The following is a 71,273-nucleotide window of genomic DNA, read 5'->3' as shown; positions in this document are numbered from 1 at the left end:
GGAAAGCACGGCGCATGTCCTTGAAACTGTCTGACTTTTCTTCATGACACACATTCCCCGTGAGAAAGCAGCCCTTAACAGAGAGAAACTGGCCTGGTACTGCCAGGTACACTATGTAGTTCTCTTGTTGAACTATGCGACTTCACAGAACGACATCAGACCAGGCCACTCTTCACCCACGGTGGATCAATAAGACAAGACCATATTTTAACACAGTTAAAAACATGCAAATTGTCCAAAGCACAAAAATGACCAAACATCCCATATGCTGGCGGATATGAGTTACTGCTGCTGCCTTAGCAATTCTAGCTATAGTGTCACTCCATTCTCCTTGCCTTCTAGATAAGAATCATTTAAATACCCAAGTGTAGAGTTATCTCTGCTTCCTGACAGCATCCAATCCGGATCAAGGCCCTGCTTCCTCAAACTCCTCAAAAATCAGCCAACACAATCCCAAATCCTGTAATGAGCCCTTTCTGACATCTTCTGGAAATGCTCCTTGGTTCCCCACTCTGGGCATTCCTCCCCATTGTCAAGAGTCAGCCAACCCAACTTTAGCAAAATAAGAGTGTCCCTGCTGGTTTTGAACTGAAAGTCAACTGAAGGTCATAGAGAACCACCTAAGACTCCAAATCCTTAGCCCTTTATTGTCTTTCTAACCCAGCGCTTCACCCCCCGAGTCTAGCAGACAGTAGACACAAGATCAATAATTAATAAATCAAACCATGAATAATAAATCATTTTTATTAAGGATATTCAGACAAGGATCATGAGAGAGAAATAATCTAGGGCTATATATCAAGTAAGCCAAACCCATTAATGATAAGCAAATACTTATTTCCTTCTTCTTATTTTTTTATTGTGAATCACCAGGTCCTTCTTTTCTTAGTCATATTCCAAGAGAAAACTTCTGGCCGTGAGAAAATGAGAAAGGGTGAGGTCTCTAGGACATGCGGTAGAGCCTGACTAGCTTAGAGGTGGGTGTGAGGAGGAGAGGGTGGCCCAGCAAGCTACTGGTATGTCATGTGATGTCACAGAAACTACTTATTGACCCACTTACAAGGTGGCAGGCACTCTTCACATGCTTTGTCTCAAGCAGCCCTGTAAATAGCCCCCGAGTTAGGCACCATTAGTTCCCCACTCTTCTGATGGGAAAAACGACTCGCAAGAAAGATGGATTTCCGTAAGGTCAAGCAGCTAACAGGTGGAAGGACCAGATTTGAGCCCGGGTCGGCCTGCTGTTAAAACTCTTGATCCTCACCATTGTGCAATAACTGCCAGAGTCAAGGAAACAGATCTGAACCAGGGCAACAGATCCATGGGCAGGAGGAAGCGTGCTGGGAAGGCCAGGGGCTACCCTGGCTCGTGCACTACACTTTGCAACTCTTGATGATTAGCTCTTTCGAGTCCCCCTGCAGCACTTCCTAGCTTTAAGGACATTCATTATGGAGGCAACTTATTCATGTTCTCATTCATTGGGCACTTAACCTGCTCTCATGCCTGGAAAATGCTGGCCACCTAGGTGGGAAACAAGGCCCCTGCAAATTTGTTTACAGTTGGGAAGCATCCCTCCTGGCCTGACTTGCCAGCATTCAATCTGAAACTCCCAGAGTGGACGGGATGGCCATAGCAGTCCCTGGGGACTTGGGGTGCTCTTGACACTGTGGAAGTCGCCTGTGAAAGCCTTCCCTGCTGCTGAGTGATTGACAGGGCAAATGCCAAGCTCCAGAACTGTGTTGGAGTCCAGCAGCCCGTGCATTCTGGATGCCTGGCTGGCGCTGGCGCTGGTGCTCAGCCTGGTTTCCACTTGAATGGGGCTGAGGAGTCTTGAGCTAGCCCTGCGGGGATCCCTGTGGGGATCTCCTGGCAGCTTTGATAGCATTCAATTTGCATCTGCTGTAAAAACAAAACAAAAATCTATCAAATCTAGGCTTTTCCTACAGCTGAGGCTCTGGGACAGCTGTCCTTGACACAGTAGGGAAGCGAAAGCCAAGTCACAGGATGGGCTGAAAGTAGCAGAAAGCCACCAGGTTGGTGTTGAGAGAATGGGACCGCCCACTGCAGCAGCTATTGGGGGAGGGTGGTCCTGATGCTTGGGGACAGTGGCAAGTTCAAAAGCGAGGACTGGCAGGTCTGTGGCAAGAGAAGGTTTCCCTGGGAGTATTCAACACACTCCTATTGATTTTCAGATTAAATCATTTCAGCTCAAAAATCAAAAGGTGCTTCTCTCTGCCTCCCGCTAAGTCTGCAGCCTCTCAAAGACACCTCGCAAATCCTCCCGCGGTCTTGGCTAGCAGGGATGCCTCTTGGTTGGAAATGGTCTGGAGCGAGCAGGGATCAGTGGGTCACTTGGGCCCTCAGTGCTTGGCAGACTTGGTGCTCAGAGGTCCTAGAGGGTGAGGCAATGAGACTCAGTGGCAAAAGGTCTGGGAGCTTGGATCCTAATGTTGGCTTAACCTACCTCCCCTTTAGTTTATAACCATTTCCAAGTCACTTAAACTCTCCTGCTGTCTCTTAATCTCCATGATCAAATGGAAGTAAGAGGCATCTAGCCTTCTAGTTAAGAAATAGGCACTTCGGAATCACAATGAATTGGATTCAAATTCCACCTGTGTCCTGTGTGACCTTGGACCAGTCGCTTCCTTTCTCAGAGCCTCCATCTGGAAAATGGGCTGCCAGCAGTTCCCATCTTACAGGTTCATTGTGACTTATATGGCACAGATGGGCTTTGGTAAGAATAAGAGGGAACTGTGTGTAAAAAACACTGGACACATAACCCTCATACACACACACACAGGCACACCCTGAGGCAGACGAACAACAGAAACGTGGGTGAAGGGAGACAGAGGTCGGTGTAATCTATGAAAGTAATAATAATTTCTAATTTGTCAAGGGATCACGAGGGTAGGAGAATGGAGCAAGGAGGGAAAGTAGAGGAGCTGATACCAAGGGTTCAAATAGAAAGTAAGTGTTTAGAAAATGATGATGGCAACATATGTACTCATATGCTTGATACAATGGATGTATGGAATGTTATAAGAGCTGGAAGAGCCCCCAATAAAATGATCTCTAAAAAAAAAAAGCGTGAAGTACAGAAAACTCTAAAACCCAGTGCCATCGAGGGGATGCTGACTTGTAGCAAGGCTATAGGACAGGGTAGAACTGCTCTTGTGAATTTCTGAGAGCAAATCTTTACAAGGAGCAGAAAGCCCCATCTTTCTCCTGTGGAGTAGCTGGCAGTTTCAAACTGCTGACCTTGCAGATCACAGACCAACCCCATGGTAACCATACCACCCCCAGGGCTCCTGGAAACTCGAAAGCCTCTAACTCTGTCTTGCTCTCCTCCCAGGGTGTCCCTCAGGAAGAGCAAGATGCAGGTGGCTCTAGGAAGCTGCCTGTCTTCAGAGCCTTCTGGCTGGCCAGGGACTCCCTGCGTCTTCTTCCAACAACCATTCTGTGGGACTTACAGAATTGTGCATCTAGTTGAAAATATACAAGCGTAGGGGTGGAGTCTAGCTTGTCAATCAGGTCACAGCCTGAGGGTATCTCCTGATGGATGTGTGCTTCTCACGAGGAGGATCCTGTGAACTTCCTCTCTCTGTGCCTTTCCCTTCCTGCTATCAAATCACTCAGAGAGCTGCCAGAACCACAGTCATTGGGCCCATGGGACTTGTGTTCGCCTGGGTAAACTAGGGAAACAAATCCACAGAAACTCCTATGTAAGAGAGAGTTTTATATAAAGGGCAAGTGTACATTAAGAAAGCATCCTAACCCAGTGTTTCCCAAGCCCGTAAGTCCAATGTTAGTTAGCCCATATGTCCGACACCAATCTGCAAAGCCCTCCTCCATCTCACTAAACAGACGCAATGATGCCAACTGCAGGAGGAAAGCCGAGTCAGTGAGTGTAAGCATCTCAGCGCTGGCAGGGGTCTCCACATGGCTGCTTCAGCACCCAGGGCTGCATCAGAGTAGGTCCATGTGGTTTCTCCTCAGGGATGTCTCACAGAAGTGAGCCTTGCCAGCTAAAGCAGGGAACTGGCTAAGGCAGGTGCACCCTGGTCCGACCATCAGAAAGCAAGCGACCCGAGAACTAGAAAGGTGAGGCTCACCGAGCCATTTATCTCTCCACTCTTCAATTAATCCCACGTGTTTATTGGCCAGGATGGCACAATAAACCTTAACTCTCTCAGGACTTTACACTCACCAGCCAGTGGTGTTTCTGCATTCTGCATCATTGCATATGGCTTCATGAGTCTGAAGAGAAATTTATGGACTAGTATCAGACTTATGGGCTTGATCTGGACTGGGATGGGATGTTTTCTTAATATATAATGACCCCTTGATATAAAGCTTTTTCTTATGCATACATGAGTATCCCTGGATTTGTTTCTCTAGTCACCCCGGCCTGACACACATTCTCACAAGATGATGTTTCCAGTGGGCAGCAATATTTGAATCCTGGGTCTCTTTAACCCGAGAGCCCATCAAGTTTGACTCCTTCCAAAATGATTCACACCAAAATGCTAACAGTGGTTACTTTTAGGTGGAGAAATCATGAATGATGTTACTTTTCCCATTTTCCACAAGCAAAATACATTTTTGTGTGAAATGTTAACACATAGAGAAAAGTACATAAAATATAAATGTACAGCTTAATAAATTATAAATGCTGATACAACCTCCACCCATATTAGCACCTTGGAAGCCCCCCACCCCATGTCCTTCCCCATCGTAACAGCCTCTTTCCCACCCAAAGACAACCTTTACCTCACTGCTGGATTGTCCGTGTCTTTTTGTTTTTAATCGTTACCTAACCGTGTATCTCAAATAATGTCATTTATAGCTGCTCTTTTTGAGTTTTATATAAATGGAAAAATACAATATGTATTCTGTTGAGTCTGGCTCCTTTCATTCAGCATTATGTTTTTTAGCGATAGGCTGCTTAAAGAATCTGAAAAATACGCTGTATCTCTCACTGTGTGAAATAGCTTCAGAAAGATCATATATTTCTAGTGATATCTTTACTGAAAACAGTTTAAGATCTGTGTTCAGTTATTTTGTACTTAGATTGTATCTCCCTGGATATATATGGTGGCAGATAAGCTACTATGTTTTAAAATAATTTCCCTTTGTACGATTTTATGCCACTGACTGGATACACAAATTTACTTGTTTTCTGAGTTTGCATGTTAAAGATGATTTTAATTCTAAGTAAATTTGCTTTTATAATGATACCAGGCATCGACAGGTACCAGGTCAAAGCTACAAAGGAAGTCCACCTATTGCCCCTGTTTCTGTTACCCCTCCTTCCCTCCCACTCTAGATAACCAGTCGTCTGTTACTGTTACTATCGCCGTCACTATTATTTCAGCCATTGGTATTTGAGCACACCTGTCTAGAGGGAAGCGATGCCCCTTGTAAACAACAGACTGGGGATGGTTAGATGGAACATCAGTGCTGTTCATGCCTTTGGAAATCTTTCCGCTGAGAACTTCTGAGCCTTCCGCGTTACTCACAGAAGGGAAGGGTACAGAAACAGGAGCGTGAAGGATGAAGTTACCTCAAGAGCACACAGTGCATTCAGCCCAGATTCTCCCTAGCTAAACTCTGAGGAACGCATCTACCCAGGGAAGCACACCCACCAGCCTCCCCTTGCCCTCTCACGGTACCCTGAGCATCCTCTCCTGGCCCTCTCAATCTAAAGGGCCCTGTGGCTAATCCCCAGGTGCTGCTGAGAACAGCAGGCCTGGTGAATAACCACGTGTATAAACCAGGGATGGCCAATCAGGCTTCTTTGTGAGAAGCCATTTGCTGGGGCCGGGACACAGCTTGCACACAGGTTCGGGGCTGTGAGAAACCACCATTACCTGTTTTCCTTGAATGCAAGCTAATCTCTATGTGATCTCTCCTCCCTCCACATGAGCAGACGCTGACCCTAGCCCACTGGAGGCCCTCTTTCCCACACAATTGTGGGCATCCAGGGTCCGATTGCTGTGGTCCTCTGTGCACTGGGGCCTCCTCAGATGCAGCCGTTACCCTCACACCCACCTCCTCACTGGCCCACCCGTAAAACCACCAAGCCATGGCTAATCCCGGGCACAGGCCACTTCCATTCCAGCAGTCCCCTGGCTGATTCCCACGCCATGCCCACAGTGCAGAACTGTCCCGCCACCTCTCACCCGGCTGGGTGGCAAGGAGCTCAGGGGGCCGTCAGAGGCCCTGTCTGATTGGACTCACCATGAAGCCTGGTCTTTTCTGAGCTTCACTTAGGAAACATGTCTCCATGACACTTGAATTCTTCCGTCCGGACTGAGGGTTTCTGCCATGGACCCCTGCCTCCACCTAGACTTGTCCCGGGGAGCAGAGCACAGGGGCCTTTTCTCAAGGAGCTTCTGACTTCGACTGTGGCTTCCCCCTCAGATCAGCCCAAGGAATCCTTCTCTTCAGGCTATGGTTGGAAAACATCCTTGTTCTTTTGTATCTAAAGTTCTCTTGTCTATCTTTTTTTTCCTCCAGATTCGGGGCTCCAAGTTCTTGTTGTTCCTTGATGTCCCAGACTTCTGATCGTAACAGCCAACACAAGCATCTTTGTTGTTGTTGTTGTTGTTGTTAAGACTCTCCCAGGATAAACATATTGCACAAATTCCAGGGTGCCGCCTATATGTAGGCTGGCTGGAGTGACGCAGTGCACCCCGAGTAGTTACATGGTGAATGGACACATGCTGCTGGAATGCTGACCACATCTAGAGTCTGAAGGTGGAGGGGGAAATGCCCAGGGGAAAACTACATCAGTTTTTCGGAAACACAGTCCTGACTCCTAATAACAGGTGAAGGGGAGAAGGTGCCAGGAGGAGCCTGTGTGCTCTGTCTCACACAGCATTCGCTTATCCATCTAGGGTCTACAGTTCATTGCCATGGCCGCGCAAAACTCACAGACATTGCTCAAAATTACAGGGGTAGGTTGAAGTGGAGGTAAGAAATGCTCAGGATACAGATGCACAATCAGGACATGCTACAAAGTTCCTTTAGGGGTGCCCATAAATGCCCAGAGGGCATACAACTCCACTATAAATCTCAACCAGAAGGCACTCAGTCAAGTTCTGTGAGTTGGATCAACTCTGCTCCTGAATTAAGTGCCCAGAGGCAGCCCAACTCCAGGAAGCTGCAGTCCAAAGGCACTCAGCTCAACCTCCAGGGGTCAGTAAGCTCTACAAGCTCCCTCAGTTAAGCACTCAGAGGCACCGTACCCCACAAGCCAGTCTGCTGCTGCCCCCAAACACTCAGCTTGACTTTCCCTGTGGACTGGCAGTCGACCACCATGTCTCAGGCTCTGGCTCCTGGTTCTGAAGCTGCTCCTCCTCCTCTGTCATTCCTCAGGCATCGCGGGGGTCTCCTGGATGACGGGGGTTCATTGTTCAGGTGTCTCAAGGTCCAGACGATGTGCTCCACTGCTGGCTCTTACTGGTAACAAGATCCCCACCCTCCACTTCTCCGAGGGCTTATTTTATGTCCGGTAGGAGACAGCTCCATGAATCCAGTTCACAGTTACTCACAGGTGAATCCTCTCAGTGTCTTTCCCACGCAGGGAAGGGTCATTTGGGGAGAGTTACAGAGACTTTGACTAGCAGAGCTACATTAAAGAAGTCACTGCCCCTGAAATCTGGGTGGTTACTTGGAAGTCCAGCCAGAAAATAACATTAAAAGAAAGGGCAACACAGAACAAAAAATCGTATCAATGTGAATGAGGGGGAGTGCGGAGTGGAGCCCCAAAGCCCATCTGTAGGCAACTGGACATCCCCTTACAGAAGAGTCACAAGGAAGAGATGAGCCAGTCAGGGTACAGTGTAGCAACGATATAACATGCAACGTTCCTCTAGTTCTTTAATGCTCTCCCCCCCCTCCACTATCATGACCCCAATTCTACCATACATATCTGGCTAGACCAGAGCATGTACACAGGTACAGATAAGACCTCACAATACAGGGAATCCAGGACAGATAAACCCCATCAGGACCAATAATGAAAGTAGTGATACCAGGAGGGTCAGGGGAAGGTGGGGGGAGAAAAGGGGAACCGATCACAATGACCAACCTATAACCCCCTCCCAGGAGGGGACAGACAACAGAAAATTGGGTAAAGGGAGACATTGGTCAGTGTAAGACATGAAAAAAATAGTAATAATTTCTAAATTATCAAGGGTTCGTGAGGGAGGGAGGGAAAAAATGAGAAGCTGATACCAAGGGCTCAAGTGGAAAGGAAATGTTTTGAAAATGATGGCAACAAATGGACAAATGTGCTTGACACATGGATAGATGGATGGATTGTGATAAGAGCTGTATGAGCCCCCAGTAAAATGATTAAAAAAGTAGATGCAGCCTTCTTTCCTCTGCTTCCATTCCCCGCCCCCCCCCCTCGCCCCGTCTGACCACCTCAATATTGCCGTTGAGCAATGCCACGGAGTGGACGGCCCGTCATAGCAGCCCCACAGTCCACTCCCGGGCCATCCTCACAATCTTCACTGTGCCCGCCCATGGTCGCCACCACGGTGCCCATCCAGCTTGCTGAGAGTCTTCTCTTTGGCTGACCCCCGAAGCACGATGCCCTTCGTCAGAGACCGGCCCCTCCTGATTCAAAAGGTCTAAGCGAGAGAGAGGAAGTCTTCCCTTCCCCGCTGCGAAGGAGCATGCAGACAGCGCCCCTCCCTCCACGACAAATCTGGTCAGTCTTCTGGAAGCCCACGGTACTTTCCAGTTTCTTCACCGACACAATTCAAAGGCCTCACCTCCTTGGTCTCCCTCGTTCACTGCTCACCTCCTGCACCTCGACGCGCCAAGGAAAATCACTCGGCCTGCCTAATCTGAGTCCAAACGATCTTGAACATGAGGATACGTTGGCGGTAACCACACGGACCACCTGTAAATGCTCTTAAGGATCCTGTCCCAGAAAGAGGGGAGAATTGAGTGCTGTCAGGAGTGGGAAGGGTGGGGCACTTGGCCAAGAAGTTCTTGCATGTGAACTACCAAACTCCAGCAGAGTCCCCAAAGAGCAGTTCTGCCAACAACCCCCCTCCAGTCCCAGTATCCGGCCAGTTGCCATAGCAACTGCTGCCCAATTGAAACGTTACCATTTATAGGAACAGTTGAAAGCATTTGATGGATCCGGGCACCCAGTGACGGCTGTTGCTTGCTGAGACACAGAAGGGCATTCTATCTCGAAAGCACCTGGCCTAGGAGACCAAACCTGAGACTCTGGGTCCTGGAACCAATCCATCACATGTTGACGGTGAGCAGGCATCTATTCTACCATGAGGACTTCATTCATTCTCATCCTTCCTTCCTTCCTTCCTCACCCAGCAGTCCAGAGCACCTTCTCTGTGTCAGGCAAGCGCACAGAGAAGGCTAAATAGCGGGCAACACCTGTGCTTATCCAGACAGCTTACTCAGAGAAGTACTCTCCGCGTGATAAAACTGGTGTCCCCCGGGACATGTCCATGGTTAACACACTACAGCTGCTAACCAAAAGATTGCCCATTGGAGCTCACTCAGAGGCACCTCTGCAGAAAGGCCTGGTGACCTACTTCCAAAAAAAAACTTAGCCTTTGGAAACTCTTTGAGGTCTAGATCTATTCTGACCCACACTGGGCCACCATGAACCAGAACGGACTGATTTCAACTGGTGATTTTTAAAACGGGGACTAAAGGGTAGGGCTGTGGAGGGACCTGAGCCAGAAGGGCACCATGAGTATTGTACAGGTGCAACCCAAATTGAGCCTTGGAGGATGAGCAGGAATTACCGGGATGGGATGGGGTGGGGTGGGGTGGGGTGAGGTGGGGAAGGGTGGGGTGGGAGGATGTACAGGAAGGAGGAAGGGAGAGTGCAATGACCCAGTGGTGGGAGTGTGCATTCAGGACACAGCAGGTGGCCCCTGTGGCTGGAGACTGGAACAGGGCCAGGGGAGCGGAGAGGAGAGGAATGAATGAGCGGGAGGTGAGAGCACGGAGGAGGACAGCAGCTTGAGGGGAAACAAGCGCAGGATAAGGAAGGTTTTTGGGGTCTTCACAAGTTTCTCATTGCCGGGCTCCTGTTTAAAATCAGGCAGCCCAGAAAGAGACCAACGGGTAGTTGAGAGCTCTGTGTCTGGGGGAGGAGGGATGCATCTGTACAGGAAAAGGAGCTGAAGGAGGCAAGAAAGCACACCTTGGCCACATCTCCCCACTGCCCATCTATGGGGGGTTGGGAAGCCAGCACTGAAGAAACAAGCTCTCTCCCACCTCCTGCCTCCACAGAGTGTCACCCCTACTCAGCCCCAGCGGCTACTCCACACAGCTGCTCCTGACACCAAAAAGCCATCATGAACTGCACACCAGCTCGGACTCTGCTCTGTGCTTGATCCTGCTGATGCCAATTCTATTCATTCAAATATTGTTTGAGCACCTTCTAGACAACCGGTGGTGCCACTCAGATACTAGGGATGTGGCCATTCACAAGGTGGCAAAGTCCTTGGGCCCAAGGAATGGATATTCTTGGAGGAGACACAGATCAAAGTACGTAGCCATGTAACATGTAAGGAGGTCATATGTGGTCTGAAGAAAAGTAAAATGGTGGCGAGAGTTGTTTTACATAGGGCTGTCAGGCAAGCGAGCATCTATGCGGAGGGAAGGGAGAAAGTGAGCCATGTGGAAATCCGAGAGATGAGAGTGACCTACCAAGAAAACGGCGAGTACAAAGGCCCTGTGGTAGGCAGGCCACTGATGTGTTACAGGACCAGTCATGGTGCAAGTGAGGCGTGGGGAGAGGTGCAATGGAGAGAACAGAAGGGGCCATGGTCAGAGAGACGACACGGAGCTCAATCATATCAGAGTGATGCAGCAAAGTCAGTGTGTTAGGCCAGATTGTCTAGAGAAACAAATCCAGTGACGCTCGCGTATGTGCAGGGAAGAACTTTCTTTTTAAAAAGCAACTTTCATCAATGAGGCACTCACAGACACTCATATGTGTATAAGAACAAGCTTTCTATACAAGAGCAATCAAATATTGAGAAAACACCCCCGCCCAGTCCAACTCAAGTCCATAACTCTGAGGTTAACTGGAACCTTGTAGTAGTTACATAACCTGTCATCAATTTGAGACTTAAAAGTGAAGGGGTGGAGTTTAGCCTGTCAATCCAGTCGCTTGATGACCTCATTTGGAGGTGCTAAGGAGATAAATAGTTCGCTGGAGGCGAGACACACACACTCATTTCCTGAGAGACTTTTTAAAGACAAGACACAGGGAGCTAGAGCCCTGGGAACTGGAGGAGCCATGTGGAGACCACTGCCAGTTCTGAGATGCTTCTACCACCACTGGATCCACAAGACTTTCCACCCACTGTCCTGTGATCTTCCTGCATTGTGTCATTTTGTGTGTCTGAAGAGGACTTTATAGATTGGTATTGGACATATGGACTAATATTGGACTTATGGACTAGATCCAGAATGGGCTGGGATGTTTTTTCAATATTCAATTGCTCTTGTATATAGAGCTCTTTCTTATACACATATGAGTGTCTATGAATTTGTTTCTCTAGTCAACCCAGACTAACACCACCCTTTTCAGACTCATGTAGTTGCAGGCTGATGATGCAGACAAGTAATAAAGAATGCAGGAAGACTGGTGGATGCAGAGTCCTGTGGATCCAAGTTTGTGGAAACACGGCAACAGGTGACGCTAGCTCTCAGGGTTGGGCAGCCAACACAGGGTCACCCCTCAAGGCTGGCAGAGTTCTAGCAGGGAGGACCACAGAGGGGCAAAGAGAGAGAGGCAGATCAAGGGTAATGTAACCAAGAGGAATTGCTGAAACCCTGGTCAGGACTAAATATGATAGTGGGACAGGAGGAAAGTCAAGGGAAATAGAGGAAAGAGCTTGGAGGCAAAGGGCATTTATAGAGCTCTAGATAATAACATGTACATACGCAAATATATTTATACACGAGGATGGGGAATAGATCTACGTGCATATATTTACAGGTTTAGTATTAAGGTAGCAGAAGGACATTGGGCCTCCTCTCAAGTACTCCCTCAAGGCAAGAATACTTCTATTAAATTGGCATTCTATGATGCTCACCTTCCCGACACAACCGCTGAAGACAAAGCGGGTGAATAAGCAAACGTAGTGAAGAAAGTTGATGGTGCCCGGCTATCAAAAGATATAGTGTCTGGGGTCTTAAAGGCTTGAACGTAAACAAGCGGCCATCTACCTCAGAAGCAACAAAGCCCTCATGGAAGAAGTACACAAGCCTGTGGGATCACGAGGTGCCGAAGGGATCCGTTATCAGGCATCAAAGAACAAAAAAATCATATCATTGTGTGCTCACCTCCATGATATGATCGCTGAAGATAAATGGGTGCATAATCAAATGTGGCAAAGAAATCTGATGGTGCCTGGCTATCAAAAGATATAGCATCTGAGGTCTTAAAGGCTTGAAGGTAAACAAATGGCTATCTGGCTCAGAAGCAACAAAACCCACATGGAAGAAGCACACCAGCCAGTGCGGTCACAGGTGTCGAAGGGATCAGGTATCAGGCATCGTCAGAACAAAAAATCTTACCATAGTGAATAAGGGGGGAATGCAGAGTGGAGACCCAAAGCCCATTTGTAGGCCACTGGACATCCCCTTACAGAAGGGCCTTAGTGAGGAGACGAGCCAGTCAGGGTGAGATGTAGCAACAATGAAAAATACAACTTTCCTCTAGTTCCTAAATGCTCTTCCCCCCCCCCCATTATGATACAAATTCAACCTTGCAAGTCTGGCTAGACCAGAAGATGTACACTGGTACAGATAGGCACTAGAGGAACAGGGAACCCAGACCGGATGATACCTTCAGGACTAGGGGTGTGAGTGGTGATACTGGGAGGGTAGAGGGAGGGTGGGTTGGAAAGGGGGAACCAATTACAAGGATCTACATATTACCTCCTCCCTGGGGGACAGACAACAGAAGAGTGGGTGAAGGGAGGCGTCGGACAGGGCAAGATATGACAAAATAATCATTTCTAAATTATCAAGGGTTCATGAGGGAGGGGGGAGGGGAGAAGGAGGGCAAAAAATGAGGACCCGATGCCAGGGGCTTAAGTGGAAAGCAAATGTTTTGAGAATGATGAGGGCAATGAATGTACAAATGTGCTTTACGCAATTGATGTACATATGGATTGTGATAAGAGTTTTATGAGCCCCTAATAAAACAATTAAAAAGAAAAGGTTAATAAAAAGAACCTTATAATAGTTTTTTTTTAAAAAAGAGAGAGAGGCAGTTCCCAGAGTTCCTCACTCTCCCACCAAAGGCCACTCCCCAAGGAGGTGTCATCAAACTACCACCTGATCCGCAGGTTGGACTCCACCCCTAGCCGGGGGTGTCTAGGTGACATACAATTCTCCAACTGTCGCAGGCAGGAACTACTCTTTAGATAAAGAACTGAGGTTATGGTGCCAAACCTTTGCTCTAAAAAGCTGTATTTCATCCGAGCCACTCGATCTCTAGAACCTATTTATAATTGTGCCCACAGAGTTACCTACGGTCCCTGTCAAGGGGCTGTACATAATTTAGACAGTTCAATAATATTCCAAAGTTCCTAACGCAAGCCAGGTTACCCTCTGACCCAGAAATCCCACATCCACAAATATCAGAGCCTCATCAAGGGCGGGGACAAAGACTGAGCTGCTCTGCTTGTAATACCAAAACGGTCAGAAACATGACCCCTCTCTGCTAACAGAAAATGAGCAAATAAAGCCGCCGCGGCACCTCTGAGCAAACCACGGTCACTGGTGACCATTTGAAAGGACAGGGAGGGTGGACGAACATGCGACAGCATGGAACAGCTCTGAACAGGCCACGGAAGCGAGACATTTGGCGCAGGGCGACCTTGTTTTTGGTAACAAATCAATAACGAGCGGGGATTTGCACGGACCTCAAACAGAAAGGAAATTACAGCAAAACATCCATCCTGGGTGGGGCTGCAAGTGGGTTTCCTTTTTCTTTTCTTTCTTTTTTTGGTTTAGCAGCATTTTCAATAATGAATGCAAATGAGTTGTGCTAAGAAACAGCTCTCTCTCTCTCTCCCTCCCACCCTCCCTCCCCACCCCCTCCTTCCCCCAGAAGCTTCCCAGGATAGCTGGCCACTGGGCAGCGGTTCTCAAAGTGACAGGTGAGGGTGTACCTTTGTCATCCTCCCCACTCTTTGGCCAACATGGAAAATCCAGTGCACAGCAGGCAGCCTGGCCTCGCTGTACGAGGAAGACTTGAGGCTAGGACAAGGTGGGGAAGGTGTGCGCAGGCGCAGAGGCACATTGGCCAGGGTGCTGGAGCATCAAGGTAATTAGCACTCGACTTGTCAAAGGGCCGGGTGCTATTTTTAAAACCTTTTCCAACACATTAAGTTTCACAAAGGATTCCAGAGTCCTTCCCAGTCCACCCAAGTGCCTTTGGAAGGAGGGAGCGGATTCATAATGTGGTGGAAACCAGGCAGCACCTTAAGAGGAAGGTGCACCCCGCCACCACCACCGCCCCCACCCCACCTTCCCCCCTGGCTCCTGGTGATGGCAGGGCATTAAACCAACTAGAACTTTCTCACCAGCACCCCCTGTTCTTCCCCCACTGGATGATACCAGGAGCCAGTCCCTGGTGCGATGTTGACGAACCTCCTGGCGGAGGGGGCAGCTCACTCTGCTGGCTCCAAACCCAGCTGGGCAGACCACTGGTGCATGACCTTGTACCTGCTCTTCCTCGTCTGTGAAAATGGCTCCCGGTGAGTCGACAGCCTGGCGAGCAAGAGTCCAGAGCAGCAAAGGCCCAAAGCCAGCTGTCCCCTGGATTCTTACAGACATGACAATGTGTACTCCCCCCAACAGTCCTTGCCGGTAGGACCTACAGGATGAGTGGAGAACAAGAAGGTGGAGACAGGCGAGGAGGCCCGAGGGCCAGCCCTCCTGGAGGGCTGTGTAGAGAACTGAGCCTAGAGGACCAGGAGCCACTGAAGAAAAGAACTGGGAGTTAACAGGTTAGACGGACATTTCAGAAGCCCTGCTGGTTTGGCTTGGGAGGAGAGCTGGGAAGACAGACCAACAAAGATGCTGGGTGACACCCTACCAGGCTGTCCAGAGAATGACTGCCTGAAGGAAGCATGGCAGATACAGGTGGGGGTGGGAGGAGTGGGGAATGCTGAACTGGCCATGATGCTCTGGCTGCAACTGACCTTCAGATACAGGCACAGAGCCCAGAAGGACAAAGGTATGCCGCTGGATAAAAGCAACACAAGCAGCTGGTACCCAGAGCGCCAAAGGCCCCAAGAGCAAGGGTCAAGGCCAGCAAAGGCATGAGACCAGCTGTCACCTACTCTGGGCCAAGCCAAGGGGAGCCTGTCCCCCTGGGAAGGGGGGGCATGGGGCAATGGCTCCCCCAATGTCCTAACTGGTTTGTAGAATCACTGTTCTCCCAATGCCACCAGCTTACCAAAGGAGCTTTATACCCTAGGGTCTAAAGCCACATCACAGAGGCCACTACCTTTTCTAACCTGTCACCAGAGGTCATTCGTCCCCTAAAGAATGTTTCTCTATTTTTTGGGGGGGGGGGGCCTGGGCCCTGCAGCTGCCAACCCGTTGTGATAACAAATCTTTCTCCACACTACCCATCTTTTTTTCTCTCCTGCACATAGGCAAGTCCCATAATCCCTAAAATTCCACTGCTCAAAAGATTCCTTCTGTTAGTGCAGCCTCCTGGGAGAGGGAGGGTGTAATGCATTAGGTCACCAACACCTTAATGTGAATCAGATCCTTCCCTCTGCATTAGCCAGGTGTCAAGAAAGCACCGAGCCATTTGCTGAAAAGAGACTGAACGGCAAGGGGGAAGAAAGCAAATAGGGAGAAGCTGCTCTTCTTTCTTTCTACCCAGGCGGGCCAGCCGGACGCTCTTACTCAGGGGTCAACACGCCTTTTCCCCCCTTTTCTTTCAGACAAGGGCTGCTGGAGAGTAAACAGTTCTGGTTTTGCACCCCATCCAGGCTCAGTGCAGCCTCTCAATTCTGTCCCTATAGTCATGGTTGACACTTAATTTACAAACATAGGCATTTGAATTCCATTATCATTTTCACACACTGTTCTCTTGATCTTTTAAGGCAGTAGGATTTGGCCCATACATCGAAGTTTTCGAAGCCCTCGGCTTGCAGCGAAATTACAGACCTTGGGCCCTTCCTATCTTGTCTAAAGTCCTCTCCACAAGGACACGCCCTTGATCTTTCTGTGCCGGTTGCCTGCCTAGTCTGCCCTTCTCCTGGCCTAGAGAAAAAGTCATTCCTTGTTCTGTGTCCTTTGTCTGCAGATCCCTGGGGATCTGCTCTCTGGTGTGGAGCTGATGACAAGGTGACAAATGGGCTGGTGTGCTGGAGAGCCACTGGGCAGCATGTTGCTGCAGAATCGTGGCCTCAGGGTTCATGCCAGCTGACTGTGGCTAAAGACCAGGTGGGCTCCATCTGCCGGCCCCTCCCCAGCATCAGGCTGCCTGGGTTCCATCTGCCGCACTGCTGGTGGGGGGGGGGGGATGCTTTTTAGGCACCTCTTCCAAATGATCAAGGGTACTTATTAGGATTATGACTCTCGGACTTCAGACCCATTATTCCCATTAATGGTGACAACAAAGCTTGCTTCTCATTGGGCTCATCCTCTGTATCGGGTGTCATTCCATCTTTCTAAGGATAGTACTGGGTTGAACAGAGTCCTCTTAAAAACTCCCATCTACTTGGAATTTTAGCAACTTCCAGTGCACGTCCTCAGAAAGGACCTCTCAAACCTTGGAGTGTTCCCAGTGGCCGGAGCCCTTGTCATCCAAGAGGTGACTCCCGGCCACATCGGAGTCACTGAGGTGACACTTGGCTGGGAACAGGCCAGATCAGAAAGACCCACCATGTAGCATCAACCTGAACTCTGGAGGAGGGAGCCAGAGGTGGAGCTTAACCTTGTGGGCTCAGTCAATGCCTACACAATGAGACCCCAATGTCAAGGCTCAAGACATGGAAGCTTAGTGACCTTCCTGGTTAGAGGTGGGCCCAAGCGTGAGGGCAGCATGCCGTCCCCCTCAGGCCTGGACCCTGGGCACTGGGAACCCTCACAAATCTCATCTCTGTCTCTTCCTTTATGTGCCTCTTGTTATGAAACAGCTGTCATTGTGAGAGTGTCACTTTCTTGAGTTCTGTGAGTCATGTCAGGTCATTCTCCAGCCCGAGGAAGTGGTGGACGTCAGCAGGTCAGACGTCCATGGACTCCCTGGAAGTCTGACATTCTGGGGGGCTAGTAAGAAATCTCAAATTCACGGCCAGCAGGTCAGAAGTGAGGGTGTGGTGGGGACCCCTAAGCAAACAGTAGTCAGCCTGGACTGATCTTACCATCTAGAGCTGTGGTTCTCAACCTTCCTGATGACTCGACCCTTTCATACAGTTCCTCATGTTGTGGTGAACCCTAAATATAAAATTATTTTTGTTGATACTTCATAAACTGTCATTTTGCTACTGTTATGAATTGGGCAACCCCTGTGAAAGGGTCCTTCTACCCCCAAAGTGGTCATGACCCACAAGTTGAGAACCGCTGGGCTAGAGGACTGTCCTTTGAATTGTGAGGTCTGGCCTAGCTCTGGTGTTGAGTGACAGAGGAAGCAGCTGGTGTCAGAAGAGTTAGGGAAGACAGGGGAACACCCATAGTGACCTTAGTTGGAAATAAAGTCTTTGTAGATATAATCAGGTTCAAGGAAGCCCCAAATCCTATCACAGGTGTGCAAGTAGATCATAGGAAACTGAGGCAAAACAACAAGGACAAAGGCCACGCACGGGGAGATGGCGTCATGCTGCCACAAGCCAAGGAAGGGAAGGATGACCAACGACCACTAGAAGCTAAAAGAGACCAGGGAACATTCTTCCCTGGAGACTTGGGAAGGCACGTGCTCCCATCAACAGCTCGATGTCAGATTGCTAATGTCTAGAATTCAGAGAGAAAGGCATCTCCATTTTAAGCCACGTGATTGGTGAACATGTGTTAGACCAGCCAGGGGAAATGAACACGGCTAGTATTTACTTACCACGTGAGCCAGGCTCCGTGCGAAGGATGTTATATGTATTTCCATGCTCTCAGGGACCTAGGATATGGTCATGCTACAGATCAACTCACAGCCACTTAGTCCATCCAGATGCATCGGGAGCTTAGAGGACAGGGCAGGACTGCCCTGTGGGTTCCCCAGACTAAATCCTTACAGAAGTAGAAAAGCTCATCTCTGTCTCTCTCCAAGCAGATGTTAGTTTCAAACTTCTGCCCTGGCAGTTAGAGCCTAACGCATGACCCACTACACCACCAGGGACCCACAGGGACAGGGCTACTCTAGAGGGTCACGGTGAGTTGGACTTGACTCGGTGGCAGGAAATTCTGTGATTGTGTTGCTTTTGTTTGGATCGGTGAGACAATGAGGCCTGGAGAAAGGGACAACGTGCCCCGGTCTCCCAGCCGACCCGGTCAAACTCGAGTACCTGCTTCTTCGGCATCAGGCTCAACGGCCTCATCCCATCTCATGGCCCCTCCGCCAGTTCGCACAGACCCAATTCGTCAGACACAGACACTGGAACGCTGAGATGTGGAGGCCTTTGCCGGAGTCTGTGCCACTGATAAGTGGCAGGGCTGGGGCTCTGTGGCATGCCACTGCCAGGCAAGGTGCCAGGGCCCCGCTGCCCTGATGAGAAACACATGGATGCTGTCAGAAACTGGGCTCCTTGACGAGAGACCTGGGCTGACAGGGGCTAGTCTGTGTGTGCAGACGGCAAAGCAGAGCCCTGAGATGGGGCTCATGTGCACCTGCATGATGCAGGGAGCAACCTGGACCAGGAGCGAGGGAAGTGGAGTCAGGCAGGGAAGAAGCCGAGCCAAGGAGGGGGTTCAGTTGAGGTCTATTTTCATGTCCAGAGCGTCCCAGGGAAACTTTGCAGCATAAATGGCAGTCTAGAATGATTCTTCCTGAGGCAAGGGCCCAGGTCGCTACACTCGGCTAGGGTCAGCCACTGGCTGTGAGTGGTTGAGGGACATGTCTGGCCAGGATGCCAGTTCTCTGACCACCCGACTTGCAGTCTGAGCAGGCTGCACTGGCAGCAGCTGGAGAGGGGTGCAGTGTTAATAGAGGGTGCTTGTAGCTGAATTGTGTCCCCCAAATGTGTGCTAGAATCCTAACTCCGAAGCCCTTGTGGCAGATCTGCTCTGCCCTCTGAGGCCCCTGTGAGGAGTCAGGATTGGTAGCACGCAACAAGGGCGCACCTGTGCGGGTCATCCTATTTGGAAATAGGTTTGGGGGCGCATATGTGAATTGGATCCCCTATGAAGAGAGTGTGTTTTGAATCCAATTGCTTCTGAGGGATAGAAAGAGAAGGTTAGACCCACAGAGAAGCAAGATGCCATGTCATCTGACAGCAGCATCTGACAGTCCAGGACCTCCAAGAATTGCCACCGGGGAGTGTCCTGGAGGCGTCGGGGGTTATAAGCTGGGCTGCCAATGGCCATGTCAGCAGTTCAAAGCCAGCAGCTACTCTGCGAGGGAAAGATGAGGGCCGCTACTCCCGGAGAGAGTGACAGACTGGGGACGTCACAGAGTCATTCTACCTGGTCTAATAGGGTCACGGTGAGTCGGAATGGACCCGATGGCAGTGAGTTTTCAGAAGCCAAAAGAGCTGAAGACAGGCCTGCCCCTCAAGTCACATTCTAGGTTCGAACTTGTAGTCTCCAGAGCTGTGGGGAAAGAAATGCCTGTTCCTCGCTGCTGCCCACTTGGGGTGTTTCTGGGCCAGGTGCACTAGAGATAGAAGACCGAGGGGGTCTGGCCGAGCCTCAGTGGTAGCTCCTGTGAGCAGGAGACCAGACACTATCTCTGTGACCCCTGGAGATTCGTGCTTTCCCCTTCTGCACCCTCAGCCCCTGCCTCTCCCCATACTCGCTCTGGGCCTTCTCCTTGCCACCCTCCAGCGTTGGCTGGGCCCAGGCTTCTGGCTCCTGCATCAGGCCTCTGGCAATCGCTTCCGGAGCTGAGGGCTCCAGGAAGCGCCCAGTTTGACCACTTCCGGCATAGGCCTGTCACTCTGAGCCCCAGCCTGTGAGGGGATTCCCACTGACGCTGGCTGTCGGACCAGGCCTGGAGGATGCTGAATGAGAAGAGTGCCGGAGAGCCAGGCGGCTCCCTCTCACCAGCTGGTGCTTTGGTCCCCGGCAGGGCTAGCAGCTGCCCTCCGGAGGCAGCCCAAGTGGGTATGCTGCCTGGGCCAGGACTGCCAGGAGTTGGGCTGGCGAAGCCAGTTTGAGTGGCCGTTTCTATAGCTTCCCTGGCTGTGGAAGCAGAAATATTCTCTGCCTGCCTTCATTCATTCATTCATTCGGCCAGCATTCATTGAGCACACAGGGCCACAAATGGGCTGAGAGGTGGGGAGAAGCAACAGATAAGAGGGACACTCGGGGGAGACCAGCGAGAGCCAAGCATAGCCACTCACAGATCCACTCACACGGGCAAGTCAAATAGAACTTCCTTGTCCCCCACAACTGGTCTAATCTTCCTCAAGCATGCCCCCCCGCTGGGACGTGGAGGTGGGGGGTGGAGAGATGCACTCAAAGCGTGCCAGCATCTGGCCCCACTGTGTTATTTTGCTTCAGCAGGCTCCTGGTTTCCTTGGTGCCAAGGCTCTGTCTCGCCCTCTTTTGCCTCTCCCGAGGAGTCTGAATAATGAGGCAGCCTGGGCACCAGATACCCTGGGTCCTCCTCGCTGACCACTGTTCCAGGGGACTGGGCTCGTTTCTCCCCACATGGACTACTAAGATACACCTAGTCCTGTCTGGGGACACAGTCCACCTCCTCAGTCTCCTTTATACTGACTGGCCAGCTCATGCTGACTCCTAGCATCCCCTTGCGGGTATCTAAGACTGTCACTGTTTACAGGGGGTAGAAGGCTCAGTCTTTCTCCCTTGGAGTTGCTGGTGGTTGGTTTTGAAATGCCGTCCATGTGGATCACAGCCCGATGCATAACCGCTGTACCACCTGGGCTCTCACTGCTAAGTTGGCTCTAACCTGTCATCCGGGGATTGCCCATGGTGGAATGGAGGTGACCGCTGGCGGAAGAACAGGGCATCCCTGTTTGTTCCTCTTGCCTTTGGGCAGGAGAACCCTCTGGCTTTCCAGAGAGCCATGGGATCAGGTGAGGCTAGATTCAGCCAATCTCATGCCTTTGCCTGACTTCTTCCCTGCCCCATCCTTCCTCACTTCCTCTTTGGAGGTTTCTCCCGTATGCCCTACCCTCTGTAGACCACTTGCACTAGAATCCTCATCTCGGGGGGACCTTTCCCTAAGAAAGGGTGCTTCTGGAATGGTTTTGCTTTCTTAGTAAAAGAGGTAAATTTTGCTGTGGCTGGGATTTGTGCAAGGGTGTGTGTGTGTGTGTGTGTGTGTGTGTGTGTGTGTGTGTAACTGCTTTGCAAGGAAGAGGAAAGGCTGGGTGAGAAAGAACAAACTCTTCTGTGTTTCCTCCATTCTAGTCCAGTGATCTTTCCCTGCAAGGTTGGTGGTTCAAGCCCACCAGCTGCTGTGCAGGTAAAAGCTGGGCTTTCTGCTCCCATAAGATGTATAGCCTCAGAGAGCCTAGGTGACGCAGAACTGACTTGATGGGCAGTGGGTTCGTTGGTACTTTGGCTTTTCATCTAAAGGCATTCTCACCTTCATCCAGATGGGAGCTCATGATGGCTTGGTCTGGGGTAAAGTAGAGGCAGTGAATTATTTAATGTGGTTCTTCTAGCTAACGTGTCCACCTCAACTCCCACTGAGTGACTTTTCTATGCCTGGCTCTGGTGAGAAGGTTGGGGAAGATACGGGTAGAATTCACCTGTGAGTAGTTGGGAACAGGCTTCCTTGGAGCAGCATCCTGCTGTGTATGCACGGAACCCTCTGAGGAGCAGGAGGACGCCTTCCATTACCAGCCATAAGCAGGAGTGGAGGGCATTCTCTGGACCCGAGATGCCTGCACAGTGAACCTCCTGGATCCAGCAGACAGTTGTACTATCAGAGGAGCAGCAGAAGCAGCAGAACCAGGAGCCAGAGCATGGAACAGAATGATGGGCTTCCCACCCCACTGAACAAGTTCAGTGCTTTTGTTGAGGAGGCTGGCTTGTGGAGTTGGGTGCCTTTGGGCACTTCACTGGGTAAGCTGCACTTGCTGACCCACAGAAGTAGAGGTGAGTGCCTGTGGGCTGCGGCTTACTGGAGTGGGTGCCTCTGGGCACTTAATTCAGGAAGCTGCATTTGCTGACCCACCCCATGGAGCTTGAGCTGAATGCCCTCTGGGTGAGGCTTACAGTAGAGTGGTATGTTCCTTTGGGCATTTATTAACTGAAACTTGATAGCATGTCCTGGTAACACCCTGAATATTTCTAACACTGCTACTTGATAACTTCCTTCATAAACTCTTTCATCTGGAATTTTGTCCAAATTCTGTGAAGCCATGGAAATGGGTCTTAGAACCCAATGAGGCAAAATGGAGACCACTAAGATTGCTACAGGTTAGACACTGGAAATAGAGGAATGATTTGCGCTACTAACCCCTCACTGGCTACCCTGCCAGCCACCAAATGCCAGCCCAGTTCTGCGATCGCGTCAGAAATGCGCAGCAGAGAGACCCCGATCTTTCCATTTTGCTGGGTAGGTTTTCTGGCTCAGCTTGTCTTGTATGAGAACGTGCTCAAAATGAAACTTGCCATTTTTCGAAATCACAGACATATATTGCTGCTGCTAAACTCTTCCTACACTAGCTCTTGGTGATTCTAAGATGCCTTCTGCCTACCCAGACATGAGAAAGAGCTCTCATTTCATAGAATGAGTCCAACCGATTGTTAGAGTGCCAGGGATCTCGATTGAAAATGGTTCTGCGCTGAGCCCAGAATCCAGGGGGACAGATTCTGTGATTGATTAGTGATGTCTTCTATGGACAAACTGGGGGAGAGAGATGGGAGGCATATACTTGACTATTCTACATTCCTTCTCTTCGTAGAGGCAGTCATCATCCCCTTGTCAGCATGTATGAAGGAAGAGGTCAGAAAAGACTGTGAGCAAGAATCGATAGTCAGGGATCTTGCAAGTAACTGAAACCTCCTCTGATTTATGAAGAGAAGAACCTTCTGAAAAAAGATGTTGAGTGGTTACCATGATCCCTGGACCATTACGGACTCCAGGGGTTTCACACTGGCTTTCTTTCAGCCCTCCCATGACCAAGACTTTGTAGATGGAGTTTAATAAAGGAATTCTAACCCGTTCCCTTACCCCTCAGGAAGATCTTCCAAAAGTGTGAGCTCTGATTTGACGAAGACTGCCTCGCTCCCTGAACTTTGAACAACCAAGGCTGAGGGGCATTCCTGGTTTGCTAACCATTGCCCTTCCAGGGACTCGGACAGGGTCTGGGGCAGAGTCCATGGCCATGAATGTGCTTCGGACAGCACGAGCAACTAAGATGTTACATGAGCGAGTGAGTGAAAAGCCACACCTACCATGTAGCACCCATGGCCTGCTTCATCCTGAGGAATCCTGGAAGTGGAGCACTGCCCTTCTAGGGACCTGTTTTCCATTCTTGGTGAAATAAAGCCAAATTCCTGGCCACCAGGAAGTCCTGTTCCGGCAGGAAATGGAACAGGTTGGTTTGCAAATGAAGCCCAGGGCTCCCGGCCAGGGCCCTAAGCAGAGACCAAGCCAGGTTCCCACAGAGGCCCTGCAGGCTTGGCTTCACTTGCTGCTCTTTCCCCCTTTTCCTCTTGGCCAGAGCCTCGCCTCGCCTCGCCTCGCCTTTCTCTAGCTCCTACATTCCCTTTCTTAAGTGACCCCTGTCCCTCAAACCCCAGCACAGATCGTCTTCCAGCTCAGAGGAGGTGAAGGGTTACATAAAGTCATGCCTGTGAATTTCGAGCAAATGGACGGTGGAGCCAGCTCGAAAATCCAATCATGCTGATTTGTAACTCAATAGTCACGGGTATAAAACCGGCCACCATTTATCTACGGTACCAGTCACTGCTCAGGAATTCACAGGCATGACTTTATGTAACCTGACAAGAGTCCTTCCACATGTGAATGGTCAGTCAGTGTCCATGTTTCATTTGAATTCATTCCCCAGCATGATGTTTACCCTGGCTTATTCCCCACTTGAGTTTCCCATGCTATGCACCCAGCACCAGTGGCATCAATGAATGCTGCAGTGGCCACCACTCTCTCTACGATGAATGGGCTCCTCCCCTCACCCCCAACCACCAGCCATAGTTGACCAGATCAAGAGGTGGGTACTAACCCTAGGTGAGCACACACACCTGCCCAGCAACCCAGGGTTTGAATGGCCAGACAGACAGAGATGAAACAGACTAGCCAGATCCCTCTCTTCGGGGGTTGAAGATAAACAGAGAGACCAGGATTGCTCGAGGAAATGGAAGCGGTAGAGTCTGGAGGAAAAATTTGGACTCGGGAAACTGCTGAGGACAGAGCAGTAAGGATGCTTGCTCACAGGAAGAGAGAAAACAGAGGAGCCATGCGGATGGAGAGTGAGTGTCACCGAAGAGAGAGAAGCCTTCGCTTCCAGAGGAACCTCAATTGCAGCTCCCTTGCATGTGAGACAAGGTCTCAGCATCTTAGCTTCTAAGGAGCATTCTGGCTGTACTTCTTCCAAGACAGATGATAATCACAAGGACATACCGGCTTAGAGAACTGAAAAACCCAAAAGAACTTCAGGTGCAGCTTCAGGTTCTAGCAGTTCAAATGATGCCACCTGGTTTCGTGCAATCTCTCTGCCCTGTCTCTGATCAGTCTCCACTCAATGCCGTAGCTGACCGCTAGCAATTCTAGACACTCCCTACCAGGAGTTGGGATAATGGAAGCAATCCCAGACCTCACAGATCCATACCAGATTTCTTGCAAGAAAAGAACGCGTTCCCATACGTCCTGCAGTCTGAGATAGGATCTCTCATTGGATGGAATGTGTCACATGCCCATCCCTGAACCAATCGCTGTGGCCAGGGAGGATGGGCAGCACTGATTACACTCTCCACCGCTTGCCTTGTTTTCGCACCTGCAATAAGATATGATGCTTATTATGTCCCAGGCTGCATAGTAAGACATCTGACCTCATGTAACGTGAGGTCTGGTATTCGTCCCTGGCACCTGGAGCTAACCACTAAACCCTTAGCATTCCTGGAGTCACAGGACTATCTTTGTAATTCAAGGTGGGTCCTTGGAACCATGCCTGGTAGTTTGTCCTCACAAAGTGATTCAAGGTGGGCTCCTTGGGCCATGAGATACCAAATCCAATGTCCAGGGAGAGGCTTGCTGGAGATTGAGTTAAACCATATAGGGACTCAATCTGTCAGTCATGCTTATGTAATGACACCCCAGGACACACTCAGATTGGCAATACTCCATGTGTGTAACACGTGTTGGGTCAGGTACCAGTGGGGGGACATTAGAAACAGCCAGACCTGCCCTTATCGGACCACCGGGTGGCTAGCTTCAAAAGGGCTCCAGGACAATGAGCCATCACCTCTGTGGAATGATCAAGGCACCATCCTACCTCGGAATTTCATGGATGGAGAAGGCTTAAGCCCCTGCAGCTGCAACTTCTACCCCCTCCCTCCTTGCTTGCCCACCTGCAGCTTCTACCATCTCTCTCTCCCTCTCTGCTCTCCCCTCCCTCCCTACAGCGACTTCATGGACTCCATGCTGGAGCCTGTGAATATCGCCTGGAAGCACAGAACAAGCTTCCCCTTTTCCTTCTCTCTGGCCTGGTCTCAGTGTATCTTTGCAGCGAACGTTGATCCTGAGAGTCGGACATGCTGGAGACTGGGACATTGCCTGGAAGCCTCCCAGAGTCTCTCCCTTGTCTCTTCCTTCGGCTGCTTCCATTTGGTCCCCCTTCCCTGTACTAAATATGACCTTCAGTATCAAAGCTTCCCGTCAGTCCTTCTAGAGAAGCGCTAAGCCGAAGGGTGATTTGTGGAGACCGCTGAACTTGCAGCAGGTGTCAGGTGGCTGGAAGATTGTGCCTTTCACTTTGTAATTTGTCTGCCTTCAGATACAGGCCCTGGGTCACATTTTTATATACCTTATACCTCACTTATGATTGCAAAAGCCATACAAAGTAGCTACTTCTCCTCATTTTACCAATGAGGGGATCAAAACTCAGAGCATGGACACCTTGCACGGGTGTTCACTGGCCATCAGGTGGCAGAACTGCCAAAAAGCGGTGGAACTGTGAGCTGAATGGCACCCGTAGGATGACGGATCCTGAGCTCTCAGCTGTGCCCCAGCCACCTGAGGAAGGATGTCTCTTGACAGACCCCAGATACTATTCTTCCACCCCTGCTGTTATCCCAGGGGGTTCAAGCCTTTGTGCAGAGGGGGGCATTTTGTCTACAGCCTCTCAAACCTCAGACTGAGTTACTCAAAAGTCCTGCTTCCACCTCTGGGTTCCTCTGGACTCTCAATGCTCCCTCCTCCATCTGTTTCCATGGAAACTGCGGGGCCCTGCCTCCCTTTCATCCTCCTCTCTGGGAGGCAAGGCCAGCTCTCTGGCAGCCTGGATAGCCAGGCCTGACCATCACCAAGACGGAAGAAGCAACAAGCAGAAGAAACATTTCCAGGAGCTGGGTTTGGCTTCTGATTTGTTTTTCTTTGGCGTTTCCAAGTGTAGCTCTAAGTGCCAACGTCAGGGAGGAAAACCCCCTCCTACCATCCCATATTAATAATAACGATCTTTAAAAACCGTTACTATCTTGGAAACTCACAGGGGCAGTTCTACAGGTTGCTGTGAGTCGACATCAACTCAGTGAGTTTGCTTTGGATCTTTCAAAATGTTTCTCTTGATTATCGTTGTTATATCGTTGTTGAGAATCTATTCAACAACAAAACACATGCACCAAGTCAATAGCCTCAAGATGTCCAATTCAGTGACCTGATTCCAGTCTTCAAGGTGCACAGCCCTCTCAGTCTCCTTGTCTAAGTCATTCCTTCCTCACTGGAAGACCTCACTGCCTCTGAGAGTCTCATCGAACCTTCTGAGTTGCTCCCATCACTTTGATCTCATACAGATAGACCTTAAAAGAGCACAGGGCCCAAGGCAGACTTCTGTAACTAGTTAAGCTAAATTGAACAGTCATGATCTTTTAATTAAGCACTTACCACTGCCAGGCTTTTTACTAGTGAACCCCGTGATTGCAGGATTTCTGGTTCTTACAGTGACTTTGTAACCCTAACAGTATGATCATTCCCTTGATTTTTATTAATGCTCAAGAGGTTAACGAATTTGCCTGAGGTCTTACTGCCTGTAAGTGGGTATTGGACCCCGTCTGACTGATTCTGGAACAGGGATTTGTAACTCCCCAACTAGAACTGCTCCTGCAGGACTCAGCATGGGGTCAAGGGGGACAGGGGATTGCTTGAGATCTTTAGGCCTCCCCCGAGCCTGTGTCTAAGAAAGCCAGGGATGGGCCTTCCAGAGTCTCTACCCGTGCACTCAATATACACGCAACAATTCATGTTTGGAAAAGGCCGAGTTTGGAGGGCATCTAGTTGACCCTGCAGCCATTCCCAGGACCTCCCTCATCAGGCTCACATCCTCCTTCTTTCCTGGCCGCTCTGAAAAGCAGAAAGCAGGAGTCTCCTCTTTTACTCAAAGAAAAGCCACAGCAGCAAAGAGATTCTGGTTTTGGTCTTGAGAGCACCCAGGGGTAAGCTTTCTGTCCATGGACAGCTACAGGGGCCGGGGCGGCAAATGGCAGAGAAGTCCAGGGGCTGGTCTGACCCCTGCGAGGTCAAGTCGCACAGCAGAGCCAGCCTCTGTCTGCCCGGGGAAAGGATGCTGCTCAGGGATTTCTTGCCAAGCTCATTGCTGATTGCTGGCTCATGAAGGGCAGTGGGAGCCCCAAAGACCAAGCAATGAGTGCGAACACAAACTCATTTCATCCTCAGAATATTCCGACGGGGTAAAGGCTCGCATTCCCATTTTGCAGAAAGAGAAAAGCTGACACCCAGATAGGTTGCATTGTTTCCCTAAAGCCATGCAGCTTATTCCAGGATCTGAACGCAAGCAGCTGGGTTCTCACTCATTCTGAGCCACTCTGTCTCCAAGGGGCAGAAAGGGACTACCACCCACATTTCAGTGGGTGGTGCTGTGGTAGCTTCGGCTGCTAGGATGCTGGACGATATAATACCAAAGGGATCTCAAATACGGTCATGGTCACCCCTGGCTGACAGGTTTCAGCAGAGCTTCCAGAGTAGAAAGACAGACCTGGCCATTTATTTTCAACAAATTAGCCAATGACAATCCCTATGGAAGACAACAGGGTGCTGTCTGAATATTGTACTGCAGATGAGCCTCCCGGTTGAACCATGGCCTCAACATCCATTGTGAGGATGGCATGGCACTGGGCATCTTCCATTCTGCTCTTCAGAAAGTCAGGGGCCAACTAGCTCCCAAGAGAAAGAGGTGGTATCACCAAACCAGGCAGGAGACCCCAGCAGCAATGGATTAGGGCTCAGCCCAGGACCCTCTCTTCCACCACCATCACCACCACAACATCTCTAACACAAAAGGTAACCAGCCTCTGACACCAGACTGCCACTGCGTTTCTCTCCCAGTCCATTCCAACAAGCACCTCTAGACACGTGGGCCCTGGGCCCTGTAACCAAGGCCTTTTGGAACCCCAGCTCTGCCTTGGCCCTCAAGCTCCCTCCAGGCCCTCACTTCCCCCTGAGGGACAACCTCCCCCCTCCCCGTCTCCTCGGGCCTCAGGTAGTTCTCTCCACGACCTCCTTCGGATTCTCACTTACCTCCTTCTCTGCCACTCTCCCTTTGGAAGACAGTTCAGCTCACACTCATTAGCACATGTTAATGAGCATCCATTTTTCTCCCCCAGAGCAGTGCGGAGAGGGTGCAGGAGAGATGAAGCCCACACTGGAAAGAAGGTATCCACAAGGTCTACACCAGCCCCTGGCTCAGGCCACCAGAGTGTGGCAGGCCTCCCGGCTCCGGGCTCGTGGAATCCTGCCCTGCCGGGCTAGGGCTGCAGATGCTTCTCTCCCTCCAGTTCAAACTAGCTCCAAACATCCTTTGCTGAGGGGTGGGCCTCCTCTGCCCACTGGGTGTGCTTGAGGACCAGGCAGGGGAGGATGCCTTCTGTCACCTCAGGACAAATGTCTGAAAGCCCTCAGCGCTGTCCTGGTGGGGCAGGAGTCAAGAGGTGCAGGGGGGTCCCTAGGAAAAGTGGATCTGCCATCCAGATCCTCGACTCCTAGGGCAGTCTGGATGCCCAAACGAGGTCCCACTGAGGGGCCTTGTGGCTCCTGTGGGAAGAGAGTGGGGTCCTTTAGGCATTTTGACCTCGCAGTCCTTCATGCGTAGGGAGGAAACATCCGATGAATGGGACCTAGTGCACGAGGATGCTCATTCGGGGGAGACGTACATTGCTGTGGCAACTGCTATTGCAGCAGCCCTCGGCTTCGGACTGAGACGTCCTTAAAGCACTCCGCTGGCAGTCGCTCCAACTCACTAGCAGCCCTCACGGGAAAAACAAATGGCAGACAGGTGTGGTGGTCGCGTGCTGTAACAATCACAACCTTGGAACCCCACCCCCACCCCCCAGGAGCCGGTCTCAGGGATGCTGTGCGTGCAAAGGAACTCGACGGCAGTGGGTTTGGGTTTGCAAGCCCCAGAAGGCTCAGAGAACAGCGAGAAGAACGGCATCGGTGACCCCGGGTCTCCCTCGCCCAGCGAGCGGCGCCTCCGGGTGCCGCGCCCCAGGACCCCCGCTTGGCCCGGCCCGCGGGCGGAGGGAGTCGCGATTCTCTGGGCCCGCGCGCCCCCTGCCGGCGGCCCGGCGCGGGCGCAGCCTCCGATCGCATATAAAGGCGGCGTGGCGCGCAGCACCGGCCCAGACGCGAGCGAGCGAGCGGGAGCCTAGCCGGCGGAGCAAGAGCGAGTGAGCGAGCGAGCGAGCGAGCGCTGTGCAGCCCGAGGTCCGAGCGGCGTGCCATGGCTGGTCCGCCTCAGCAGCCCCCGTACCTGCACCTCGCCGAGCTCACGGCGTCCCAGTTCCTGGAAATCTGGAAGCATTTTGACTCAGACGGTCAGTAAAGCGCCCAACTTGTGTGCCTATCAGCCCCCCACCCACCGGGGCGTGGGGAGCTGGGGTACAACTGCTTTGGAGGGAATGGAGTATGTTCCAAGCAGGCAGGGTGCGCACATCATTGTTCCAGGTGGGGTTCGAACGGCCGTCTACTGGGGCCCGGGGTGGGGTGGGGCTTGGATCTCTGTTTGGGGCTTTCTGGGTGCTCAGGGGACAACTGTTAGCAGGAACTTTTCTTCCCTGACAGAGGCAACCGAGAGCCCGCCCCCTCCCCCCACCCCCACTCCCCATCACACCCTCTGCCACCTCCCACCTTTGTCTTCAAGGTAACGTCCTGGCCCAGCTGTTGCATCCACTGGTCTCAGAAGCCCACTCAGATCTTTCCCCACCCTCCCCTTTGGTTGACTCCTGGGTTAGCCCACCACTGGCCTGGCAGGGGGCCCAGCTGGGGACTCCCCGTTGGCAGAGAGCAGAAGTGAAGAAGGGCGTCCTGTGCGGCCCCCCCTAAGCTCCCTCTGCCCTCTTTCCTGTCCCCGTAGGCATTTGAGTGTGGTGGGGCAGGGTTGGGGTCCAGCCCCATTCCCTCAGAGTGGGGATCATGCTTTTGGGGGTGGCCTCATCCCTGGGGAGATGGGAAGCACCATCTTAAATGCAGCCATGCCCCCCCTCTACTCTGTGTCTTTGACACTGACTCACCCACAAAGCCTTTGGAGGTAGCTGCCGGAGGTGGGAGGTGGGATTCCAGGAGTCTCTCCAACATCAGCACAGGAACAGAGGGGGCTCTCTTTGGAGCCTTCTCGTAGTCTCTCAGGACTCTTTCTCCAACCCGCCAACAAAGAGGTGGTCTGCTTTGCTTTGTGGTCTGAGCTGGGGTGAACAGCCGGATAGTCCTGGTGCTTCAGACCTAAAGGTAAGGTAGTGGTCCAGGGTTTTGAGGCTGGGCTGAGAGTGAGAGGGATGGGAATACAGACAGGTGGCTTCCATCGGCCCTCCTACCCCCCTTATCTCGCCTTGGTGAAGGATGGAGGTGGCTAAGCAGAGGCCTGGGCTCGCCATGCTGTGGGAAGGAATGGGTTAATATCCCTGGGAACTGAGAAAACTCAAGGGCAGAAGACTGGGCAGCTGGAGTGCTGGTTGAAGACCCCACTCTGCCTGTGAACTACTGAAGGGGGCTGGGTAGGTGGCTGAATCTGTAAAATGGGGCCAAGGAGGACTTGCATTTCCAGTCACCAGCGTCTGCAGTAAAACTCCCTTGGTGGAAAGGGTCACGATGGGCTGGCAGCCTCTTAGTATTCCAAATGACATGCACATTCCCTAAGGAGGATCCTGCAGGTTTATCTGCACCAGAGACTTGCAGGATTCAAGGAAAGTTACCAAATGACCAAGGTTATGCCACCGGCCTGCTGCCAGATGAGTCAGCTATAAACCGAGAACTGGCTGATTGGACTTGTTCTCGGTTCTGAGGGACAGCCAGCGTCTCCCATACCCATCGTGCAAATCCTCCCATTTACACGAGGCGCCGTACTTTTCAAAACACAGTCTCGCATTCTGGAGTCAGCTGGGCAGCTCATGATGCTCCTTGTGCAGACAAGGAAACAGAGGCCAGGAAGGACTTGTCTAAGGTCATGTAGCAGGTGAGTAATGGAGCAGATGCCCAGTCAGGGCTTCTTCCCACACCCTGTATTCTGGACACCTGGTAAGGTTGGAAGCAGGGCTTTTCCAAAGGAGAGGAATAAAAAGGTGCGGAAAGCTTTTGGGGGGAAACGCCATTATCTTTTCATTCAATTTCTCCCCCACCCCCAAACCTATTTGAAGCTCAGTAAGTCGCTCTTCTATTCATCACTGAAGCGCCCCAACCCGAACCTTGGACGGTCTTTGGCTTGGCCAGGGTGTGACTAAGCCAGAACGCACCCAGGTCTTTAAGGACCTCCAAAGCCCTGGTGCCTGCTGACTCCCCCTTGCTCCTGTATGAAAGGGGCGCTTGTTGGCCTTGTCCACCCGGCTCCCCACTGCCTTCTGAGTCACAGCCTCAGGGACCTCCCAAGGAAGACATATGACCAAGAAGGAAGACCTGTAAGGTGGGAAAGAAAGGTGATTTGGGGAAATAGCAACTAGAGCCAACAGAAGGTTCCAGAAAAGAATCCAAAAGCAAGGCTCTGGGCTGGTTCATTCTGTACCTACTCCCCCCCCAGCCCCCACCCCAAAACATCCATAGGATTCAGTGAGCCCTGTACCTCACCACCGCACCCCCTGCCCTGGATGTCTCTCATTTACTAACTCAGTTGTTTTCAACTTGGGCTTTCTCCCCATCTCTAAGAGTGCCCCTGCCACTCAAGACCTTAAAAACCTCTGAGAGAACCTGCCTTTGCTACTTACTGGGTCCCTGGAGTGAGCTCACAAGAGCCCAATTAATCGCTGCCACCTGTGAGGTAGCCACCTCCCCAAGCCCTCTGGACTCCCACACTCTATAGTAAACACAAGGGGACCTGAGGAGAAAGCTAGCCTCCAGGAAGGTGGGAAGCCAGAGGGAAGAGACGCCTGTTCTAAACATGCGGAAGAGGTCTTTCCTGGTTCCCGCGCCCAGAGTGACATTATGTTCAAAATTATCATTAGCCTTGGATGGAGAAAGAAAGGAGCAGGCATTTGGGGAAGGAGAAATTGACAGTCACAGAGGCAGCAGTGATTTTTCAGAAGATCAGGAAGCAGAGTCCTGGCTCCCAGGGCCCCACCCACACCGTGGACTCCTGGTCAGGAGTCAGTCCAGGTTAGGCCTGGGGTAGGGTAAGTGGCAGGCCAGCCCACCCTATGACCAGCGTGGGAGTTCAGGCTCCTCCACAGAGCACCTCCATTCTCTGAATGGCCCTGAAACCCATTGCCATCAAGTAGATGTGAGCACAGAGCAAACCTTTAGGACACAGTAGACTGCCCCATAGGACTAGCCTGTAACCCTGACAGACGCAGACTGCCTCTTCTTTCTCCTGCACAGTGGCTGGTGGGTTCAAACCACCAACCTTCCAGTTAACAGCTGGAGATGTAAAACTAAAAGAATCTATCATTTTTGAATTCCATGAAGCTCCCTGAACGACCGTGAGGAGGGAGCTTCAAAAAGTTCATAGAAAAATTCCACTATCTTTTAGTTCCATTTTCCCCACAAACTTTTAGAAGCTTCTTTGTGCATGTCCTTATGTGTCTGCGCCCGTTGATCTGCTATCCGTGGGCATGTCTTTGCTAGGTACAGTCTGACTCTGTAAGTTCAGGGAACTATGTGGCCCCCAACCAGATGAGGCTCCTATTCTGAGGACCCCCAAATGGTGATCTACAAAGCACGGGGGAAGATTGTTTTCCAAAGAGAAAGAGCCTAACCTTTGCCGCCCTGAGAAATCAAGTCAGAGGCTGGGAGAGGGGTGTCAAATGAGGCAAAAGATTATCCCCAAAAGACCAGCACACAGTCACAGGACCTGGGAGTGAGATCAGCCCGGGGTTTCTAGGAGTCTATCCTACAGAGGTAGACTCACCAAAAAAGTCATGGGGGCAAGGGCATCTATTACAGTGGGGGATGGGGGTTGTTTGTTTTTTGAAATGTTAAAAATGTAAGGGGTGGGAGTGCTCATCCCTTAGGTATGGCAGTAATTTCTACATGAAATATGCTGAAGCCATTAAGGCGGAGCTTTTGCACTGGCATGGGAAAATGGCTGAGCTGTATTATTAAGAAACAAGAAAACTGTAGCAGGAAGCTATTACGATGGAGCCCATTTTTATTGTTAGGAAAGAGTGTATGTTTGGAGATATTCTCGAAGAACATAACCTGGCCAAGCAGTACCAGCCATCCACTCTGCAGAGGAAATAGGGTAGAATTAAAGAGCAGGTTCTTTCACCAAATTCATTTTGGTAGTGTTTGGAAGTTCACAGAGCACGAGTTCCTCTTGTAGAAAGAAAATCATGTTATGGCCACCAGCCCCATTCCCCTTCCCTGCTCCTCCCCCAAATGAGATATGTGCGTTTCTGGGTGTAGGAAGCCAGATAGATTGTTCTAGATGCACCTGGGAAAGCAGGAAGCAGAAGCTTCTTATCAGCGAGGGTCTCTGGGAACCCCAGCACTTTGGAAATCAGTGAAGCACAAGACCCACCCAGGCTGTGCCCCACCTTCCTACCTCTGCCCTTCCGTACTACCCCGGCCCCAAAACCACTGATGTCAATTTTGACTCATAGTGACCCTGTGGGACAGAGTAGAACTGCCCATTTGGGTTTCTGAGGCTATCAATCTGTAGGGGAGCAGACAGAACACCTTATCTTTCTCCCATGGAGTGGCTGGTGGTTTCCAATGGGGGATCTTGTAGCTAGTGGCCCAAAGTATACATTGTACAAGCTACACAATACACATTGTTACAGTGTACACAATAGAAGCAAGTACCTTCCAACCTAGGCATGACCGTGTGCCAGATCCATGTGCTGGCCACTGCTCATTATCTGTCCCTGGGGGGCGGAGCTTGAGGAGCCAGAAAAACAGTGCCTCTCTGAGGTTGACAGAGGTCCCCCCCCCCCCTACTTGCCTGGGGATCTTGAAGGGCGGATCTCAGAGTAATGAAAGCATGGAGAGCGGGCTACAAAATATATGGTCTGTATTAAGTATTTGCATACATAAGACATCACTGACAATGCACTATAACGGTGCTATTCATAAGATAATTATAGGCTTTACAAAAAGGCTTGCAGTTTGGCTGGGAGGAAGTCTGGCGGCTAAGGCTAAGGTTCAAGTTGTCTGCTGAGGTTTTCTCTCCCGCTACCCTCATCACAGAGGGACCTGTGTGAATTTCATTTGGGAATGATACCAGCATGTGAAGCTCTTTTGAGGGCAAACCTCCTGAGCCATATACCGTTCGCCTGCCCTATACCATGGGATAGGCCCTAGGAATAAGTCCCCCTCCTCTGCCGCTTCCTGTTTCATCCCCCAGGCCCCTAGTTGTCTGATGGGTTGTGCCAACCTATGCCCAGTGTCCTCGGTGCCTGATGGTGATTGCACTAGCCAGGGGGTAGCGGCTGTTTCTGCAAAGAACTGGGGCTCCCAGGGGATGCTGCTGAGGGGACGTGTTTTTGCAAACAAGACGTTCTGCCTCCTTGCTAAGGCAGCCACCAGCGGCACCGATCCGGGTGTCACTGGCCAGCTCACGTGTTTCTCCCCCCACCCCTCTTCTTCGGTGGTTCTACTAGCTGAGCACCCCGGGGGGAGGTTTCCAGGGTTCAGGAGACCCCTCCGGGAAATCTACGCCAACCCCCAGGGACCCAGAATTAATAGAGCCGGCGGCGGTGGCTCTTGGAGAACAGCGCCGCCCCAGGCTGGCGGCTCTCCTGGGAATTGCATCATGTGCTCTCCTTTGCCAAGCAGGTCCCATCTGGGGCCTCTGGCTTCAGCCCTCTCTCTTGCTCTTCGCTATCTCCTCACTTCTCTTACCAATCTGCTCCATTCTCTGGCCTCCCTCCCGCCTGGAAATCAGCCCAACCGAAGGCTGCCAGAGGCCGCAGGTTCAGAGAGCTCCACCTGGCTCCGGAGCCCCTGGTCCAGAAGCAGCACAGCCCAGAAACTCAGACTTCCATCCAGGTGTCTCAACAGCACGCGCTAGCTGCCCTTGCTGGGGGTTTTATGATGTGTGTGTCTGAGACAAAAGCACACACAGACCCAGGCCAGCCCCTCCAGTTCCCTCTGAAATGGAGAGGGAATCTTCATTTCCCTCTCTTGCTCAGGAACGTGGCATTTCACGGTTGCAGAGGGAGCTGAGGCCAGAGGGCAGAGACCTTTGAGCACCTGAACCTTGGAATTTCTGAACTCCAACCAGCCAGTGGCCTGGCCTCATGAGAGCTTCCTGTGCAGCTTACTGTGATAAGGATGCCCTCACCTGCATCCTTTCCCCACCCCACCCCCTCATGAACTGGGCATCAGAACATAATACGCTCTTTGGTGAGCCGCATTGAGGCTAGTCGTTCTCCCACTTGAGTGCATCACAAGCAGGAAGGGGGCTTATTGAAATATGCTTCTGGGCCCCACTCCCAGCAATTCAGCTTCAGAGGGTCTGGGTGGTACCCCAAAGTTTGCATGTCTCACAGCTGCTGTGTGTTGCTGATGCTGTGGGTCCAGATCAGGCTGAGAATTTCCAAGGTGGTACTTCTCAGTTTGGTGCTGACAGCTTGCCTAGAAATCAGCATCACAGATGAACTGACGAGAGTCCAACTCAGTTGGGTGGCCTGTCACAAGGCCTGGGACTCTATTTTTAACAAGCTCCCAGGTGACAGTGAAGGTGATGCAGACCTCCACTTTGAGGAGCACTGGTCTAAGGACAGGTACTTCAGTCACTAGTCAACACTGAAACCCAAGTCAGCCATCCCGGAGTTTACCCAATCCCCCACCTCAAGCCATGTCTAAAGCCCCAGGCACCATCCTTCTAAACAGAAGGTACTAGCCTTGCTAGCCTAGAAGACAAGTCAATGTCTGAGTCACTTCTGACTTCTATTTAAATATACCTTTTAAGCATTAGGCTGTTAATTTCTAGCCCCTTTAAGGAGCATTTCTGGTAGTTCTGTGGGATAAGTACTGGGCTGCTAACCTCAAGGTTGGCAGTTCAAACCCACTAACTGCCCCACAGGAGAAAATTAGGTACACTGCTCCTGTAAAGAGTAGTGTTTCTCAATGTAGGTCATGCCATCCCTGGGAGCACTGGAGCAATCCAGGGAAGCTGTAAAAGCAGATACCTACACTTTCTAGGGATGATGGGCTATAGTTCAAATTTCTTCACTGCTGGAAGGGGGGAGTTTTTTTTTTTTTTTTGAAAAGGGCCATATAAGTTGGGGAATCTATGATGTACAGCCTCTGGAATCCTCTATGGTTCTCAACCTGGGGGTCACAACCCCTTTGGGGATTGAATGACTCACAGGGGTCACCCGGTTCATAACAGTAGCAAAATGACAGTTATGAAGTAGCAACAAAAATAATTGTATGGTTGGGGGCCACCACCACATGAGGAACTGTATGAAACTGTCACGGCATTAGGAAGGTGGAGAACCACTCCGCTATGGGATCGCTATGCACTAGAATCAAACTAAAAGCAGTTGGTTGGTTTGATGGTTGGAGCATATATAACTACACTGTCCCTAGGTGGTGCCAACAGCTTTGTGGTCAGCTGCAGAGAGAGCCAAGTTCCCCCAGAGGCACCTTGGAAGAGAGCCCTGGCAAAGAATCAGCCATTGAAAACCCTCTGGGGCCCAGTTCTACGCTGACGCGCGTGGGGTCTCCATGAGTCACAGCTGGCTTGACAGCAACTGGTTGGGCTTTTCGTGTGTTCTTAACATATATTTATATAAATGTGTACAAATAAGTAGTCCCATTAGTCATCACAGAATGAACACACTCAAGTAACTGATACTTCCAGCTTGTCGGAGTATACCCTGTCCCTAAAGTCTCAAACCCCGTGCCTGCTCCTCTCTGATGACCAAACCACTTTCCTCCCTCCATAAATGATCCTCTCACCAAGGCATTGACAGACAGACAGAGAGAGAGAGAGAGAGAGAGAGAGGAACATTTAGAATCAATTAGACTGGTGTTAGGTGCTATCGGGTCAGCTGCGACCCTACACACAACAGAATGATCAGCTACTGTGTCAGTCCATCTTGTTGAAGACCTTCCTCTTTTTTGCCGCCTCGCTCTTTACCAAACATGATGTCCTTCTCCAGAGAAGGGTCTCTCCTGACAATATGCCCGAAGTACGTAAGGTGAAGTCTTGCCATCACACTTCTTCTGATACTCATCAGCCGTCCTTTGAGCAGCCCACGGCACTTTCAGCATTCTTCTTAATACCGTCATTCAAATGCACCAATTCTTCTATGGTCTTCTTTACTCAGTGCCCAACTTTTACATGCATGTGAGGCAATGGAGAGTACCATGCCTTGGGTCAAGCACACCTGAGTCCTCAGAGTAACATCCTTGTTCTTCAACACTCTAAAGAGGTCTTGTGCAGCACACTGACCCAGTGCAATAAGTCTTTTGATCTCGTGGCTGCTGTTTCCATGAGCACTGATTGTGGATCCAAGTAAGACAGCATCCTTGACAACTTCAACCTTTTCTCCATTTACCATGATGTTACCTATTGGTCCAGTTTTATGAGGATTCTGGTCTTCTTCACACTGAGTCGTAATCCAGACTGAAGGCTGAAATCTTTGATCTTCAATCAGCAAGTGCTTTAAGTCCTCCTCTACCCCATAGGGTCACTGTGAGCCGGAGTCTACTCAATGGCAGTGAGTATGGGGGTGGGGAGGAGCCCTGGGAGCCCTCACTGTATGAGATGTGTTGGGCTTCTAACCACAAGGTTGGCAATTCACACCTACCAGCCACTCCGTAGGAGAGAGAAGAGACTATTTGCTCCCGTAAAGATGTACAGTCTCAGAAAGTCTGTACAGCATCCCTGTAAGTTGACTTGATGGCAGGGAGTTTGGTTTCTGGTTTGGCAGAATCCCACATTCCATTCATCCCTCTGACTTGGAACCATGAAGTACTCCTTCCTCCCCTAGAAAATGCTCTACAACAGTAGTTCCTGATTTCCAATGGTCATGCATTATTAAAATGCAGATTCTGGGTCAGCAGGTCTGATCTGGGATTCTGAATTTCTAACAATCTCCTAGGTAACCCAGATAATACAGGTCCTCGCACCACACTCTGGGCAGTAAACCTTGATACTAGACCTACTGAGTCATGGTCTGCATCTTCACAAGATCCCCCCAGGTAAATTCTTACATACCTCAGACCTGCTACTCTAGCACGGACCTTAACCCTGACTGCACAGACAGTAGAAACACAAGGAGAGCTTTTCACGTCTACCGAGGCAAAGTCCCCACCCCTTCCAGGAAGTCAGAAACTCTGGCTGTGGGGGCCGAGTGGGTCTGAAGACTCTTGGGGCTAAAGGTTCTCTGCCATGGATCTGTCCCCGGGACCTGAAGAGGTCTTACATTTTCCAAAGCATTTCGTATGGGGCTCCGAGCAGGAAGACCTCCTTATGCTCCTTGTAGAGATGCAACGGACGCTCACAGAGCTTGACTTGCTCAGCACGACTGTTGTAAAGCTGGAGGTAGAATGATGCCCCTCACTCGGGGAACCTCTCACCTGTTCAACTCTGTAAACACTAGTCTCAGGGAGAAACAAGAAGGCCTCTTTCCACTGTGTGTGTCGGGGGTTGGGGTGGGGGACACTCAGTCAAGCGAAGACGAAACCTCAGGAGTGGTTTTCCAGGGGACTCTGATCAGCTAAGGAAGTGTTGTCTGGCTTTACATTTGGGGAGACTAAGGGACAGCAGTGGTGAAAAGGAAAAAAGGTACTGAGTGGAAGACAGAAGGATGCAAGGTCTCAGGAGCCCCGCCCCCATTCCCTCATGTTCTCAAGATATGATTATATTAGGAGGTTGGAGTGATGGTTACTATGGCAACCACATCTTTATCAATGCCCATCTACCTGAGATTTTCTTGGTGGCCAGTTACCCCATGCCCACGAAAAGAGTCAGAAAAAGGTCTGCCCTTGTCTCCTCACCTTCTTGCGCCATGGCAGTTGTTCAGGGCCAGCTGTGCCTCCCTGTGCTCCCAAATCTTTCCAGCCAGAAGCGAGAACCCCCTGCCATGTGGTCCCCTGGCACAGGCAGCACAGAAACTCCAGCCGTGGCAGTGAGGGCCGCCGGTGCTTCCAGGGCACTGCGCCAACATTTTGAATACATGGAAAAGACACTCTAAGTAGCCCCATTTTCTGGATGGAAAAAAAAACCGAGGTTCATAGATCAGCATGAATGGTTCAGAAGGCCATGGTGTGTGACTGGGGCATAAGCCAGAGGTCAGTGTCTGAACAAGAAGGGCTAGGAACTCTGCCACCTCAAAATAGCAGGTGCATGGGGCTGCAGGAGAGACGGTGACGCAGCAGGGCCCGCTCTGCCTGGCAGAATGGAGGGGGAGCTGAGCAGTGTGCTTTGCTAGCACACTGACAGATCGACCGGGGGTCCCTCGAGGGTCTTCCAGCTGCCTCCTGACATGCTCATGAGACAGAAGCACACACACACCTCATGAGTCACCGAGCCCCCACCTCCTACCCCAGCGGCAGGCTTCTGGAAGCTGCAGATGGCCCAGAGTTCGCTCCTGTCTGACCCCGCTGTGCATCCAAGGGGAAGGACATGACTTTGTCTGCTGAGTCGAGAGCAAATGTCCCAGAAGAAAGAGGAGACTAGCCAGATCGCGGCTGGGGGGAACCAACCACAAAGCAAACCCCTCGTGGCTGAGTGGATTCCAACTCATAGCAGCCCTTTGGGGCAGAGTGGAACTGCCCCATGTGGTTTCCAAGACTGTAAGGCTGTGGTCTTGATGGAAGCCGCCTCATCTTTATTCTGGGGATCAGCTGGTGGGTTTGAATTGCCAGCAGTCCAGCTCTTAACCACTGCACCACTGCACGGGAAGCGGCCAGAGGGGGAAAAGACTCATTCCTTCAATTCATAGGCATCGTCAACTAGATGAATGTCTTCTTACTTCGCAAGCCCTGCCTCCTCTCCCTCCTTCCCTTTCCTGCCTGACAGCAGACACATGCTTCTAGAATCCCGACTCTTCCGAGAACCTTAACGGACATCTCTGAAGAAGGATGACCACCCCACCCTAGGAAAGAAAGGCACACAAGTCTCTCCCTGGTGCTGTTGCACTTCGTTGCTGTGGTGCTTGAGTTGATTTCGTGTGTCAGAGAAGAACTGTTCTCTGCAGGGCTTTTAATGGCGGAGGTTTTAGAAGTGGGTTGCCAGGTCTTGCTTCCAAGTAGCTCACAGAGCCAACCTTTGGGTTAACAGCCTAGTTGTAACAACCGTTCGTGCCACTCATGGTCTCCCCCACCCACACTATACTGTTTTACACAAACATACAGAGCTCCTGTATCTTGTGATTTGCTCCATAGGAGCCCTGGTGGTGTAGTGGTTACAACTTGGGCTAACTGCAAGGTCAGCAGTTTGAAACCACCAGCCTCTCTGAGGGAGAAAGACAAGGGATTTCTACTCCCCTCGAGTCTCAAAAGCCAACAGAGCAGTTCTACTCTGTCCTATAGGGGTGCTATGAATCAGCTTGAACTCGAGGGCAACGAGTAGTTTTTTGGTTGGATTCTCTCCATACAATGGAATCTTCTCAAGGCTGATGGAGCCCAGCTATCAAGAGATATAGCATCTGGGGTCTTAAAGACTTGAAGGTAAACAAGCGGCCACCTAGCTCAGAAGCAACAAAGCCCACATGGAAGAAGCACACCAGCCTGTGTGATCACAGGGTGTCAAAGGGATCAGGTACCAGGCATCAAAGAACAAAAAATCTTATCATTGTAAACGGGGGTGGAGTGCAGAGTGGGGTCCCAAAGCCCATCTGTAGGCAACTGCACATCCCCTTATGGAAGGATCTCGGGGAGGAGACGAGCCAGTCAGGGTGCAGTGTGCAGGCAATGAAACATACAACTTTCCTCTAGTTCCTAAATGCTTCCTCTCCACCCCACCCCCCACGAGCATGATCCCAATTCTACCTCACAAATCTGGCTAGACCAGAGGATGTACACTGGTACAGATAGGAACTGGAAACACAGGGAATCCAGGACAGATGATCCCTTCAGTACTAGTGGTGAGAGTGGCAATACGGGGAGAGTGGAGGGAGAGTGAGGGAGAAAGGGGGAACCAACAGAAAAGTGGGTGAAGAGAGATGTTGGACAGTATAAGGTAGGAAAAAATAATAATTTATAAATTATCAAGGGTTCATGAGGGAGGGAGGAGAGGACGGAGAGGGAAAATGAGGAGCTGATGCCAGGGTTAAGTGGAAAGCAAATGTTTTGAGAATGATGAAGGCAGCAAATGTACAAAGGTGCTTTACACAATTGATGTATGTAAGGTTTATGATAAGAGTTGTATGAGCACCCAATAAAATGATTAAAAAACCAACGATGGAATCTTCTCCACTAGAGGGCTCCTGTAAGATGTGTCAGAATTTAAATTCCCAGGGGGCTACTAGAAGAAAGCCTGGAAAGAGACTCCCCCCACCCTAAATACGGCAGTGTAAATTCTCCTGCTTTTTGTTTCCTTTTGTTTTGCTGTAATGCCACTTGCCTTGAAGAAAGCCCCACCACCCCTTTCCTGTTCCATGCCCTCTATGGGAACCTTCCTCAACTGCATCAGACCAGGTGTAGAACTTGATTTTAAGCCATTCGTTTCCAAGCGTTGCTGCCCAATGAAGTCACCTGGAGAGTTTTAAGTCACAATGCTTAGGGAGCGGAACATCCATCCTGCCCCAACCAGACTCCAAAGTACAGCTGAGCCTGGGAAGCACTGCTCCCCGACAAATGCCTCTTCACCAGCCCAGCCCAGTGAGTGACCTCAGGCCCAGGGCTCAGTTGGCTCCAATCCGGAGGCCTGAGAAGCTACACAAGCCCTCACTATTGATGTGCACGCAGTTCCCGGCTTATGAATGAACGGCATCCGTTTCCAAGTCAGCCTTTAAGTCGAATTTGTAAGGGAGTGGCACGGGTGCCAGCAGCTGTTATTGAGCCTGCCTTTCGAGCAAGAAAAGGCTCCCTCCGAGTTTCCCCATAGTTTGAAAGCTGCTGTGGCAGCAAGCAGGGGTGATTGAGATGAAGAGTTTGTCGCAGTTGGATCGATGGCAAATCAGGCTTGGACCTGCGGACCCGGTTCTGGTAATGTGATCTTTGCACTCCTGGCCCGATTCATCCCGTGGTGGGCTCTGGTGGTTTCACTCAAACGGTAACAACATCGATGGCAGACAGTTAGAAGTTGCCCTGGGAGAAAGATGTGGCAGTCGGCTTCCAGAAAGACTGACGCCGTGGCAACCCGTGGGGCATTTTCCTCTGTCCCGCAGGGCTGCTGTGAGTCGGAATCAACTCCACAACAATGGGTTTTTGTTTGTTCGTTCATTTGAGTCACACAGCCGGCAAGTGCAGCAAAATCAGGACCTGACGCTGGCTGGGGGCTGGTTCCCCTTCCCTTGCTGCCGTGACCGAGTCTGGAGCCCACCCCACCCCTACTCCCCAGTAGGAAAGAGACCTATTTTTCTCTTCCCTCTTCCCTTCCCATCCCAAGAACCCAAGTTCTACTGATGACAGCATCCACCCTGGAGATGGGGACCTGCCACCTGCTGGCCAACTTCTATCACTGCTGGTCTCCTGTCAGACCTACTATGTGCCTGGATGGTGCTAGACAGAGCTCGAGGCTCCCAGCTCTTGCCAGTGTCCCCCAATGCTAGTGTCCCACCCCCCCCATACCTCTGCATGTTGTATGTACTCTCCAAACACACACTGTCATGCGTCTTGCGCAGGGACTGCAGTCCTAGCACTGCACATGCTCCCCAGGAGGCAAAAGCCCTAAAGCCTCCCAGAGCCCCAGCTTCCACCCCCTGCCCACCCCATTTCAAGCTTACCTGTAGCTCTGAGGCTCACGGCTTCCCCCCTCCCCCCACCCTTTGTGATCTCTGCAGGAAATGGTTACATTGAAGGCAAAGAACTAGAGAACTTTTTCCAAGAGCTGGAGAAAGCAAGAAAAGGCTCCGGCATGGTAAGCCCAGCGCTCTTCCCTCTGTTTAAGCTTTTCTGTCACCCTGACCTGTGCTTTTGGACATTATCTGTCCCCAGATAGGCATCCCATCAGTGGGTCTGCCAACACTGGAGTTGGCACCTGAAGCTTTTCTTTATTGACATGCATTAAAAATTTGGAATGCTCTCTAAAATTAAGGACCCTGCCTCAATATGCTTGTGTGCCTGGGACACAACTTCACGTCAGTGAGTCCACGCATGAATGCTGGGCGTCCCTAGGGAAAGCAGCCTTTCTAAGATACTCAAAGTGCCATGACTCAGACTGGGTGGCCCGCTAGTTTCTAGGGTCATGATTGCAGATCAGAGTTGTTGGCCTCATCAATGCCGGTGCTGGAGAACTCCTGGAGTGGGGCTGTCATAAACACTGCAGGGCTTTTGGCAGCATCCCTCGCCTCTCATCACTAGATGGCAAGGGCACACTCCCAAGACGTGACACCCAAACGTGTCTCCAGAGACTGCCACGTGTCCCCTGAGTGGGGTGGCAAAAGGATTCCCAGTTGAGGACCACCAAGACCACTGAGCAACAAGAGCCTGAAAGAAACATGCGGGTTGTTCTAAACCAGTGTCTGAATCAGAATGGCCCTGGCTGGCCTCATCCATGGAGAGGGCACACCGCTCTTGTCCCTCTCTACTGTATGTGGCGCCGACTCATGTCCCAGCCCCTGATGACAGAGAAGGTGTTTACCCCTGTGCTCAGCTGACAATACACTAATTGCTAATGCCATTTGTGGGAGGCATGTGAAATACTGAGACACTTAACGTGGCTGAAGCTGGTCTCTATGACTCCCACGTCTGGCTAGAGCATTGGGCTCTGACCCACTCCCTCAGGCACACAGCTGCTGAGTCTGACTCTGCATGGGAGCTGGTGTCCTTGATATTGATGGAATCTGGTACCCCCACCCCTCTGGGGTCCTTTGGGGCCTCCCTGCCCTGTTGTGTTGGCCAATTCTCTATTTCTTAGCAACTCCTCAGGGAGCAGTTTGAGATATGAGTCACAGATGCCCCTGTGAGCCCCTCCAGCAAGAGGAGGTCAGAACTGTCAGCTTAAGAAGGTTTAAGGTGACGCAGATGCTTGTTTATCACCAGCTCCCTCATGCTCCCTCATTCCCAGGAGAATGAAGTCTGGATCCCAGATCCAGAAAACACAGGCTTCAAAACGGATTGTGGGATCAGCAGCGAGGACTGTATGTGTGAACTGCTTCAGCTCGGAAGCTTTTCTCTTGGACATCGGACTTCCTCAGATGGCATCAGACCATCCCCAACTCAGAGCAGCTGATTCTGGAGACAGGCTCTTGGACTTGCTGTGGGGAGTTATCACTTCAAATCCTGGCTCTGCACATTGGGTGACCTTGGGGAATAGTGTTAGGCTTCATTTTAGCGTCCACTGGTGTATGGGACCATGTGATGGAGCCATAACCTCATGGGGCTGTTGCGAAAATTCAAATAGGATGACCGCATTTGTGATAAACGCCGGGGACTATACCAGCAACATTGTGACCAGTCGGTAGCTACAAATCTTTACGGATGGGTAAACAATTAAATGCTAACAAAATCGAGACCATTTCCAATGGTATAAAGCATAGGAGCGATGTGCGAAAGACTAAGAATTAGTAGAATGCTCTATGGTCTAATCCTAGCAAGCACACAACTTACCAGTATCCAGAAGCCCTCAAAGAAGAGAAGTGAAGACATCTGTTGTCAGAGGTGTTTGCATCTATGTTCCAGGATCGGGAAGGAGTCATGAAAGCAAAAATTCGCCAGCAGCATCCCAAACCAGGGGAAGGTTCTAGAACACCAATAGAGACTTAAATTAAAGATCAACAACAATGGGCTAAGGCAGTAGTTCTCAACCTTCCTAATGTTGTGACCCTTTCATACGGCTCCTCATGTTATGGTGACCCCCCCCCCCCAACCATAACATTATTTTCGTTGCTACTTCATCACTGTCATTTTGCTACTGTGATGAATCAGGCAACCCCTGTGAAAGGGTCGTTTGACGCCCAATGGGGTCACGACCCACAGGTTGAGAACCGCTGGGCTAAAGAAACTTTTAAAGTTCATTGTCTTTCCAGTAATCTAATAATTGGATGGACTATTTGAACTATCCATCTTTATATGTAAGTTCAGGTTGAAGTTGAAGAAAATTAAAACAAGTCTATAAGAGTCAAAATATGACCTTGAGTTTCACGAACATCTCAAGAACAGATTTGAGGCATTGAACAATAATGACAAAAGATCTGGTGAGCTATGCTATGACAATAAGGACAATATACATTAAAGGAGCAAAAGGTCATTTAAAAGACAGCAAAGAAGATAAGAGCGGATGCGAGAAAAGACATTGAACTTGCTCTTGAGTGCAAAGTAGCGAGAGCAAATGAAAGAACTGATGAAATAAAAGAGCTGCACAGAAAACATCAAAGAGCAGTTTGAGAAGACAAAGTACTATAATGAAATGTGCAAAGACCTGGAATTAGAAAGCCCAAAAGGAAGATATACTCAGCATATCTCAAGATGAAAGAACTTAAAATAAAAATTCAAGCCTCTAGTTGTAATATCGAGGGATCTTTCGGCAAAATATTGAATAATGCAGGAAGCATCCAAAGAAAATTGAAGCAATACACAATCACCGTAGCAAAAAGGATTGGCCCATATTGAACGATTTCAAGAGGTAGCATGTGATCAAGAACCAACAGTGCGGACGGAACAAATGCAAGCTGCACTGAAGACGTGAGTGAAAAGCAAGGTTCCAGGGATTGACGGAATAGCAACTGATGTTCAACGAGCCAGTGAATCGAGTGCACTCACTGGTCTACACCAAAAAATTTGGAAGACACTTATCCCGCCATCCAACTGGAAGAGACCCATATGTGCCTGTTCTAAAGAAAGGCAGCCTGGCCGAATGTGGAGATTACTGAGCAGTATCATTAATGTCACATGCAAGTAGCCTTGCGAAGATCATTTAACATGGTTGCAGCCGCATTTCGACAGAGCTGTCAATAATCCAAGCGGGATTCAGAAGAGGGTGTGTCACAAGGGACGCTATTTCTGACGTCAGCCAGATCTTGGCTGAAAGCAGAGAATACCAGCAAGATGTTCATTTGTGGCTTATTGCTATGCAAAGGCATTGAACTACATAGATTATAATGAACTGTGGATGGCAATGAAAAGAATGGAATTCCAGGACATTGCGTTGAGTTCATGTGGAGCCTGCATCAAGAGCAAATCATTTAAAGAGAACAAGGTGATATTGTGTGGGTTAAAATCAGGAAAGGTATTTTTAAGGGTTGTATTCTTTCACCATCCTTATCCAATCTGTATTCTGAGAAAATGATCCAAGAAGCTGGCCTGTATGAGGGAGAACTCAGCATCAGGACTGGAGGAAGGCTTATCAGCAGCCCTCAATAAGCCGATGATACAGCCTTGCTTGCCGCAAGTGAGGCGGACTGGAAGCACTCGCTGATGAAGAACAAGGACTGCAGTCTTCAACATGGATTACAGTCCAGTGTAAAGGAAACCAAAATCCTCAGAACTGGAACAATAGGCACTATCACAGTAAACAGAGAAAAGAACGAAGTCGTCGATTTTCTTAGGTACACAAGCCACGCTCACGGAGGCAGCGGTCTAGAAATCAAACGAGAAATGAAACAGTCACCCATTGTGAAGAATGTGACCAATGTCACTGAACAACTTGCCGAGAAATTATTGAATGGGAGCCTGGACTGATGGGTGACCCTTACTGAAAACATATGAAAATATTTCTTTAAAGAAGAATCATTATCATCCTTCTAGGCACTGAACTTCTGGAAAGCGATGATAGCTGTACAACATGTAAGGCTGTAATTCATGTCACTGGAGTGCACGTGTAAAAAAAGCTGACATGGCAGATGTTGTTACATAAATATGCATATCTGTGTTTTTTAAATAAATTCAACAATGTACACACACACACACACACACACACAAAGAGATCAAGTGATGCATGGCATTGGGCCAAACTGCCGCACAGAGCTCTGTAAGGCGCGAAGGAGCAGGGGCATCACTTTGAGGATGAAAGTGTGCCTGAGCCGAGCCATGGTGTCTTCTGTCGTCTTACCTTTATGTGGAAGTTCCACCAGAAAGAAAGAAGGCCAAATAACTGAGCATTGGCACCGTGGTGCAGGTGAAGAATGTTTAAAGTACCATCAACTCCGAGAAGTACACAACAAATCTGCCTTGGATGCTCCTTCGAAGTGAGTGTGGGGGTCAAGACATCTTCTCGTGTGCTTTGGACATGCCATCTGGAGAGACGAGGCCGTGGGGAAAAGAGGAAGCCCTTTGACAGGATGGCCAACACAGAGGCTGCCAGAGTGGGCTCACACATCACATGTGTGAAGATGGCACCGGACGGGGCGGTGTGTCCCTCTCCCGCACATGTACTCGCTATGAAGTGGAACCAATTTGAGCACCTACAGAGGAACCGCATATTCTCTCTGGCATAAAATCAGTGTGAAAAATATTGCAAATTAGACGGCCAGTCTTTAAGGAGGAAGCTGAGAAATTCATCTTGTTACAGCGGCATGCTCGGGGAGCCTAATTCTCACAGCTAAGTGACAGGAACTAAATCGGTTAGGATTGGGATTTAATCCATCTCACTGGCAGAGGTGCATGTTCAGTGACATGGTAGGCAGCATGCCTATGTGTCCCGTTTCCCTTTGAAAATTAAATAAGCCTTAAAAAAGAGACGGCCTCGGTTGTATGCAGCCTGGAATAGGGAATAAAGATGGCAGCCACTCGGAGTACTGAGTCAGCCTGGTTCCCTGTCCACGAATTCAGAACACAAAATGACCCCCACCGCTGTCACACCCAGGGTACTGAGTCAGCCTGGTTCCCTGTCCACGAATTCAGAACACAAAATGACCCCCACCGCTGTCACACCCAGGGTACTGAGTCAGCCTGGTTCCCTGTCCACGAATTCAGAACACAAAATGACCCCCACCGCTGTCACACCCAGGGTACTGAGTCAGCCTGGTTCCCTGTCCACAAATTCAGAACACAAAATGACCCCCACCGCTGTCACACTCAGGGTGAGAGACCCTTGGTTCACATGCGAGCCTGGTGTGAAATCCACCCCTTGGTCTTTCTACAGGTGTCAAAGAGTGACAACTTTGGGGAGAAGATGAAGGAGTTCATGCAAAAGTACGACAAGAATTCCGATGGGAAAATTGAGATGGCAGAGGTGAGTCCTGCTGTCCTGACTGAGCTATGGGAGGGCTGCTCATCCCTCTGCCTCTTCCATGCTCCAGGAAACCCCCCAGGTGGCAAAATGAGGGGCTTTACACTGGGTATATACCCGAGAACTGGAAGCAGTGATTCAAACTGACACAAACAAGCCAATAGTCATTGCAGCACTATTCATGGTAGCCAAAGGTAGAAATCACCCAGGTGCCTATCAACAAAGGAATGGGTTTTTTAAAGTGTGGTATATCCATGCGATGGAGTGTTATTCAGCTACAAGAGAAATTAAGTTCTGATACATGCCAACTACATGAATTATATGACTTGTAAGTGAAAAAAAGAACACATTTATACAAGTATGATCACATTTATACAAGTATGAAATCTCTAGAGTAGGTAAACCTGGCAAGACAAAAGAAAAAGATTAGTTAGCAAGAAGTGATGAGGGAGAAGAGCGTTAGAAAAATAAACAAAAAGCCCTCTCTCCTGTCCACCATCACTGAAGCTAACTAAAGAAAACAAGCAGGACTTTTTCTGTGCTGCCACAAGATGGAAATCAACTGTAACAGGAAAGCAGAAATAAAGGTGATTTAGGACTTGAGTGGGGAGCTCAAACATCTGCAAGACCCAACAGGTACTTCAACAGTATGAGGAGCCGAGTGAAAGGCAGGAGGAGGGTGACTACCATGGTGGACAAGCACCCAAAGGCAAAATTAAATAACTATATATATGAGCTTCAAAAAGTTCATTAAAAACACTTTACTTTTCCGATACTTTTTATTTTATTTTATTTTTAACAATTTATTGGGGCTGATACAATTCTTTTCACAGTTCATACATATACATACATCAATTGTATAAAGCACATCTGTCCAGTCTTTGCCCTAATCATTTTTTTTCTCTTTTCTTCTTTTACATTTTATTAGGGACTCATACAACTCTTACCACAATCCATACATATACATACATCAATTGTATAAAGCACACCCATACATTCCCTGTCCCAATCATTCTCAAGGCATTTGCTCTCCACTTAAGCCCCTTGCATCAGGTCCTCTTTTTTTTCCCCCCTCCCTCATATGCCCTTGGTAATTTATACCTCGTTATTTTGTCATATCTTGCCCTATTCGGGGTCTCCCTTCCCCCCTTCTCTGCTGTCCCTCTCCCAGGGAAGAGGTCACATGTGGCTCCTTGTAATCAGTTCCCCCTTCCGATACTTTTTGTAGACGCACACACATTCATATTTGTGTTATATGTATGTATATGTGTATATGACATGTGACTCCCATGCTGCCTCTCCAGGACCACTCTATAGGAAGCTGTGCCCTGTGCCCTGGTAGGTAATGCTGGTCTCTCTACCCCCATAGCTCGCGCAGATCCTGCCAACCGAGGAGAACTTTCTTCTATGCTTCAGGCAGCACGTGGGCTCCAGCGCTGAGTTCATGGAGGTGAGGCCTTCTTCCCACCTACACAGCCAGCCTCACCCTAGTGCCTGGGCATAGTCTCGAACCCGAGAACTCTGCTGCTCCAGCTCAGTCTGGTTCAGGCGCCAGCGCACACCTTCAAATGTGGGAGGGCGGCGAGAAGGAAGATGGCGGAGGGTCCATGGGAAATGCTGTGCTTACACGATCTCCTTTGGGGTGATTTATCATAGGCAGGTGTATATTAGTCTCTCCAAAATCCTGCAGTAAAGAAGCCTGTTTCATTTGGTTTGGTTCCGGTGGCTCCCATACTGTCTTCTCATTCAAGTGTGACCAGTTGCTGATCCAGTGGACCCCAACTCATGGCAATCCCATGTGTTAGACTAGTAAGGAAATGTATGCTCCGTAGGGTTGTCAATGGCTACTTTTCAGAAGTAGACCACCAAACCTCTCCCCCAAGGTACATCTGGGTAGATAACACTCTCCAGTCTTTTGGTTCACAGCCCAGCATGGTAAGCTTTTACACTACCCCCAGGGATCCCTCAATCACACTAGTGTCCCTCAGGGCTAGACTTCTGAGGAATGCGCTTGAAGGGAATGTGGCTGGAGCCCTGAAGACAGTACCTTCTCCTTGACCACACTGCCATAGCGGAAAGAGGGAATAATAGGACATCCCCATGCTGGGACTGGCCAGTGAGAACTCCAGTTTCCAACCCCTTCCTGCCTTGATGTTCGACTGGCCTGGGCTGCTTTGGCCCCTTTACAATGAGCACTACCATCTTTGGGATAGAATAAATACTCTTTAGATCCTCTTGGGAAATGTAGCATCCAATATCCTACTTCAACCAGAGCGTATTAGATGAGCCATATGGAATCACCTCTATTCTACCATGGTTTTTAAACTTCTAAATGCATTTCCTATGATTCGAACAAATGCATTAACCTTGATGTCAAGCCAATGACCAGTGATTTCTTGCTATTTTTCTGGGATTCTTCCCTGTAAATCTGTGTCCCTCAGAATAAAACTCAACCCATCCCCATCACACACACTGCCCACTATGGTAAATTATGACTGGCTTTCCACGTGACTGGTACTGCCATTCTGTCTTATCCAATTCATTGTGGCCACCATAATCCCCTCTGTGACTCACAGCAACAGGAACTGGATAGCTAGGTCCAGAGGTGAGTTGTCCCTTGTGGAGAGAAAAGTTGGTAGAAATACCATTTCTCTGGCCAGAAGGGTCTGCTTTTAAATGGCAGCTAAGCATCAGATAAGGATTTAATTTTATGGTGCTTTAAAGGATTCTCTCCAGCTTTTCTAAGATGGCAAGATGCCCTAAACTGGCAAATTGGTATTCTGAATCTGTTCTTGGGCTGTCTCTGGCTGGGGGGCAGGGGGGGAAGGGAGGGGCTCCTACAGATACTTAAAACTTGCCAGAGCAGTGCTGTGTCTGTTTTTCTGACTATAAGCCTGACCAGATTGATATCTGTTCCACGATGGGCTAGAAAATGGGGGTGATGGGATTTGCTTAGAGAGAAGCAAACAACACCCTCCCTCTCTGTGCTCCCCACCCCCACTTTCCTCCCCATTTCTCTTTCCCCTCTTCCCTCTCCCCCCTTTCTCCTCCTCATCCAAACCCAACGGATTAAACTTTGTCCTCTCTCCCTCCTCCCCTTCTTGTCTCTCCTTCCATGTCCTCCCCCACCCTCCCCCCTTCCTAAACCCTTAGTAGTTCCTGTGTGTGGCAGCCTAGATTCCTTACTGGGACCTGCCTTTATCTTTGAGTCCCAGCATAGTTAGAGCCAACACCTTCCCCTCAGGTGTCCTGGCTCCAAGAGCCATCCCCCCACAGTCCAGGTGTCCCATTTGTCTCCGTGCAAACATGAAACAGCCCCTCGGTAGCCTGGTGCTCTCAGATTTTTCCCTTGCCACTGCTCAGCCCGGCATTTTCATTTCTAATTTTAGTGAAGCCTCAGGACTTCTTGGGGATTTCCGAAAGCCCAGTCTCTTGAATTCTTCCTTGAACAGGAAGAGGAGGATGGCCCAGTGGTGGCTGAGCACGAACACTAGAGGGCAGAGAAGTCTAACGTAGGGCCCTCCAGCCAGCACATGCAGAGGGGCGGGATGTGGAGGGAGAAGGGAAGTGGGGAGGCCTGCCTCAGGGTGACCTCACACAGATGGGTAGCCAGATACTGTGCTCTGGATGTGGACTGGGGTCCACTTGGGTTCGCCTTGGAGGGAGTCTGCTGCTTTCTGAGCCAAGTCTCGACTACGATGAACTAAATTCTCATGTTCTAGATTCATGCAGGTGGTGGGTGACATCATCTGGAAACCTGCACATCGCTCTCCCAATCCTTGGGAATGTGCGCTGTGGGCGAGGGGAAGAGTGGCGTGATGGAAACCAGGGCAGGTTCTCACCAGGGAAGACACCCTCCTAATCAAATTCCATCTAGGTTGGGCATTTGCCTCCCCTTGTGCCAGCACTTTCTCTTGGCTAACTGAAAGTCAGTGCCAAGTTTCCTGAGCTCTGCCACTACCACAGTCTCGGTTGCTGGTACGGAAGAGAGACCTTCCCACAGCCTAGCAATCAAACAAGGACGCGATGTGGAGCGGTGGAGGGAGAAGGGAAAAAATACAGGCCTGGGACTGGTGCTGCTGCCGGTGTGCAGTTTGGGTAAAAAAGCCCAGGGGACAATTATTGGAGGGAATGTACGAAATATGATTAGACATCAAAATAAGTCCGACGTTTAGGGAACAGAGCTCCCTTTTGCCGTGGAAACTGACAGCCCAGTGGCACTGCCTTCTCTCAACCAAATGGGTTAGGGAAACAGCTAAGCTTTAAACAAGTTGTGTTGACCCATGTGTTCTTAGGGTCATTGTGCTTACTTACTTACTTACTTACTTACTTACTTACTTACTTACTACGTTAAGAAAACACACACCACGTTTAGCAATTACAAACCATGCCCAGTTTCTGTGCATCAGGAATTCAGGCACAGCTTAGCTGGTGTATCTGGCTCCTGGGTCTCTCAGGAGCTCAGAGTGAAGATGTCAGCTGCACTGCATGCCTCTGAAGCGTTGACTGGGGCTCGACAGCAACTTCCACGATGACCCCCTGACGTGGCTGTTGGTTCCTTGCTGGGCTCTGGCAGGAGACCATCACACAGGCCGCTTGAGCATCCTCACAACATGGCAGGTGGCCTTCTGCAGACTGAGTGTTCCAAGAGAGAGCAAGACGCTGTGTTCCTGACGACTTTACCACGCTGTCACCCTGCTGGGGGAATTCTGCCTTTTGAAGAAATGGGTGCTGGAGCATTTGTGGACATTTTTAGGCAACTACAACTACTTTCTCTCATTTTTCCTGGGTGATGTCTGCTCTTACACACAGAGTGAAAGGAGGCGGTCAGAACCACACCAGCTGTTGAAGCGGCTTCTCTTGGATCCTGCACCTGCTGTGGTCAGCAGAGTGTGTCCTGGTCCTTCACCAGGATCAAACACATGCATTAAATAATCGAGGCTCCAGTCAGGGCCCTGGCCCCAAGTGGGCAGAACCCAGAAAGGGATCCCACCTTTGTGTTTTTTATTTTTGAGAAAGCTCGGAGGGTGACTCAGTCAGGGTCTAAGAATCTAACCGCAGAATCCCACTGGCATACCAATTCTGCCATCCCCCCAGGTGTGGCTGTCATACACAACAGGAGGAAGCGGGGAGGACAGTGAAACATCAGGAAAGCCCATTCCTTCCCCTTCAGGAGGTCCTCACCTTCCCTCTCAGTGCCCACCCGGAATACAGTAAGTTTCCAGAGCACAGAAAGGATGCCTCCCTTAGCCACAGCAAAAACCAGACCCACCAGCTCCTAGGACTAGCCCTAGTGGAAGCTGTCTCCTCAGCGCCTTAAAACTCTTCATCCCTCGTTTGTAACCCCTGGTTACAAAAGGATCCGAAAGACAGCCACCCCTGGAGCAAGCGAAAGCAGGGAGGCCTTAATTCTAGCCCCAGCAGTTCCCTTCCTTCTCCATGGAAAAGGCTCATGACTTCCTTTCCTCGCCTGTGCCGTGAAGGGCCTGGATCCACCTGTGCACATCCCCCATCTCCTTCTCATTCTTGAATCTCAAGACCTGCCCTGGAACACTGAAGGGAAATGGCAGCAAGGGGTAGAAAATACTGATATGTCTTTACCAAAAGAGAAAAAGTTTGGTGTTCCCATTCCAGGCTTGGCGGAAGTACGACACAGACAGAAGTGGCTACATTGAAGCCAATGAGCTCAAGGTAAGGCCTTGGGAGGTGTGGAGGGCATGGAGAATGGTGCTCCAGCCAGAGTGTCAGCAGGTTTAAGGAAGCTGGAGGACGAGGAGGCGTTGGGTGAGAAGCGGGTTTGTGGTGTGCTCAGGAATGCCCACGCCTACCTCTGAATGGCTGGACTTCTTCAGAGCAGCCACGTGAAATCAGTAACCTGGAGCTGACGGGTCATCGCATTCATCTTAGCCACACTCTAGCACAGCGGTTCTCAACTTGTGGGTTGTGACCCCTTTGGGGGGGGGGGTCAAACAACCCTTTCACAAGTAGTAATAACAGTAGTAATATTACAGTTATGAAGTAGCAACGAAAATAACTGTATGGTTGGGGGGTCACCACATGAGGAACTGTATGAAAGGGCCGCTGCATGAGGAAGGTTGAGAACCCCTGCTCGAGCACATCAGTGCCTGGGCCAGGTGTGCTTGAGGCACTTCCAGCTGATTGTAGCTTGTTGGCCTTCAATCTTGTACATCTACCCTCACGTTCCTCTGACCAAGCAGTGACCCTCAAAGCCAGTCTCTACCACCGATCCTGTCCCCAGAGCTGAATCAGACACCGAATCTGTCCCCAGAGCCATCTCTGGGGCTTCAAGAAGTTAGGGACTTGTGAGCTATACTCGGGGTGCGCCTCAACACCTCAGTAAGTGAACGAAGGCCAGGAGCTCTGAAAGAGGCCGTGTATATTCCAGGGGTTCCTGTCAGACCTGCTGAAGAAGGCAAACCGGCCTTATGATGAACCCAAGCTCCAGGAGTACACCCAGACCATCGTGAGTGGATAGATGGGCCCCTCCTCTCCCGGGGTGCAGGGGACTCACAGTGGCTGCTAGCAAGGAGACTGTTAGTTTAAGCTCTCTGAGACTCCCACTAAGCTGACCCCCGAGTCGGGGTAAGGCTGGGGAACCTGCACCCAAAGATGACTGTGACGAGGGTCGGCCTTTGGGTACTGGCCTGCTGCGCCTGCTGCCCCTCCCCGACATGGGAAATCGCCATGTCTTCCCAGTGGTTGACCTGGACCATAGTGGCCCCTGGCCTCAGATGATCATGAGAACTGTCCCTCTTCCTCTTCTCTCGATGAAGGGGGTGGTAGGTCAAGTCTCACATGTAAGGCCAAAGCACAGAACCCTGACACCTCTTCTTGTTCCCAACAGCTAAGGATGTTTGACTTGAATGGAGATGGCAAATTGGGCCTCTCGGAGATGTCCCGGTAAGCACCTGCCCACCCCCACCCCCCAGAGCCACTTAGTATACAATTCCTGTGCTACTGGCCCCACCTCGGGGATCAATGCATGGGGGGAGTGGCAGTTTAGATGTCAAGAAACTCGAGACAAAATTAGACCGACTTGGGACCTCCAACTCGTCAATGTGTCTGTTCCCCTCATTTTTGAACTTTCCCCAAAGGGAGCACTCCGAGCGCTCTGTAGACGGCACCACCACCACCACCCCCGAACCCCCCGCAAGGGCTACACTGCTCTTGCTTGCACTTTGCCTTCTCATCTCGGCTCTCCTTTCCTTTGCAGACTCTTGCCCGTTCAGGAAAACTTCCTGCTTAAATTTCAGGTAAGAGACCCACTTTGCTCTCCTCTCCTGCCACCAGTCCCCGCATCCCGCGGAGCTGTGCCCTTCCACACATACCCCCAGAGCCACCCTGATCACAAAACAACATTCAGTGCCTTGCTTTCTTTCTTGGCAACCTTGGTTGTGACAGGACATGAAGCTGACCTCAGAGGAGTTCAATGCGATCTTCACATTTTATGACAAGGTGAGAGAGGGGTGCTGGAGCATTCCAGACAGGGGAACCCTCAGCCAGACTGGGTCAACTTCAACAGTATGAGGAGGCCACCTGGTCTCCTCCTGCCCTTCCCCTGCAGCATCTAATGCTATATAACATCTTGTCACTCGTGATCCATGACCTGTGGAACCAAGGTTTGGATTCCTGAAAACCACAGCAAAGAATAGTTGGTAGCAGAGGAAGATGAGTGTGCTTGGAGCCAGAAGAATGTGATTACAGTGTTGGAGCAGAAGGATAGAGATGCTTAGCATCACTTCCCTGGCGCCAATCATAATTCTGCACTAGAGCCAGTTGTTTCTGAGAGTAAACTTGCCTCCTTACTTCTACTTCCACCCCTTCCTAACCTGCCCCTGCTCATGTACCTCGGTGCTTTATAACCAGAGTTGGGGTGAAGGTTAAAGAGCCCGTGTTCATCCTGACACCATAGAAATTCCCCTTTTGTACTGAGCAATGGGAATGTTGTATATTTATACCTCCCTGGGATGGATGGGTCGGACCAAGATGTAAGGTCGGGAACACTGGGGCTGAATTTCAGAGCTGTAAGCCCATTCTCTGCTCCTCATCACCAGGATGGAAGTGGCTACATTGATGAGAATGAGCTGGATGCCCTTTTGAAGGATCTCTATGAGAAAAACAAGAAGGTCAGTGACTTGGCCGTGGTGGGGGGCGGGGCTGTGGGAGACGAATGCTCAGAGCTGCAGTGTCTGCCCCTCTGACCAACCATCAGACAATGGCAATTTTGACAAGGCACATCTCATGGAATCATCAGCCAAACTGCCAGCAAAAATATTAAAAAGGCTTCTTATTCAAGGAGAGGTGTTCTGCTGGCATAGTAGGCTATGTGTTGGGCTGCTAACTACAAGGTCAGCTGTTCAAAACCACCAGGGGCTCCTTGGGAGAAAGAGGAGGCTTTTTACTCCAGTTACGGTTGTGGAAACCTGCCATTTTACTCTACCCTATAGGATTGCTATAAATTGGCATCGTTGGCGGCCAGTTTGGTTTTTTGGGTGTCCAAGGAGAGATTGGGGTAGGGGGGAACGCTAGTCTAAATTGGCTAACTGCAGACTGTGGGCTTAGAGATGGGTTACAATGAGACATCAAAATGTTTATCCCCCTGGAGGAAAAGGCAGAGTCTGAAAGGCCCCCCTTCGCCCCTTGTGTTGCGCTGCCATCCTCTGCAGATCCTCCAGGGGCCCCAGTGAGAGGGCTGTGAAGGGAGGTGGGGACAGAAACCAATCGGCAAGTCTTTGCAGCCAATTTCCTTCCCTCCTGGAAAACGTCTCAGCAAATGGTTTTGTCTGCTTTCTTTAATTAGACAACCAGAGCTCTATAATTCCTTGCATTGCCCAACTGCCTTACCTGACAGACAAGAGCGAAATTTAATACTGAATTTCATAAATAAATTCATTGCAGTCTCTAGGTCATCTGTTTCCCTTTCCAAGTCCTTTCTGACCTCTTTTCTCCTGGACATCATCCTTCATAGGAGCCCTGATGGAGTAATGGGTTACAAGCTGGGTTGTTAAGCACAAGGTCAATGGTTTGAAACCACATGCTGCTTCTTTGGAGGCAGATGAGGCTTTCTGCTCCCTTAAACTGTGACAGTCTCAGGAACCCACAGGGGCAGTTCTACCCTGTCCTGTAGGGTAGCTATGTCAGTCGACTCCATGGCCAGTAGTTGGGTTTATCTATCATCCTTCATTTCTTTTATCCTAAATTTCTTTATGTATGTTACTTCAAACTGCTCTGTGAAAGAGGCAGAAAATAAGCTATAAGCAAGCAAATAACTTCTTAGAAAGAAGTTAGTACATAAAAAAAGATGGGAGTATAGACCATAGTGTTTGAACTTAGCAAAAATTTCCTGAACAAATTCTAGGAGAAAGTTATTTATACAACCTTATGTCTCCAAGGGGCGTTAAGCAACATGATGGAGAATATCATTCGCTGTAATTGTATTAGAGAGGCGTAATCATTCTTCACATGGTCCTGCTTCCACTTGATAAAGCCTGAAGGCACAGCACTGAATCTCTGGAGTAACCCCAAATTCAACTAGCTAGGCTCTTTCTCACTTAAAACAAAGGTCAACAGCCAACTCATGTAGCTTCAGATGTGAAAATAAAGTTCAGGAATTGGGATTTAGAAGCAACTATGAAGGTTAGAGAACAGGCTATTAATCAAATCTGTTTACCTGGGAGCCCTCTGCCTGTAACCAAGCTCCAGATCTGACTCCTGGGAACCGAGAAGTTGAATCAGGAGAAAGAGACTGCTGCGCGTCTGTTAATAACAATACCTGTGTTGGGAATGGAAAGGCCATTTATGGTGAACCACATGGCCGATGCGTGTTCCATTTTAATGATGTCTGAATGGGCTGGGCTGTGGTTTCTGCAGCAGATTAATGCTGAGGCTCCTGGAGGGCAAGCCTGATGGGATCGAACATTAATATTTCTTAGTGCTCTTAAGGCAACTGCCACTCCCTGAAGGCTTCCCTGCGTTCAAACAGAAGTTCTAGACAGACAAAGCAAGCAGCTCCTCTCCGTGCTGACTGCACTGTGGGGACTTTTCTCAAGCTCGAGGTCGGTACATGTAGGCCCTCTCTGGACTCTGAAGTTGTACAGGGCAAACAGACGAATGGTGGGCCAAATAGCAGCGAGCTCAGGCCCACTCCAGTGTTACGAAATGCACAATTTTAGGAAACATGTGCCCCCACTCTCCCCCCAAAAAAGCTGTTTATAAAATGTTTTTTGGTTGGTTGGGGGCACAAAACCAGAAACCAGGACACTCACTCCTCACTTATCAACATGAGGGGTTCCCAGGACCAAGCCGTCTTTCAAAAAGCGGCAATAAGCAAAAGTAGCCGACATCATTGGCCGATCACCGAATGGAAGATGACTACAGCATTACACGGCTGCCAAATCACTCTCATGACACCATTACCATGTCAGTGAGTCCCGTGACCTAGCTGAGTGGGCACTTTAAGTCACAGCCAACCTTACTCTCACCTTGTACCTCGGTGTTTGTGCCAGATATGCCGTTAATATGAAATACCAGATGATACATTTCTAACAGTTTTCATAAATGCAAAATGTTAGCTAGGAAGTAGTAAGTGAGAAGAAAGCAGAAGGAGATGTGTCAAATTAAAGAAAAAAGTTGCCTTTGAGCACAGAAAAAGGTGACTGGGGACAGGGAGCCAGAGGACGAAGGATGTTTACGGCCGTGAGATGGACAAATCGTTCGGTGGGTCCCCTGGTCTTCTCGCCAGCCTAGAAGGGGAATTGTCTTTAAGAACGAACACTTCAGATACTGAGTGCATGTTCTACCAATGTTTTCAACATAAAAGGAAGGGAGGGAAACCAGGAGGGAGAGAGGAAAAAGGAGACAACAGTGATTTAAGTGATTTCCCAAGTGCTCATGGTGACTCTGCTGTGCATACTTCGGACCTATTGGCTGTGGCGTCCAAAGCAACTATTGTACAGGATAAGAGTTTGACAAAAACCATCGCGTTAAGTCTTCTCTTGAGCACTAGCTTCCAGCTTACACTGAGACAAGAGCATACTGCTCCTGGGCCCCTGCCTTAGTGAACCCACCCTCTGAAGGCCGCTGGAAGCCACTGAGCAAGAAGTCAGCTGGTGGGCTGTTGCCAGAGGAGCTAAGATGTCGAACTCCCAAGTACAAATAGATGAGCCTTTGGGAAGGATGGACGGGGAGCTTCTCTGGCATTCTCTCCATCACCTGCAGAGACTCACACTGGCTCTAAGAAGTCAAAGTCAAGTGAGGAATGACTAGCATCACAATAACTACCATTTGTGGAGTGCTTGCTATGTGACAGGTATCGTCCATCATCCTCATCACACTTGCATCAGGTGAGGCAGCTGAGTCTCAGAAAGGTGGATGACTTTGCCGAAGGCGATGCAGACCTAAGTGACCGAGACAGTGTTTCAACCTAGGTCTGTTTGCCCCCAAGGCCCATGCCTTGTATCATTCTAAACTCCGTCCAACTGGGGTGGAAGGAGAGAGGTTCAGGGAGGTTTCTGAATGTATTGCTGGGGCCATCCTGGGCCTGCTCATTCCCTTCCTCTGTTTTCTAGGAAATGAACATCCAACAGCTCACCAACTACAGGAAGAGTGTCATGTCCTTGGCAGAAGCAGGGAAGCTCTACCGCAAGGACCTGGAGATTGTGCTCTGCAGCGAGCCCCCAGTGTAAAGCCCGGGAAAGGGGCTGCTAATCCGCCCCCTCCTAGTCCTCCCCCTGCTGCCCTGACACTGTACCCACACCCAGAGATCATGAGCGCCCCCAGCTCCCCGCAGCAGCCCCGCACACACCATCCAGCAGAGCAGGAAAGGGCAGGCGGAGGATGGGCCACTAAGAGACCTCCTTGAGCTTCTTTAACCCAATCCCGACCAGGCAAGCAGCTTCGCCTGCAGCCTGGATCACCACGCATGGGAGGTGGCTGGGGCACAGGTGGGGTTCCCTAACCTTGGCTGTGATGCATGAGCTCATTTGCTGTATGATGTAGGCTTCTCTGTCCAACAGAATGAACTCCTTCCTCCCTCCCCACTGCCCTTCCCCCGTGCCACCCCCACCTCAAACTCCCCAGGTCCATCCACCCCCTTGCTAATGATGTAGCTGTCTTCTCAGAGTTCCTGTTTGTGGAGGGCGCCAGCCCTGGTCCTGCCTTCTTTATTCCGTGTGTTCCTCTTCTCCTTTGGTTTCTTGTCTTCTTGTTTACCAAATAAGAGTTTACAGACAATAAAATGACAAAGCCCTGCTGTGGACACTCACCTAATGCTTGTCCAGTGGTTAGCTTCTCTCTGCAATCTACAGCTCTTCTGGTGGGCAAGGGATGGGGCCAGGACCACCCAACTGGGGTAGTCACTAAAAGCAGAGGCCCCCAAACCCCAGGACACAATGGCTTTCACTCCTCTGTCACTGCCTCCTCACCAACCAGAGTCACTTCTGATTCCGTGTTTATTTTCGCATCTCTAAGATTATGGCAATAGTGACCAACTCACTGACAGGTGACTAAATGTCAGGATGGGGTACCAGGTATCTCTGTTACTCCCCTGAGAAAGACACTGTCATTGTCTCTACTGTACAGATACGGAAAATGAAGATTAAAGAGACTGAGTATGAGCCCTAGTTGCCCTGGGGAATGCATGCAGTTAACCACACGGGGCTGGTTCCCACTTGGCTGCTAAGGGAAAGTCTACCTGAGGTACCTCAGAAGAAAGGTCTGACAATCTACCTCTCTAAAAGCAAGCGAGTGAGAACTCATCGAAGCACAGTTCTATTCTGACACACATGGCATCACCACAAGTTAAGAGTTAACTCGGTGGAAGTCAACAGGTTCCATGGCAGTTGGGGCAAGAGCCAGGGTATGAATCCAGTAGGCGGTGCCCACATTCGGGCTCCCTCTGCCGGAGGAGATTGCTGTGTGTGATGACAGTGAGACTAGTGGTCTCCAAAGAGCAAGGGGCACTCGGCCAAGGAGAGCTCCAGCTAGCCCGCCACTTCATTAACTTCTCTCGCCACAACCGACCAGCTGGCCCTTGAACCTAGAGCTCTTTGAGATCCTAAAATACCTTTTTTATTCTTAATGCTACAATTGATTGACAGTTTACAAAATGTACTTTTACAACATTGCCTCTTTAATCCCCCAGCAGCCCCATGAGATGGATACTAGTTTACAGAGGCAGAAACCAAGCCTCAAACACATTCAGTGTCTTGGTTGAAGGGACACAGCTTCAAAGCGGCAGGCCAGCTGACTCCCAGATGCCCTTTGGCTAAGGCCCTCTCTGGGATCAGGAATCCATCTGGAGCAGCACACCTGGCCGCTAGGGACTCGGACTGATAGGGCCCTGGCCACACCCCTTTCTGAGGTTACCTGTCCCGCCCACAGCCTGGACAAGGTTCAACCATCTGGCCACTGTTCCCTAGCACAGCTGTCTGTGTCATGAAGGGATAGGACAATTCCTCCAGAATTGAGATTGCTACCTGTGGTTGGGGGTGGAGGGGTGGGGGTGGGTGCGGCACTTAAAGTTGGGTGTTAACAGGGCTAAGACAGCACTGTGGCAACCCAAAGCCATGCCCAAACTGCTGCTGGGAGGAGCAGAAACCAAGATCCTAGGAGCTGCTGCTAGGTGGGAATGAGTGGCATAGATGTGCTGAGAAAAACCCAGATGGGAAAGCCAAAGCTGCAGAGGAAGGAGGGAAAGAAGAGGGAAGGAGAGGGACCTGGGAGGAGAGTAACAGCGGAGAAGCTGCAAGGGAGACTGAATGAGAAAGGGTGAGAGAGGGAGAATGAGAGACAGAGACATCAACTGCTTGTGAGAGAGATTGTGTGTATAAGAAAAAGGGAGAGGGAGAGAGGGAGTAACAGAGAAACAGACCTTAAATCGTGTGTGTGTGTGTGTGTGTGTGTGTGTGTGTGTGTGTGAGAGAGAGAGAGAGAGAGAGAGAGAGAGAGAGAGAGAGAGAGAGCCATCTATCAGCATCCCAGCACCACTGCTCACTTCGAACACCATTTCCCCTGCAATCCCTGGCTACCCCACAACAAATCCCTGTGTTTAAGGTAGTTTGAGAGGGTCTCTCTCCTGCACTGAGCAGTCCCCACAGGCCAGAAGACCAGGAGTTCATTTCATCCCTGGTCTTCAGCCATTGTCCTGCCCTCAGCCGGTGGCCCTCAGCCCATCCAAGGCCCATGCTGATCTAGCCATACTTCAGGACAGAGCCTCCCAAGGGGAGGCAGGTGAGCAGTTTGCTGTGCTCTGAGATCCACGCTGCCCTTCCTCCCAGACATTATTTCTAGTCAGAGGAGCAGGGAGACTCATGCCTCCAAGAAGCCTCAGTCCTTTTAATGAGCTCACTTTGTTCATTCTGAGCATACGCAGCTGTGCTTTATTCACTGAAAGGGAGAGGAAAACAATCCCACAATCACACCACCATCACGAAGGGGAACTGGGGAACCGGGAACGGCATTTGTGACAATTTTAGCCATGGCTTTCTCTCCCGTGAACACCAGGCTTTGTGCTGCCTCATTCACAGGGGTATTAGGCGCCTGTGCACAGACTTATTCCTGGAGCTGGAACACACTTCACGAGAGAAAATCCTACCCCAGTTCCATCCCTCCGGCAGCCAGATTCCCAACATCCCCATTCCAAATAAAGGTTCAGGACCTGATCGGCAGTTAAAGAAGCACCATACTCAGACACGAGAATGTCAACCTTAGAGGCCATTATCTCCAGGGCACACCCTGTATGTACACGGCTCTCTTTGGAAAGCCAGGCGCTAATCCATACCGCTATTTCCCAGGGAGCACAGGGTGTTCTGTCCAAGACGTTCAGGCTCACCCACGAATGGGCCCAGGCCCTGTGGCCGAAAGCTTAGTTCGAGAGTGCTGCCTGTCAGCACGTGATGAGGGCCCCGGTGTCAAACACAAGTCAGCAGAAACCCTTGAGAAAGACACAGTACCGAGGTCTCTCAGCTCTGCTTAGTAAGCTCTGACAAGGCAGGTGGTGCTTGGGGCCTTAACAAGTTGGAGCGGGCCATCGTCCTCTGGAACCCAAGGCCAAGACGAGAATGTTCCCAGAGCAAGCTGGCCAAGCCAGTGGACAAGATACCGGGGTAACTCAAAAGAACTTTAAATGGTTTTCCCACAGAAAAGAGCCAATACTAAGATCTTTTCCTGGCAGTCTGCTTTCTATCTTCACATTGAATGGGAAGACAATGAGAACCCGAAGGCATGGGGACATGTGTGCTGACTCAGACCTATCTGTGGGTGAGTGGCTCATCGATCCTGATGCCAGTGGGACCCCAAACAGAGCATCAGTTCCCCTGGGCATTCTCCTTGGATGCCACACCCTGGGGGCACCTTGGATTGTTCCACTGTCTGCATCCAATAACACTCACAGAGTTGATACTCTTATGGTAGGAAGCAGGCAGTAAACATATAAATTAACATATACATAATATAATGACATATGCCCTGAAATAAACAAACAAACAAAAAACAAGCCTTAAGCAGGGGAGAGGGTGAGGAGGAGGGGTGGGGAGGCAGGGGAGTGTCACTTGGGGTTCTCTGCAAAGGTGCTGTTTAAGCAGAGAGCTGAATGAAGTGAGAATGAGCCTCTGCTGTCTTGGGGGAAAGAGGGTACGAAGAGGAGATGTAAGTTCAAGGCCTCCCAGGGGGAGAGTCCATGGCTTGCTATGGAAGGTGGTCGCTGAGGCTGCAGGAGAATGAAGGCAGGGGAGATCCGGAGGTGAGATTAGAGAAATAAGTGACACCAGGTCATGTGGTGCCTGGTAGCCGTTACTAAAAAAACTCTGGATTTCATCCTAAGTGTCGAAGGAAGCCACCAAAGAGCAACACGATTTCAGAATTATTTTAAAGTCACTCTGGCTCCCGTGTGGACACTACAGGGCAGAAGACAAGAGTAGCGCAGAGAGACCAATTAAGAGGTTGAAGAGCTGAGGAGTGTTGGTCATGTCGACCATGGAAGTCACAGAGGAAGTGATATTAAGATCAGATTCTGATTTACTTTAAAGAGTCAAACAGATGAGTAAGGGAGCAACAAGGGTATCAAGAAGAGGCTCCAAGTCTATCGGCTTGGAAAATGGGGTACACAGAAGGTACCACCACGGGGATGACAAGCTTACGAGCAGGTGGGGGAGAATCAGGATTCCGGACATACCGCCTGACATGTCTGTTGGCATTCCAAGAGAAGAGGGAACATTCACATTAGGGTCATTTGAGGAGGGCTTATTTGTCAGGGGATTATTTCGCACTTACAGAGGTGCAAGTGGAGACACCCAGGGCTATGTAATAAGCAGGGACCAGCATATGGAGATGAGATGATAACCCATGAGCACCCATCTAAAGATTTCATGAGAAGAGGACTGGCTCCTACAGGTGGGGTGGAACCGGAGAAGGGCCAAGGGAGCTTCAGCGGAAATTGAGGCTTTTAAGTTTCTTACCTTATTACATCTGTTCAAATATTCCTACCAATGTCCCAGGGCCCACTCTTTCTCTACCAGTGTCCTTACTTGGCTCTACAAAAATGCAAACCTCATAACCTCGGTTCTCAGCCAGATCTGCCTTGAAGTCACTAGAGATGGGAGATTCCATAAAAGTCCTCCTAGACAATCTTTTTGTGTGTGTTCTTAATCACCTGTCCACAGTTTTGCAATTCTCTTTTTCCCTATATGTGCTCTGGTGAGGCCCTAAAAAGAAGTCAGGAGATTCCAAAATTTCTAAATTCACTTTTGTTGCCATAGAAACGAAATTCCTCAGCCACTTGACATCTCAAAGCTTTACCTTCTGCCTACTCTCATCTCAATTTACTACCAGGGATAATCTGCGGGGCTGGCATGCCACCACTTGCCGTGGATGACCCACGTTCCATTGCACTCTGCCAAGGAGGTTATCCCGGTCCTACCCGCCCAGAAAGTCTTTGCCGGAGGGCCATTTCGAGTATAATTGAACTCAGTAGAGATCTCCGTAGGGAACCGATGGCATCCTCGAATTATATTATCAGAGAATTTGTTTACTAAAGTATTTTGCAAATATACGGGTGAATTATGGGGATGGAAGCGGGGGGGGGGGGCGGGGGTTAGGCCGCAGGGATAGTAAGTACTAAACAGCCAGAGGCTGGCAGCAGTGGTCACTAGAAAGGCGCATCTTCTGTGGTAATGTTGACGGTCAGCAAAAAGGAGGAAAGCCTTCAAGGACATGGGCAGACACAACGGCTGCAACGTGGACTCGCTCTACCCACCACCGTGACGAGGGCCCGGGCTGGGCAATGCTGTGCTATTATTATACGTACGTCACTGACCGGAAGGGCCGCGGTGCACACTTGAGGGTTTTCCCGCACCTTTCGTTTCGTAAAAAGCTAGGGTGACGCTGGCGCTCGGTGAGGCGGGCAGAAAGAGATTCACCCTGTATCCCCGGTGCGGCGACCCGCCGGCGACGTCCACGTCCACGTGGCCCCCGAGCTACGGCGGCCCGGAAGGACCCGACGACTGCGGCCGCGGGGCGCATGCGCGCTCGGAAGGAAGGCGTGGCTCGCCCCGCGTGGGCGGCGCCACTTGCTCCGCCTTCCCTGGCTCCCCGGCACCCACCGTGCGATTTCACCCCCTGACCCGGGAGCCAGTCGCCTACCACTGGGTAACCGGGGACTAGGAAGAGAGTCAGAGCCTCGCTTGTCTTCTACCAAAGCCAAGAAAAAGCCGACTCATGGCCATCCAGTGGATTCGAACGCAGGGACCCAGCTGCGCAGAATGGGGCTGCTCTTGGGAGCTTCTGAAACTGTATATCTCTGGGCGGGGGAAGCCTCTTCTTCCATCCTGGAAGGAGCTGGTAAATTTGAATGGAACGGCCGCTGCTCCCGGGCTCCTGCCATCATCCATGCCAGGAGGATCATCCCTGCCTCCAGACTTCCTGAGATTTCAACCGGCTTCGTGTTAGGCCCCATTTCCCCTCCCACCACACTCTCCCTCCAGACAGTGCTCCAGATAGGCTTGGGGATGCTAAAGCCTGTTCCCAGCACGAGGCCAATTTCTGCCCAAAACAAAGCTGTCAGGCAGAAGCAGGAGTTAGCAGGGCAGGCGAGTGAAGATATGCCTGACGCTGGTGAGAGCGCTTCAAGGATGCTGCGAGGGGCCAGGTCTCCCCATCCCATTGTATGGCCTTCCAGGCCCAGGTGCAGAAGGCTAACCCTTACAGATTACTTTGAATATTGTTGCTTAGCTCCGGACCCGCAGACAACAAAGTTGCAGTGGAAAATTCCCCAGCTGCCCCCTCCCCCAGACCCGGGCTATAAAACTCTCCACCTCTAGCCTGGACAGCAAGACTTCGAGGGCCCACAGCTAGGAACCCCTGAACCTTGCCTGGGAGCTCTGAAATAAACCTTTGAAACGGGTTTCTACCGTTGCCTTCTTCCCGTCACCATACCTACCTCACAATAGCCACTGCCAATCGAGTTGATCCCACCCTAGGTTATAAATGTTGATGAACAGATAGTCTTTTATTTCTACCATTCTTTTTTTAACTGCACACAGTTTTTTTTTTAGTAGTTATAGCTTTAGAGAGAGAGCGCGCGCGCGCGCGAGAGAGAGAGAGAGAGAGAGAGAGAGAGAGAGAGAGAGAGAGAGAGAGAGAGAATCTTGTTGAGCTAGATAAACTAGCTTCTTCATTCTGAAGTCAAACCTAACCGACGTGCTGGGCTCTCCCACCCTCAGTTCCCTCCTGGACTCATAGCAGCTGCCTCAGGGGTGCAGAGATGGGGGGCAGGTGCATTTTCAAGTGGGCTTGTCCTCATTCTCTTAATCCAATTGCTACCCCATAGCACTTGGTGTGTTTGGACTCTTATTTTGTCCCTCATCTATCGTTGACTAGAAAGGTTCGGATTGGAGGTAGTTCACGGCTGAGGGACCCTGAGAGTAGACAACCCTTCCCCAGCGCATTGTCTTCTCTCTGGAAAACTCTCTGGTCATTTACCAGGCTTGTGGGCAGCCAGGAATATAACTGAGCCTCTTTAGGGAGGGAATTGGAAATGAATAAACAGTTTCAAAACAGGACTACCTGTACTTGCACCTTCATAAATCTCTTCTGGGACCAATGAAATTAGATGCTCGCTCACCTGAGTACTTTCATGAAAGTCTTATTAACATTGTCTTGCAAAATGGGTCTGATGGTTTTGTTTACTCCAGGGTCAGACTACATGCAAGGCAAAAAAAAAAATCGCCCCTGAATTATTTCGCTTGTCTAACTAGGCGATTGCCTGCATCCAACCAAACTCATTTAAAAAAAAAAAAAAAAGGTTATGAGTGTGCATAAGACAGTGTGTGAACACAGCTCTTCAATACTGTTAACAATTGTTTAGTTGCCATCAAGGCATGTCAGACTCATGGCGAAGCCGTGTGTGCAGAGTAGACATGCTCCATGGGGTTCTCAAGGTCTGCCTTCCAAGGTACCTCCTCACTAGGTTCATTCAAACCGCCAAGCTTTAGGCTTGTCGGTGAGCACTTAAGTCGGGGACTCCTAATGACTACTACACAATGAATAAAAGGGAATTCCCCAAAGATGCTATCACTGGTAGAATTTAATCCCACTCTCCAGCTCTCCTAAATCCCTCACCCCAACTGAGAAAGTGCATTCTAATGAAATATTTCATGCTCCCCCTCCCCCATTCATGCCCAAATCGATCTTTCTCTTCTCAGCTACCTCTGTTAGAGTCTTCAGTGTTGGAGCCTTTTGCTGCGGGCTGTCATTTCGAGTTGGGGTCTCATTTCTTTAGGTTCCTGGGAGATCTTCCAGTGGGACAAGTGTAGCTTCTTTGACAATTAAGACGCGCTGGAGCCAAAGGACCCCCAAACCGGACCACCCCTTTCTGAAATCAGTGAGGAGCTTGTCCTGGGTGGAAGTCGCCATTCGCACCTGTCATGTAGGCTTTCTTGCATTTAGAGCGGTCTTGTGCCGTGGGAAATTACTGGCTCTCCACCCCTGGCGATTCCAATTCCGAAGACTGCTGACCTGGACCCACTTCTCCAGATTCTGGGATTCGGAGTCCTTTTTTCCTTTTGGCCTTTCGCCCCTGAGGCTGCTATTGCTTTGAGTCTTCTTTCACGCCATGGCTCCTGCTGTCCCCCAGGGGAGCCATTTCCTGAGCCTTCTCTGGACCATTCTTTAGGCTGAAACTCTTGCTGTCCAGTGGTGGGGTGGGGGTGAGGCATCTTTAGAGCCTTCTCTGGACCATTCTTTAGGCTGACTCTTCTCCCCAGGAGGGCGGGCATCATTAGAGTATCTTCTGGACCATTCTTTAGGCTGAAACTGTTGCTGTCGTCTGGGGTTATTTCGACCATTCTTCTGGTTGGCTATACCATACCCAATAGAGCACAGGTCATAAATCCAAAAATGTCTTTTCTCTTTCGGTACTTGTGGCAGTTACATAATTTCATGTCAACTTGATAAGTAAGTATAGGTGTGGAGTCTAGCTTGTCAACCAGGCCACAGCCTGGTGATGCCTCCGTGTAGGTGTGGCCTTCTCATGAGGATTCTAGGTTCTCTCTCTCTCTCTCTCTCTCTCTCTCTCTCTCTCTCCTCTCTCTCTCTCTCTCTCTCTCTCTCTCTCTGTCTCTCGCTGCTTCACCTTCCTGTTGACAAGACACATTGAGCCATGTGGAAACCTGAACCAGCCCTGTGATACTTCCACCTCCATTGAATCCACAAGATTTTTCACCCAGCAGCCTGTGATCTACTTTCACTCAGCATCATTGCGTGTGGCTGCATGAGTCCGAAGAGAGATTTATGGATTAGTATCTGACTTACCAGCTAATATCAGACTTATGGACTTGATCTGGACTGGGCTGGGATGTTTTCTTGTCATAAAAATTACCTTGTGATATAAAGTTCATTTTTAATTAAAAAAAATGAAAAAGGAAACAACTGACCAAAGCAACCAATAACAGTGACATGTTCCGATCTCCATTTCTGTACCCAGACTAAAGCTAGGGGCCGGCACCTGTTGACAAAGTTCATACAGACGACCCTTCCAGGGCAGAAGACAAAATAGGAAAGAGAGGAGAGGCATAAAGAGAAAGTGCCCAGCACACTCAGATACTGTGTATGTTCAATAGGAGCGGAATATGTGCGTGGGGAGTTCGGAAGAGGATAGGACCTCAGATACAAATCCGCGAAACATCAGTGCAGAGATAAGAGTGAAGGTCATGGGAACGTAGTGAAATCACCCGGGAAGTGATAGGAAGGTCTCAAAAAGCATCTCGAGGTCCTCCAAAACTGCCAGCACATCAGGAGGCAAAGGTGTGAGCGGGGAAGGGGAAGTAGCAAGGAATCAGCAAGCCGTGGTTTCCTGAAAGACACGGACGTTTCATAAAGGAGCAAGTAATCAAAGGTGTTGGTGCTGAGATACACCGGTAAAGGGCTGAGAAGTCACTGACCACTTGTTTCTGTGCCCAAGCCCTCCTCAAGGACAATTGGGAGGAGAACTGTCTTTTCAACAGAGCCTGCGTGGGTGGATGTGTAAAAGAATGAGTGTTTTTATCATCCTTGCAAGAGGGTAATCGCAATTGGAAGTCTTTTAGGGAAAGACTGACAATAGCTCCTAGAACGCTGAGAAATTAACCATTCACATGATATTCTTGTACTAGGTAGGTCTTTGAGTGGAAAACAATAGAGATCCAGTTCTACGTCCAAACCCAACCCACTGCCTTCCAGCCAATTCCAATAGCAATCCTATGTAGGAATGCTGAGGCTGTACATCGTTATGAGAGCAGACCACCTCATCTTCCGCACGTGGATCACCTCAAGCAACAAGAATTATTAGCTAAAAGCTGGGCCAGGGCAGTTTCTTTGATTGTGCTTCTAATGGTTGGCTGCGTTGCCTCCAGAGGGCCACTGCTGGTATAACCTCAGTCTGGAATGACACCTGGCACATAACTGGTTTTCACTAAGCATTTGTCGAGTGAACCAACAAGCTCCAAGTCATCCTTCTGAACCTGAATGGCAACGAGAGGGACTGCTGCTTTTTTAGCGTCTGGAATTGTGAAGAATCAATCCCTGTTGCTTTAAACCGCCTAGCTTGTGGTCGTTATAAAACCCTAGGAAACTAATACACTTTGCAAAAGGGAATTACGTCTGCTAGTCAGTCAGCCTGAAAATGGTGTCATTATCCTGGATTGCCCAGGTGAGTCCGGGTTTAATCAATATTTTAAAAAATTGTTAGCTTCAACTCCAAGACCTTTT

The 71,273-nt window shown here is 50.2% G+C and overlaps 1 protein-coding gene across 1 annotated transcript; it reads left to right on the top strand.

The window, feature by feature from the left end:
• Window positions 1-30,011: 30,011 nt before the first annotated feature.
• Window positions 30,012-61,212, top strand: CALB2 (calbindin 2). Its single transcript, XM_075536856.1, has 11 exons — window positions 30,012-30,174; window positions 43,687-43,763; window positions 48,927-49,016; window positions 50,383-50,463; window positions 54,648-54,704; window positions 55,420-55,497; window positions 55,879-55,934; window positions 56,248-56,287; window positions 56,436-56,489; window positions 57,089-57,160; window positions 60,602-61,212. Exons 1-11 carry the CDS (start codon window positions 30,081-30,083, stop codon window positions 60,716-60,718), a joined length of 816 nt encoding a protein of 271 aa, XP_075392971.1. The 5' UTR covers window positions 30,012-30,080; the 3' UTR covers window positions 60,719-61,212.
• Window positions 61,213-71,273: the final 10,061 nt, after the last annotated feature.

Source organism: Tenrec ecaudatus, chromosome 18, assembly GCF_050624435.1.
Source record: "Tenrec ecaudatus isolate mTenEca1 chromosome 18, mTenEca1.hap1, whole genome shotgun sequence".
Classification (NCBI taxonomy): Eukaryota; Metazoa; Chordata; class Mammalia; order Afrosoricida; family Tenrecidae; genus Tenrec; species Tenrec ecaudatus.
Note: the sequence above shows the minus strand (reverse complement) of the source record. Positions and strands in the feature narration are given on the sequence as shown.

Coding starts and splice junctions, on each gene's coding strand:
- CALB2 (XM_075536856.1), top strand. CDS start 30,081: ATGGCTGGTCCGCCTCAGCAGCCCCCGTACCTGCACCTCGCCGAGCTC. Junction 49,017..50,382: donor GGAAAATTGAGATGGCAGAG/GTGAGTCCTGCT, acceptor CTACCCCCATAG/CTCGCGCAGATCCTGCCAAC. Junction 55,935..56,247: donor GGCCTCTCGGAGATGTCCCG/GTAAGCACCTGC, acceptor TTTCCTTTGCAG/ACTCTTGCCCGTTCAGGAAA.